The following is a 72,089-nucleotide window of genomic DNA, read 5'->3' on the forward strand; positions in this document are numbered from 1 at the left end:
TCTATGGTTCTATGGTAAGGCGGAAACTAGGGGAAGACCAAGTAAAAGCAATTAACCAGGTCTTGGCCCCCAGAACAAAAAAGGACATTCTTTCTTTTCTGGGAATGATAGGATACTGTCAGCAGTGGATCCCTGAATACTGGGAAAAAGGATGCTGAGCTGTGATTGGCAACATTACAGATGGAGTCGCCCATCATTGAGTGGACGCCCGAAAGGGAGATGGCCTTTAATGATTTCAAGCAGGCTTTGATCACAGCACCTGCGCCTGCATTTTAGCAGCAGGCAAGACTGCCAACATCTATACCGACTCTCATTATGCCTTTGGTATAGTCCATGGCTTTTGGTCAATTGTGGAAAAGTAGAGGTTTTATTACCTCAGGAAAAACCATTAAGCACGCCTTTCTGATCCTTAATTTGCTAGATGCCATTCAACTTCCACAGGCTTTGGTTGTCATCAAATGTGAGGCTCATACCTCAGCTGACAATGAAGTCTCTAAAGGCAACAGATTTGCTGACATAAATGTGTTGCTACCAAACAAAGCCCCATATTGCAGGCGGCTCGTACGGAATTGGGGGGACAGGGTCTCCCTGAATGCATCAGTAACGCGCAGTTGCAGTCAGCCCAAAATCAGGCTACCCAACAGGAGAAACGCTACTGGCAGAAAAATAGTTGCTACCCTGACCTAACTGTTCGGCGTCACCTTGATGGACGAATAGTCTGCCCCCGCAGCTTGTTTTTGCCCCTGGCTGGCCTGGCCCATGGCTGGGCTCACATGGGCAAAGGAGGGATGCAACATGCCATTGAACAACAGTGGGATGCTCCGGGGATAACGGTAACGATAGGAAAAATCACTAGAACTTGTTTGTCAACAAAACATTAAAGAAAAAGCACCCGCCAACTCTGACCTCTCGCCCCAACCCGAGATGCCGTTTGAAAACCTGCAAATAGACTTTGTGCATATGCCACCAGAAAAAGGATTTAAGTATATACTTGTAATAGTGGATATGTTCTCTAGATGGGTAGAAGCATACCCCACAAGGAAAGACGATACCAGGACAGTAGTAAATACATTGATGAAATAAGTTATCCCTAGATTTGGAATTCCCTTGGGAATGAACAGTGAGAGGGGAACCCATTTTGTAAACAAATTAGTGATGGGATTAACAGAGGCTTTAGGATTCCAGTGGAAATTACACATCCCTTACCAACCTTAATCATCAGGAATGGTACAGTGAGTAAATGGTGAAGTAAAAGTGGCCTTGGCAAAGGTTTACCAACAAAATGGGTCAGGGTGGCCTGAGACGCTACCTCTTGTAATGTATACCTTGCGCAACTGAAAGAATAGAAATACTGGATTGACTCCCACATGAGATTTTAATGGGAAGGCCCATGACAACAGGTACCAAACCTCCCCCCCCCCCCCCCCCCCAATGATCCCAGAAATGGTAGCCTTAGTCTGGAACGACAAAAAAATGTTGAAATATGCTCAAGCCCTGTGCAAGGAAGTAGAGAATCTACACAAAGGACTGCGACAGGCCCAGGCCCCACTGACAGATAAACTAGAACATGTCGATGTTAAGAAGGAGGATGTGCTGGAGCTTTTGGAAAACATGAGGATAGATAAGTCCCTGGGGCCAGTCGGGATATATCCCAGGATACTATGAGAAGCAAGGGAAGAGATTTCTGAGCCCTTGATGATGATATTTGTGTCCTTACTGGCCACAGGAGTAGTACCAGATGATTGAAGGGTGGAAAATATTATTCCTTTCTTCAAGGATAACCCTGGGAATTACAGACCAGTGAATCTTACTTCAGTGGTGTGCAAATTATTGGAAAAGATCCTTAGAGACAGGATTTATGAGTACTTGGAGAAATGTAGTCTGATTAGGGATAGTCGGCATGGCTTTGTGAGGGGCAGGTCATGCCTCACGTGCCTGATTGAATTCTTTGGGGATGTGACAAAACAGATTGATGAAGATAGAGCGGTGGATGTGATGTATATAGATTTTAATGTCATTTGACAAGGTTTCCCATGGTAGGCTCATCCAGAAAGTCATGAGGCATAGGATCCATGGAGACATGGCTGTGTGGATTTGGAATTGGCTTGCCCACAGAAGACAGAGGGTGGTAGTAGATGGAGCGTATTCTGCCTGGAGGTTGGTGACTAGTGGTGTTCCACAGCAATCTGTTCTGAGATCCCTGCTCTTTGTGATTTTTATAAATGACTTGGATGAGGAAGTGGAAGGGTGGGTTAGTAAGTTTCCAGACGACAAGAAGGTTTGTGGTGTTGGATATAGTATAGAAGGTTGTTGAGGATTACAATAGGATATTGATAGGATGCAAAACTGAGTTGAGAAGTGGCAGATGGTCTTCAACCCAGAAAAGTGTGATGTGATTCACTTTGGAAGGTCAAATTTGAAGGCAGAATGCAAGGTTAATGGCAGGATTCTTAGCAGTGTGGAGGAACAGAGGGATCTTGGGGTCCACATCCATAGATCCCTCAAGGTTGCCGCGCAGGTTGATAGGGTTGTTAAGAAGGCATATGGCCTTCATTAGTTGGAGTATTGAGTTCAAGAGCCATGAGGTAATGTTGCAGCTCTATAGAACTCTGGTTAGACCACACTCGGAGTATTGTGTTCAGTTCTGGTCGCCTCATTATAGGAAGGATGTGGAAGCTTTAGAGAGGGTGCAGGTGAGATTTACCAGGATGCTGCCTGGATTGGAGAGCATGTCTTATGAGGATAGGTTGAGTGAGCTAGGGCTTTCCTCTTTGGAGTGAAGGAGGATAAGAAGTGACTTGATCAAGATGTACAAGATGATAAGAGGCATAGATCGAGTGGACAGCCAGAGACCTTTACCCAGGGTGGAAATGTCTAACATGAGGGGGCATAATTTTAAGGTGATTGGAGGAAGGTACAGGGGGGATATCGGAGGTAAGTTTTTTTTTACACAGAGAGTGATGGGTGTGTGGAACACGCTGCCAGGGGCGCTGGTACAGGCAGATACATTAGGGACATTTAAGAGACTCTTAGATAGGCACATGGATGATAGAAAAATGGAGGGGTATGTTGGAAGGAATGGTTAGATTGATCTTAGAGTAGGTTGAAAGGTCAGCACAACATAATGGTCTGAAGGGCCTGTACTGTGCTGTGATGTTCTATGACATGGCTGAACTTACACTGACAAAAAAGAGGAAGTATCCCCATCTATGTTATTTAAAGGAATAGTCAAAATTTACAGATTAATTGCCAGTTGATTTATTTTGATAGGATTCTGTGAGAGTTTGTTGCTTTCCATGCTTGTTTGAGATTTCAGAAATCTACAGGGACTAGTGTGGATTCTGCCGAGTAGGTCTTTTTACTGACTTAAAGGCTTAATCACAACTACTTACTCCAAGGTGTGAGCCTATTACTTAACTTTCTCAATGAAATGATGCAGAGACAGGAAAATGAACGGAGGGCATGCAGAACCTGAGGAGTTTTAGAAAGAGGAAAAGGAAGTCACATTTCCCCAGGATATTCAACCTGTAACGATCCAGTTAGAGTCATAGAGCAATACAGCATGCACACAGGCCCTTTGGCCCAATGACTCCATATCGACCACGGTGCCCACCCAGCTAGTCCCAATTTCCCGGATTCGGCCCATATCCCTCTAATCCCTGCCCCTCCTTGTATCTGTCTAAGTGCTTCTTAAATTATACTATTGTATCTGCCTCAACAACTTGCTCTGACAGCTCATTCCATATAGTCACCACCTTCTGTGTGAAAACGTTGCCCCTCAGGTCCCTTTTAAATCTTTCCCCTCTCAGCCTAAACCTATGCCCCCTAGTTTTGAACTCCCCTACCCTGGGGAAAAGACTGTTACCATCCACCTTATCTTTGCTTCTCATAATTTTAAACATTTCTATAAGGTTGCCCCTCATTCTCCTATGTTCCATGGAATAAAGACCTAACCTGGCCAACCTCTCCCTATAAACTCAGGCCCTCTAGTCCTGGCAACATCCCTGTAAATCTTTTCCGCATTCTTTCCAGTTTAAGCACATCTTTTGTATAACAAGGTGGCCAAAACTGTACACATTACTCCAACTCACCAATGACTTATGCAACTGCAACATAATGTCCCAACTCCTATACTCAATGACCTGACTGATGAAGGCCAGCGTGCTAAATGCCTTTTTCACCACCCTGTCTACCTGTCAACAAGCTATGCACTTGTACTCCTAGGTCCCTTGGTTCCATTACACTCCCTAGTGCCCTACCATTCATAGTATAAGTCCTACGCTGGCTTGACTTTCCAGAATGCATCACCTTCCACTAATCTGTATTGAAATCCACTTGCCACTCCTTGGCCCACTTCCCTAACTGATCATTTGCATAAGTACTCTAGTCACCATCAACATCAATGGCATGCTTTGAAATTGAATTGTGCCTGCACCAGGCAGCAAATTTTAGTGAGGTCTTTGCTGGTGAGGGGAAGATGCATCATATTCTGTTCCTGAACAACATTGGCTTAAACTGACAACCTCAGGACATTCACTCAATCCTCATCCAGCTGATTCTCACAACAACTTTATCCTGTCTTGTCAAACAATCATAACTTGCAGTTACCTAGCACCCTAAAATAGCAAAATGTCCCAGGATACTCAAATGAAGTGCTATCAAACAAAATTTGACACTGAGTCACAAGGAGATTTTAGGGGAGATGATCAAAAATTCCTGCAAATTATTAAGATGCATCTTTAAGGATGAGGTAGAGAGGTAGAGAAGTTTAAGGAGGGAGTTTCAGAGTTTAGGGGTTTGGCATTTGAAAGCTTGGCTGCTAATAGTGAAGTAGTAAATTCTGAGAAAGATCAGAAGACCATTATGGGAAGAGCACACAATTATATCATCTTCTCTGTACTCATTCGACCACTGACCCTGCAAATCTTTGTTCTTTTTTCCTAATTGACTTATTGTACAAAATTATTACATAAATTAACTGAAGGGAGATTAAAAGTAACAGATTTGTCTGGTTGCAATACTTTGAAGCTGAAATTTGCTCTGAAGTATAGGAACAGGGATTCGTCTGTTCAATTGGACTCATTGCGTGACTCCATTGACCCAATCATTGGGCTTATATAGAATTGTGCAAACAGAGCATCATATTTATGGAGAAACAAGGTCCAGTGAATCCTGGAAAGCTGAAATGTGGACTGAGATGTAGGGTGAAAGTTTCAGGTTGATGGGATGTCATTACATGGTGGTTGGGGCTGGTGGCGGTTTCCAATTGCAGCCTAATAATGAGTGGAGTTCTCCAGTGGTTCAGCTTAGTGTGTCTTATTGCTCATTGATATATTAGTGTTTCATGCTTAGGGTCACTTTTTGGTGCATTGCTCAATGTTCTACTAAAATGTATACTCTTTCCCTTTCGTGTCAGAGCTGATAATGGAATTAATGCCAGCAACCACATGGTGTTGGTGGAAATTCTCTCAAAACTTGCAGCCTGGTCTGGTAGAGCTGTTGGGGAGGGTTTAAACTAGTTTGGCGAGGGATCGGAACCCAAGTGATAGGTTAGAGGTTGGTGCATTCAGTGTACAAGTAGATGCAGTGGGTGGAAAGACTGTGAGGAAGGATAGGCAGTTGATGGGGCAAAATTGCAGTCAGTTGGATGGGCTGAAGTGTGTCTACTTTAATGCGAGAAGTATCAGGAATAAGGGTGTTGAACTCAGAGCATGGGTAAGTGCATGGAACTACGACATTGTGGCCATTACAGAGACTTGGCTGTCACAAGGGCAGGAATGGCTGATGGATATTCTGGGGTTTAGATGTTTCAAAAGGGAGAGGGACAGAGGTAAGAAGTGGGGGAGTGGCTTTGCTGATCAGGGACAGTATCACGGCTGTAGAAAGGGAGGACTTCCTGGAGGGATCGTCTACTGAGTCAGTGTGGGTGGAAGTCAGAAACAGGAAGGGAGTGATCACTCTATCGGGAGTATTTTACAGGCCCCCCAACAGCAGCAGAGACAATAAGGGGCAGATCGGGAGGCAGATTTTGGAAAGGTGCAAAAATAACGGGGTTGTTGTCATGGGTAATTTCAACTTCCCTAATATTGATTAGCACCTCCTTAGTGTAAAGGGGATAGATGGGACGGAGTTTGTTTGGTGTGTCCAGGAAGGATTCCGGACACAGTATGTGGACAGGCCGACTTGAGGAGAGGCCATACTGGACCTGGTACTAGGCAATGAGCCCGATCAGGTTTCAGATCTGCTGGTGGGAGAGCATTTTGGAGACAGTGACCATAACTTCTTGACCTTTCCTATAGCCTTGGAGAAGGATAGGAGCAGACGATATGGGAAAATATTTAATTGGGGGACGGGGAATTATGATGCTATTTGGCAGGAATTTGGGAGCATAAATTGGCAACAGATGTTCTTGGGGAAATGCACAATGGAAATGTAGGGGTTGTTTAGGGAGTAGTTGCATGGGGTTCTGGATAGGTTTGTCCCATTGAAGCAGGGTAAGGATGGTAGAGTGAAGGAACCATGGTTGACCCGAAATGTAGAATATCTTGTCAAGAGGAAGAAAGAAACATACCTAAGGTTTAGAAAGCAAGGATCAGACAGGGCTCTGGAGAGTTACAAGGAAGCCAGGAGGGAGCTTAAGAATGGATTTAGGAGAGCTAGAAGGGGGCATGAGAAGGCCTTGGCGAGTAGGATTAAGGAAAACCCCAAGGCATTCTACACATATGTGAAGAATAGGAGGATGACTAGAGTGAGGTTAGGACTGATCAGGAATATGAGGAAGCATGATCATGGAGTCAGAAGAGGTAGGGGAGGTCTTTAATCCTTAGGGAAGGGTTAGATGGAGCAGGATAAAATGTCGGCACAACATCGTGGCCCAAAGGGCCTGTACTGTGCTGTATTGTTCTATGTTCTAAAATTGTAAGTACAAATGAAATGGGAGCTGTGAGGAGGAGAGAGGGAAATGGTAGAAACTCGAGAGTGAAATCAATGGTTGTGTAGGTGAACTAAACCCAGGCTTCAGCTGGGGATTGTCCGAGCTGGCTACCGGACAATTGGCTCCAAGCCATTGTCCTATTCTGACTTTAAGCAGCACATCAAGCTCTTAAAATGAGCATTTATCAACAGCAATTACATAGATATGGATGAATTTAGTGTTGTTTATTCCTTGACAAACAATGCCAAAGTAATTGAACTTGCGGAACAAGATGTGCTCTGGTTTAGTGATGTGGGTTAGCAGCAGCAAATAAAATTACTATGAAAATTAATGGATTGTAGTGAAAATTCAAGTGGTTCATAAATGTCCTTCAGAGATAACAACCTGCTTCCAGTGACTGGTCTTGTACTGTCTGGTTTGCTCAGAAGCTTTCTGAAATGGTCTAATGACCATTTGGTCACATAGGAAATGGAAGAATTATTTTTAAAGTTACTTGGTACCTTTGTATTCTCAATTGAGTTCTTCGGTGGCATTTGGCTTTCCCCATGCATACTCTACCACCCTTTAAATATCAGCTATTACATTCATGTTAATGACTTGTATTCAACTTAGGAAGCGTGTGGGAGAGATCCAGCAAGGGAGCCCAGAAACCTCTGCTGAGGAAGCTGGTAAGGCTTAAGAAAGCCCTGACAATACTTAAAAAGAATTCTTCCTTTACAAATAATTCTTCCCTTCCACCTGGTAGATGGCCAAATAGAGAGCTGGTCCAGGTACGAGACATAAGTTGTCCCGATAGTGTAAGTGGATGGTAGAATCTGAGGACTGTTGATGGGAATGTGGGGAGAATAAAATGGGATTAGTGTAGAATTGATTTAAAATGGGTGCTTGTTGGTTGAAATGGACTTGGTGAGCTAAAGGGCCTGTTTAAAAGAAAATGTGGGCAGCACAGTGGTATAGCTAGTAGACCTGCTGCCTCACAACTCCAGTGACCTGGGTTCACTCCTGACCTCCAGTTCTGTCTGTGTTGTGTTTGCACATTCTTTCTGTGGTTGCATGAGTTTCCTTCAGGTGCTCCAGTTTCCTCCCATATACCAAATATCTGCAGGTCAGTAGGTTAATTGGCCAGTGTCGATTGTTCCCTAGTGTGTGGGTAGGTAGTAGAGTCTGGGGGGGAGTTGATGGCAATAGTTACAGGAAAAAATAGTAGGGGAATGAGATTGCTCTGTGAGCCAGCATAGCCTTGGTGGATTTACGTATGTCATGAGGAAGTATGGATCAAAACAAAAAAAATCGAAACATTCAAAACAGGCAAGTAGAATGCACAAGTCCTGAAGACATTTCAGTGTTCGATGAGCTCAAAGCTTAGGATTCATCTGTAGATGGCCATAATGTATTAAATGAATGTGTCAACCTCCACTGCAATCATCATGGGATTATCGTTCAGGGGCAATAAGAAAGTTTTACTTTGGAAACTAAATACAGCAAATGGTAGTATCTCAAACAAAAATATGGTAAATACCAGATTGTCCAGCAGGTTAGGTATGTGCTAATAAGAGGAAAGTTATGATTTTAAAACCAGAATAAAGATCACCATGCCAATCATAATGGGTACTGGAATGACCTTGAGAGGGTACCTCCGGAAACATCTTGAGAAAGCATCAATGATCCATTCAATAGTATTTTTAGGAAAAGTAGTTAAGCATGGTAATACTTTGACTGAGTGTGTTGCAGTCCAGAATTTGCTGGTATTTAATTGAATTCATTCTTCCCTCTACCAGTGAAATGTTCCCCATGCCACTGGCTGCAACACAAGCCCAAAGCATGATCGATCCACCCCCGTGCTTAACAGTTGGAGAGGTGTTCTTTTCATGAGATTCTACACGCTTTCTTCTCCAAACATACCTTTGCTCATTGCGGCCAAAAAGTTCTATTTTAACTTCATCAGTCCACAGGACTTGTTTCCAAAATGCATCAGGCTTGTTTAGATGTTCCTTTGCAAACTTCTGACACTGAATTTTGTGGTGAGGATGCAGGAACGTTTGGAGAAAAAAGGGTGCAGAATTTCATGGAAAGAACACCTCTCCAACTGTTAAGCACAGGGGGTGGATCGATCATACTTTGGGCTTGTGTTGTAGACAGTGGCACGGGGAACATTTCACTGGTAGAGGGAAGAACGAATTCAATTAAATACCAGCAAGTTCTGGAAGCAAACATCACACCATCTGTAAAAAAGCTGAAGACGAAAAGAGGATGGCTTCTACAATAGGATAACGATCTTAAACACACCTCAAAAGCCACAATGGACTACCTCAAGAGGCACAAGCTGAAGGTTTTGCCATGGCCCTCACAGTCTCCCAACCTAAACATCATTGAAAATCAGTGGATAGACCTCAAAAGAGCAGTGCATGCAAGACGGCCCAAGAATCTCACAGAACTAGAAGCCTTTTGCAAGGAAGAATGGGCGAAAATCCCCCAAACAAGAATTGAAAAACTCTTAGCTGGCTACAGAAAGCATTTACAAGCTGTGATACTTGCCAAAGGGGGTGTTACTAAGTACTGACCATGCAGGGTGCCCAAACTTTTGCTTCAGGCCCTTTTCCTTTTTTGTTATTTTGAAACTGTAAAAGATGGATATAAATAAGTAATCTTGCTTAAAATATTACAGAAATGTGTCATCTTTAACTTTATGCCGTTTGGAAATCAGGTTAGCTTTTACTCGCTTAGCTATTCATAGTAACAGAAATTTTGACCAGGGGTGCCCAAACTTTTGCATGCCACTGTAGGTGGCTATCAGGTCTAGTTATTGCTGTTTTAAACTAGTCAGATTCTGTGATTGTAACCAAAAGCTATTTGCTAGTCAATATTGATTTATACTTGTCCCTCTTAAAATGGAGAGAAGGCTGCCAAATGTCATCGTTTTGTAAAATACAGGGTTTTTAACTTTAATTAGAGCTCTATAATTAACTATTGTTATACACCTCTCATCTTTTTTGGGAATACCAATCAATAATGAAATAGTTCGAATTACATTTTTATTAAGACACTTTGTTCTTATGGCTCTTTAAGAGTTCTGAGATGATATAATTTTTCCTTGTGGTCTTGAATAAGCCAATGTCTCTGGGGTTTGTGCCAACCTGCACTGAGTGAATGAGGTGCAATGTTTCCTTTGCCACATTGATTTGGGTGTCTGTGTAGGAAAGGGTGGTACTTATTAGGAAGATCTTCCAGAAGGCTTTTCTTTCAATTTGATCTTACTGCTGCCAAATGTATTTTCTTTTTCCTATCATCCTGGTTTAGAGATGCTTCAGCAGATTTAGATATATCTTTAAAGTAAGGCTCTATGTCAGGCTATTCATAGATTCAGGTAGGCAAATTGGTTGCCATGGACAAGTTGAGCCGAAGGGACTGTTTTCCATGCTGTGTAACTCTGTAAGTTGCCTACCTGAGCGAGTCTCATTTGCTTGCATTTGGATCATATCCCTCTAAACCATTCCTATTCATGTACTGGTCCAAATGTGTTTTAAATATAATTGTACCCAACCTCAAGCACTTTCTCTGGCAGTTTGTTCAATATACCCATCACCCTCTGAGTGAAAAACTTACCCATCAGGTCTCCTTTAAATCTTTCCCCTCTCACCTTAAGTATATGGCCTCTATTTTAGATTGCCCCACCCTGAGAACAAAACTGTGACCATTCACCTTATCTATGCCCCTCATGATTTTATATACCTCTATAATGTCACCCCTTAGTCTTTTACACTCCAGGGAAAAAATCCCCAGCATATCCAGTCTCTTCTTAAAATTCAAGCCCTTTAATTCTGTAAGTATTCTCGTGAATCTTTTCTGCACCCTTTTCAGCTTAATTATATCCTTCCCATAGCTAGGAACCAGAACTGCACACAATACTCCAAGTGGGGTCCCAACAATGTCATGTGCCCTTGTGACATAACGTCCCAACTCTTGTACTCAGTGCCCTGCTCAATGTCAAATACCTTCACCACCCTGTCTACCTGTATCACCACTGTCAGGGAACTATGTACTTGTACCCCTGGGTCTCCCTGTTCTAAATCACTCTCCAGGGTCTTGCTATTTAGTGTGTAAGTCCTGTCCTGGTTTAACCAAGATGCAACACTTTGCACTTGTCTGAGTTAAATTCCATCTGCCATTCCTTGGCACATTTTCCCAGTTCATCTGGATCCTGTTGTAATCTTAAATAACCTTCTTCACTGTCCACTACACCACCAATGTTGGTATCATCCGCAAACTTACTAACCATGCCGACTATATTCTCATCCAAATCGTTAATATAGATGACAAACAACAATGGATCCAGCACTGATCCCTGTGGCACACTGGTTGTCACAGGCTCCAATCTGAAAAACAACCCTCCACTATCTCCCTCTGACTCTGTCCACCAAGCCAATTTTTTATCCAATTGGCTAGCTCAGCCTGGATCCCATATGATCTAACCTTCTGGACCAGCTTACCATGTGGAACCCTGTCAATGTCTACCATGTTGTTTTGTTATTAATCTCTTTTGTTATTAATATCTTATTTTATTATTAATCTATTTTGTTATTAATTTCATTATTAATTAAATGTCTATTTTGTTACTAATCTCTTATTTCTTTCTAAGCCGGTGAGCATTTCAAAGATGGAATCCATTATGTTCACACTCTGAACTTCAGTAAGAGCATTGATGTAGATTTGAATCCAGTTATTGTACAAGTTTAATGGAGGAAACTAATGCAAAATTTAGAATCATTTGCAGTAGTTATGTTAGATGCTGATTATTCCAACCTTGACAATAAGTTTCGAACTTCTCTAGGTTACTTGAAGTCTGGTTAGCTTTCTCATGGTCAGTGCATCCAGGTTTACCACACATAGATGAAGGCTTCTGTCAGGGTCTGTCTAAGCTGGCCACTAGATAACTGACTCACAGCCATGCTCCTCTTCTGACTTTGAGCAGCATATGGCATGCAAATTTTCTCCTATTTTGTTCCAAAAAGCACACGAAGCTCTTAACATGTGCATGTTTCAACAATAGTTAAATACATGTCAATGCATTTAGTGTTGTTTATTCCTTTACAAACAGTGCCAAAGTCATTGAACTTACAGAACAGGATGTGCTCTGCTTTGGCAATGCGGGTTAGCAACTGCAAATAAAATTACCATGAAAGTTACTGGATTGTAGTGAAAATCTAGATGGTTCATTTATGGCCTTCAGAGATGGCATCATGACCACCTGACCTCCACTGACCATTCTGGTCTATGTATGATAAGAGTCTTGCACTACCTAGTTCACTCATACTCCTGAAATGAACCACTTTGACAATGGAAGAATTATTTTCAGAATTGCACAGGACCTCTGTATCCTCGTTAGAGTTCCTCTGTGGCTTTGACTTTTTGCATACACATCCCATCACGGAGGTGAGTAACATGGTTAGGATGGTGTACGGAATTCTATGAAAAAAGGTTAGTGTAGAATTAGTATAAAGGCGGGTGCTTGATGGTTAGCACAAAGTCAGTGGGCAGAAGGGCCTGCTTCCTTGCTGTATCACTCTGTGACTCCAACAATTTTTCACTACCCTCTCTCAACTGGCACTAACACCATCTCTGTCATTCAGAATCTCTTTTCTCCACCATGTCATACGTTTTTCCTTTCTTCTTTCCACCCCTCATGACTGTGTGGTTCAGCACAGCTCAAACACCATCTATAAATTCACAGATGACACCACTGTTGTTGGTAAAATCTCAGATGGTGATGAGGAGGTGTACAGATTGGCTGATTGAATGGTGTCCCAACAACAACCTTGCGCTCAACATCAGCGAGATCAAGGAATTGATTGTGGACTCCAGAAAGGGGAATTTGGGAGAACACACACCAGTCCTTATTGAGGCGTCAGTGGTGGAAAGGGTGAGCATCTCCAAGCTCCTGGGCATCAACATCTTGGAGGACCTATCCTGGGCCCAAAACATTGATGCAATCATGAAAAAGGCAAGCCAGCAACTCTACTTTGTTTGGAGTGTGAGCAGATTTGGAATGTCACCAAATAAATTTCTATTGATGTATGGTTGAGACAATTCTGATTGGTTGCATCACACCCTGGTATGGAGGCTCCGAGGCACAGGAACGCAAGAGGCTGTAGAAGGTTGTAGACTCAGCCAGGTCCATCAAGAAAGCGGCATCCATCATTAAGGACCCTCACCATCTGGGACATGCCCTCTTCTCATTACTACCCTCAGGGAGGAGGTACAGGAGCCTGAAGATCCACACTCAATGATTTAGGAACAGCTTCTTCCGCTCTGCCGTCGGGTTTCTGAACAATCCATGAATCTATGAACAATACATCATTATTCCTTTTTTTGCACTATTTATTTGTTTTGTAATTTATAGTAATTTTTATGTCTTTGCACTGAATTGCTGCTGCAAAACAACAAATTTCGTGACATATGTCAGTGATAATAAATCTGATTCTGATTACCCTCCCCTCTTCTGCATCTTAAGACATGTTTGATTTCTAACTTCCAATTCTGATGAAAGGTCATCGACCTGAAACGCTAACTCTATTTCTTCTTTCACAGATGTAGCATGACCTGTTAAGTATCTCTAGCACTTCCTGTTTTTATTAAAGCATACCATCAGCTCTACTGAAGTCCTCTAAGTTTACAAATGAAAGGAATGCAAACATATTAAAATTGCCCTTTATGATTCTCCCACCTAATCATTCAAGCTGAGGTATGACCTGGTTCAACAGATTTTTCAGCAATGGACCCCAGGTGAAAATCCAGGCCCCTTCTTCCAGATGTTCTATGTGAAAAGATTTTTGAATTTCAAAGTAATGGAACACGTGCACACCATCATAATTCAGGCATTTTTTGGGAATGCCCTCTGATCTTTCAGGTCATCTGAATTGTTGTAAATTTGTTGAATCTCTTAATGCCTCTGCTCTGCTGTTGCCTGTGGATGGCACAAAAGAATCATTGCTTCACCTTCAAGGACTGAACTTTTGATTTTCCATTTAGTAGGAACTACTAGATGCAACCTGCACTGCCAAAATATTTGGTGTCAAGACTACCAAGAGACATGTTGGCTTTCACCTACAAACGTGCAGTCAATTAAACCTAGGAGTTTTGGAATCGTACCATTGGAAAAAATCTTTCTCATTGCTCTTTTTTTTCTGAGAGAACTGATTGACCATACTTTATGAATTATTTCATTGTTAACTGACTAATGACCCTCTGTCAGCCTGGAAAGAACACAAGGATATTGGAACCTTTATGGCCCGTTTCTGTGCTGTGCAGCTCTGTGACTCTAATTAGCTTCTGCTTCTGGCCCACCATATTGAAGCCAAGCAAATGGAGCAGTGCAGTGAAAGTTCTATGATAAGTTAGTATGCAAAAATTAAACTGTGAAAAATAATTTATCAGCATCCTTCAGCACCTGATAAGACTGGGATCATCTGTAGGGTCATGTTGACATCAACTGTTGCAGAGCGTCTTTGTGCAAGATAGGTAAACAAAAGCTTTTGCATTGAAAAAGAAATCCAAAGCACATGCAAGGGATGCGTACTGCCTGTCAAGGAAATTAACTAATGTTAAGCCTAAATAATTTCTCCATAAGTTAACTTGAATCTTGATGTAATGTACAATAAAAATGCTGTAATTCATTATCATTTTTGAAACTTTTTTGTGTAACGGATAGGCTACTGATTGAGATAAGAAGCACAGTTTACAAGGAATTCTCAAAGAACTTTGTGTCATGCATTTGACTTACTTGTTGTAACTAAAAACAGGTACCTGAATGAGGAATAACCCCAAACCAAAGCAGCAATTAAATATGTTTATAGTGTAGTTACTGTAGCAACATAGAAAGATGCAGTGGCATTTAAGACTGTTAGAAAACACTGTAAATAATGTTGGTAGTTCAAGAGTTAAAAGAAACCAAGACTAATTTAATAAGTGAACTACACTTCATCTAATTTGAATAGGCTTCTGCCAGGTGGACAATTTGCCCAGAAAGATTAGCTGGTTAGCACAAAATTCTGCATTGTAACAAACCTCAAGAAACAATAGAGAAGTTGTTACACAGACTGTTCTATAGGATGATAACTAGTGGGAAGTATGTGAAGAACAAGTTTGCAGGGAAATTGCAGAGAAGTGCAAAATCTGTAGAATAGTCATAATGGAAGACATCTGTTATCCAAATATACTGGGATATCAATATCATCAGGAGCAAAGAGAGGGAGGTGTTCCTGAGAAGTGTTCAAGAGAGATTTCTTGAAGAGTACATTTCTGACTCATTGAGAGAGGCAGTATTGCTGGATTTGTTTCTGGGAAATGAGCCAGACCAAGTGGAGCAAGTATCAGTGGGAGAACATCTAGTGATCATAATGTTTAAAATAACTACTGAAAAAGATATAGAAAACTCCAAGGTAAAATTGGTTAATTGGAGAAGGGCCAGTTTCAGTGGGATGAGAACAAGTTTGGCCTGGATAAATTGGAATCAAAGTTTGCAGGCATGACAGTAATTAAACAATGTGAATCTCTTAAGATGGAAATGTTACAGTTAGAGTCTAGATATATTCCCACGAAGTAAAAGGGAATGAAAATTAAAACTGGAACTCCTGGATAATCAAAATAATAGAGTAAAACAGAGCAGAAAATAATAGCATATTACAGATGCCAGATTGTTAACACAAGTGATTATAGGAAATTCATAAAAGAAATGACAAAAAAAATGAGAAAGCAAAGAGAGGGCATGAGAAAAGCGAACATAAAAGGTGTCCAAGAACATTCTCTAGGGTAGTAAACTGGAAGAATGCTGTAAGAGAAGAGGTGGGACTAATCAAAAGCCAAATATTCATTCAGCAATAGAAATGGGAGAGGTACTGAATGAGTTCTTAAGCAGCCTCTTCTTCTTCTTTAAGTTCCATATAGAACTTCAGCAGAGAACGATGTAGTTGAGATTCTGGATGGGCTAAAAATTGATAATAAGGATGATAGACTGGCCAGCTGCACTTCGAGTGAATAATTCACCTAGTCAATATGGAATGCATCCTACTTTGTTGAGGGGAAGGAGGAAATTGTAGAGGCCTTGGCAATAATCTTCTAAACATCTACAGATTCAGGGCTGATGTTGGAGGACCAGAAAAGTATAAATGCTTCATCCTTGTTAAAAAAAAATTGTAGAGATAAACACAGCAGAATCAGCTTAATCCCAATGGTTGTGGATGCTGAGTCTGCTGTTTCACAAGATCACAAGACAAAGGAGCAGAAGTAGGCCATTCGGCCCATCAAGTCTGCTCCATGAGCTAAACGAAAAACTATTCCTATCTAGCCCCAAATTCCGGCCTTATCCCCATATCCTTGATACCATCACTAATTAGATACCTATCTATCTCCTCCTTAAATGCCCCCAATGATTGGGCCTCCACAGCTGTACGTGGCAAAGAATTCCATAATCTCACTACCCTCTGGCTAAAGAAATTTCTCCTCATTTCTGTTTTAAACTGGTACCCTCTAATTCTAAGATTGTGCCTTCTAGTCCTGGACTCACCCACCAAGAGAAACAGCTTAACCACATCTACTCTGTCCAGTCCTTTCAACATTCTAAATGTTTCTATGAGGTCCCCTCTCATTCTTCTGTACTCCAGTGAGTACAGTCCAAGAGGCGACAAATGCTCATCATAAGTAAGCCCTTTCATTCTGGGAATCATCCTCGTAAATCTCTTCTGAACCATCTCCAACATTAGTACATCCTTCCTAAGATATGGGGCACAAAACTGGACACAGTATTCCAAATGAAGCCTCACCAGTGCTCCATAGAGCCTCATCAACACTTCCCTACTTTTATACACTATACCTCTCAAAATGAATGCCAACATAGCACTCACTTTCTTTACCGCTGATCCGACCTGGTGGTTAACCTTTAGGGTATCCTGCATGAGTACCCACAAGTCCCTTTCTACTTCTGTACTTTGAATTTTCTCCCCATCTAGATAATAATCTGCCTGTTTATTTCTTTTTCCAAAGTGTACAATGGCACATTTCTCAACATTGAATCTCATCTGCCATTTCTTTGCCCATTCTCCTAAACTATCTAAGTCTCTTTGCAACCTTCCAGTTTCTTCAATACTCCCTACTCCTCCACCTATCTTGGTGTCATCTGCAAACTTAGCCACAAAACCATTTAGTCCATCATCCAAATCATTAATGTACAAAGTAAAAGAAGCGGCCCCAACACCGACCCCTGTGGAACACCACTAGTAACCAGTAGCCAACCAGAACAGGATCCCTTTATTCACACCCTTTGCTTTCTGCCTACCAGCCAATGCTCCACCCATTCTACTATCCTACCTGTAATTCCATGAGCTCTCATCTTATTAATCAGCCTCTTGTGTGGCACCTTGTGGAAGGCCTTTTGAAAGTCTAAATACACAACATTCACAGCCTCTCCCTTATCCACCCTACCTGAGATTTCTTCAAAAAACTCCAATAGGTTGGTCAAGCAGGATCTTCCCTTCATGAAACTATGCTGGCTTGGACCTTTCTTGCCTTGCACCTCTAGGTATTCCATAACCTCATCCTTGAGGACCGATTCCAATAACTTTCCCACCACCGATGTCAGACTAATAGGCCTGTAATTTCCTTTATGCTGCCTCCCACCTTTCTTATACAGCGGAACTACATTTGCGACCCTCCAGTCCTCTGGAACCATGCCAGAGTCTATTGATTCCTGGAAAATTATCACCAAGGCCTCCGCAATCTCTAAAGCCACCTCTTTCAGAACCCAGGGGTGCATCTGATCTGGTCCGGGAGACTTATCTGTTTTTAGTCCATTTAGCTTCCCTAGCACCTTTTCTCTAGTGATCTTGACTGAACTCAGTTCTATCCCCTGAGACCCCTGACTGTCAGGTATATTGCTGATGTCCTCCACAGTGAAGACCAATGCAAAATACTCATTTGGTTGCTCTGCCATCTCTCTGTTATCCATTATATTCTCTCCCACACTGTTTTCACACCCGAACCTGAGGGGGGGGCCAATATCCTTGCAGCCAGGTTTGCTAGGGTGGTTCAGGAGGGTTTAAACTAGATTGTGAGGGGGAAGGGAACCAGAGGAGTAGGTCAGAGGAAGAAGGGGATGGGGAAAAGTCAGATCTGACAGGTAGAGAGGCTTTGAGGAACGAGAAGCAGAGTACAGGCTATAAAAGTAGTAAGGTGGATGGGCTAAAGTGCATTTACTTAAATGCGAGAAGCATCAGGAATAAGGGAGATGAACTGAAAGCTTGGATAAGTACATGGGACTACGATATTGTGGCTATTACAGAGACATGGCTGTCATCAGGGCAGGAATGGATATTGAATATTCCTGGTTTTCAGTGTTTTAAAAGGGATGGGGGGGGGGGGGGAAGAGGAGGAGGGGTGGCAATACTGGTCCGGGACACTGTTACAGCTGCAAAAAGGGTAGATAATGTAGAAGGATCCTCTCTAGAGTCAATATGGGTGGAGGTTAGGAACAAGAAAGGAGCAGTTACCCTCCTGGGAGTATTCTATAGGCCCCCAGGTAGCAGTAGGGATACTGAGGAGCAGATTGGGAGGCAGTTTTTGGAAAGATGCGAAAATAACAGGGTTATTATAATGGGAGACTTCAACTTTCCAAATATTGATTGGCACCTACTTAGTGCCAAAGGTTTACACGGGGCTGAGTTTGTTAAGTGTGTCCAGGACAGATTCCTGACACAATATGTTGACAGGCCGACTAGAGGGAATGCCATAGTAGATCTAGTTTTAGGTAATGAACCGGGACAGGTGACAGATCTATCAGTGGGTGAGCATCTGGGGGACAGTGACCATTGCTCCATAACCTTTAGAATTCTCATGGACAGGGATAGGAGCAAAGAGGACGGGAAGATATTTAATTGGGGAAAGGTGAATTATGAGGCTATAAGGCGACAACTTGGGAGTGTAAATTGGGATGACGTTTCTGAAGGGAAATGTACTATGGAGATGTGGTTGATGTTCAGAGATCTTTTGCAGGATGTTAGGGATAAATTTGTCCCGGTGAGGCAGAGAAGGAATGGCAGGGTGAAGGAACTGTGGGTGATGAGAGAGGTGGAACAACTAGTTAGGAAGAAGAAGGCAGCATACATAAGGTGTAAGCAGCAAGGATCAGACAGGGCTCGTGAGGAATATAGAGTAGCAAGGAAGGAACTTAAGAAAGGGCTGAGGAGAGCGAGAAGGGGACATGAAAAGGCTTTGGCGAGTAGGGTTAAGGAGAATCCCAAGGCTTTTTTCTCATACGTGAAGATCAGAAGGATGGCTAAAGTAAAAGTGGGTCCGATTAAACACAAAGGTGGGAGGATGTGCCTGGAAGCTGTGGAAGTGGGTGAGGTTCTCAATGAATACTTCTCTTCAGTATTCACCAAGGAGAGGGGTCTTGATGATGCTGAGGACAGTGTTGGTAAGGGTAATGTTCTAGAGTATGTAGATATCAAGAGAGAGGATGTGTTGGAATTGTTAGAAAATATTAGGACAGATAAGTCCCCGGGGCCTGACAGAATATTCCCCAGGCTGCTTTGTGAGGTGAGGGAGGAGATTGCTGAACCATTGGTTAGGATCTTTGAGTCCTCGTTGTCCACAGGGATGGTACCAGAGGATTGGAGGGTGGTGAATGTTGTCCCCTTATTCAAAAAATGTAGTAGGGATAGTCCAGGGAATTACAGACCAGTGAGCCTTACGTCTGTGGTGGGTAAGCTGTTAGAAAAGATTCTAAGAGATAGGATCTACGAGCATTTAGAGAATCATGGACTGATTAGGGACAGCCAGCATGGCTTTGTGAAGGGAAGATCTTGCCTCACAAGCCTGATAGAGTTCTTTGAGGAGGTGACCAGGAAGATTGATGAGGGCAGTGCGGTGGATGTGGTCTACATGGATTTTAGTAAGGCATTTGATAAGGTTCCTCATGGTAGGCTTCTTCAGAAGGTCAGAGGCCAAGGGATCCAAGGAAGCTTGGCTGTGTGGATTAGGAATTGGCTTGCCTGTAGAAAGCAGAGGGTTGTGGTGGAAGGAGTGCCCTCGGATTGGAAGGCAGTGACTAGTGGTGTCCCACAGGGATCAGTTCTGGGACCTCTACTTTTTGTGATATTTATTAATGACTTAGATGAGGGGGTGGAAGGGTGGGTTAGCAAGTTTGCAGATGACACTAAGATTGGTGGTGTTGTGGATAGTGTGGAGGGCTGTCGAAGCTTACAGAGGGATATTGATAGGATGCAGAACTGGGCTGGCAAGGGGCAGATGGAGTTCAATCCAGAGAAGTGTGAGGTGGTACACTTTGGAAGGACAAACTCCAAGGCGAGTACGAGGTAAATGGCAGGATTCTGGGCAGTGTAGAGGAGCAGAGGGATCTGGGGATTCATATCCACAGATCACTGAAAGTCACCTCACAGGTAGATAGGGTAGTTAAGAAAGCTTATGGGATGTTAGCTTTCATAAGTTGTGGGATCGAGTTTAAGAGCCGTGAAGTAATGCTGCAGCTTTACAAAACTCTGGTTAGGCCACACTTAGAGTACTGTGTTCAGTTCTGGTCACATCATTATAGGAAGGATGTGGAGGTGTTGGAAAGGGTGCAGAGGAGATTTACTAGGATGCTGCCTGGATTAGAGAGTATGGATTATGAGGAGAGACTAAAGGAGCTAGGGCTTTACTCATTGGAGAGAAGGATGATGAGGGGAGACATGATAGAGGTATACAAGATATTAAGAGGAATAGATAGAGTAGACAGCCAGCACCTCTTTCCCAGGGCACCAATGCTCAAGAGGACATGGCTTTAAGGTAATGGGTGGGAAGTTCAAGGGAGATGTCAGAGGGAGGTTTTTCACCCAGAGAGTGGTTGGTGCATGGAATGTGCTGCCTGGGGTGGTGGTGGAGGCTGATACATTGGGCAAGTTCAAGAGATTGTTAGATAAGCATATGGGGGAATTTAAGATAGAGGGATATGTGGGAGGAAGGGGTTAGATAGTCTTAAGTGTGGTTTGAAGGGTGGCACAACATGGTGGGCCGAAGGGCCTGTATTGTGCTGTATTGTTCTATTGTTCTATGGTCCTATATCAACCTGTGTCTCTCTTTTACTCTTCATGTATTTAAAAAAACTCTTAGTATCGTTTTGAATGTTATCTGCCAACTTCCTTTCATAATTCATCTTTTCTTTCCTAATGACCTTCTTAGTTTCTTTCTGTAAGTTTTTAAAAGTTTCCCAGTCTTCTGTTTTCCCACTAATTTTTGCTTCCTTGTATGCCCTCCCTTTTGCTTTTGTTTTAGCCTTTACCTCTCTCATTATCCACAATTGTGCCATTTTTCCATTCATAATCTTTTTTCTTTGAATATATCTATCCTGCATTTTCGTTATATCTTGTAGAAATTCCATCCATTTCTGCTCTGCCGTCCCTCCAACTAGCTTACTTTTCCAATCAATTTGGGCCAGTTCCTCTCTCATGCCACTGTAATTTCCTTTGTTCCACTGAAATATTGACACATCTGATATCAGCTTCTCCTTCTCAAATTTGAAACTGAACTCAACCATATTATGATCGCTGGTTCCTAATGGTTCCTTTACCTTTAGTTCTCTAATCACCTCAGGTTCACTACACAGCACCCAATCCAAAACAGCCGATCCCCTGGTGGGCTCATCAACAAATTGCTCCAAAAAGCCATCCCGTAGACACTCCACAAACTCGCTCTCCTGAGATCCACTGCCTTGCTGGCTTTCCCAATCCACCTTCATGTTAAAATCCCCCATAATTATCTTGACGTTGTCTCTCTGACATGCTTTTTCTATTTCTAGCTGTAACTTATAGTCCACATCCTGACTGCTGTTAGGGGGCCTATATATAACTGCTATTATTGTCCTTTTACCCTTGCCATTTCTTAGCTCCACCTATAAGGATTCCACTCCTTCTGACCCTATGTCCCTTCTCTCTATTGGTTTTATATCATTACTAACCATCATGGCCACACCACCCCCTCTGCCTACCCGCCTATCCTTCCTATATACTGTGTACCCCTGGACATTCAGTTCCCAATCACATCCGTCATTAAGCCATGACTCAGTAATTGCCACAATGTCATATTTTTTAATCTGTAGCTGTGCCACTAGGTCATCCACTTTATTCCTAATGCTACGTGCATTTAAATATAGTACATTTAGACCATAATCTGCTACCGATTTCACTGTATCTCCATTGTTCAGCAAATTATCCTGTTTTTTCACCTGCCTATCCTTCTTACCATTTTCACTGCACACTGTCTTGGACTTGTTCCTATATACCTCTTCCTCTATCCTAACATCCTGGTTTCCTTCCCCCTGCCAAATTAGTTTAAACCCTTCCCTTAGTTTGAGGAGAGATTGAGTCAACTAAGCCTCTATTTACTTGGGTTTAGAAGAATAAGAGAAGATCTCATTAAATGTACAAAATTCTGATAGATTTGACTAACTGGATGCAGGGAGAGTGTTCCTCCTGGCTTCAGGATCGAGAACTAAGGGACCACAGTCTTGGGGTACAAGGTAAGACACTTAGGACTGAGATGAGGTGAATTTTTTTTCACTCAGAAGATGGTGAACCTGTGGATTCTCTACCATGGAAGGCTATAAAAGAGATAGATTTCTTGACACGAAAGGCATCAAGGGGTATGGGGAGATAGCAGGAATAGAGTGTTAAGATAGAGGTTCAGCCACGACCATATTGAATGGTTGGGCAAGTTCGAAGAGCCAAATGGCTCTCTCCTGCTTTATGTTTCTCAGTTTTATATGAGAGTTCTGGAAACATTTTTAGGATTAGAATTAGCAGTCACTTGGATAATTGTGGATTGATTAGAAGAATACAGCATGGAGTTGTTAGAGTCAAATCGTGTCTAACTAACTTGATAGAGTTTTTTGATGAAGTAACAAGGGTCAGTGAGGAAATTGCAGTTGAAGATCTACATATGGACTTGCAAAAGGCATTTGATAAGATGATACTAAGCAGACTTATAATTAAGATTGATGGTCATAAAGTAAAACTGAATGTTGCAGGATGGATAAAAAAGTAACAGGAAATAGAGAATAATAGCAAAAGGTTATATTTCAAAGTCAAGTTTATTGTCATATGCACAAGTACATGTATGCACAGGTGCAATGAAAAACTTACTTGCAGCAGCATCACAGGCACATAGCATCATATAAGCAATATTTACAAGAAAACATAATCATAAATTATATACAATTTTTACAAGAGAGAACACAACTAGAACAAAAAAAACTGTCCATTTTTGTGCAAAGTGATCAAAGTGGTCACAGTGTTGCCAGACTGTAGTGATTAGAGGTTGTGCTGATTGGTTCAATAACCAAATGGTTGAATGGAAGCAGCTGTTCTTGAACCTGGTGGAATAGGACTTAAAGCTTCTATACCTTCTGCCTGATGGTAGCTGTGAGAAGATGGCATGGCCTGCATGACGGGAATCTTTGATGATGGATGTTGCCTTCTTGAGGCAGCACCTCCTGTAGATAGTACTGATGGTGGGGAGGGATGCGCCCCTGATGTAGTTGGCAGAGTTCACTGCTCTCTGTGGCTTCTTATGTTCCTCCACATTTGAATTGCCATACCAGACCATGATCTAACCAGTCAGGATACTTTCAACAGTACATCTGTAGAAGTTTGTTAGAGTGTTTCGTGACAAACCGAACCTCCTTAACCTCCTAAGAAAGTAAAGACGCTGGCACCTTCAATCAGCTCTATGGTTTTACTGACATTGAGTGAGAGATTGTTGTTGCGGCACCGCTCAGCCAGGTGTCCTATCTCGCTCCGGTACGCTGACTCATTACCACCTGTGATTTATCCAACAACAGTGGTGTCATCAGCGAATTTGTATGTAGCATTGGAGCTGTGCTTAGCCACACAGTTATGTGTGTATAGAGAGTAGAGCTGGGGACTAAGCACACAGCCTTGAGGTGCACCTGTGTTGATGGTCAGTGAGGAGGAGATGTTGTTACCAATCCTCACTGACTGAGGTCTGCCGATGAAGAAGTCAAGTATCCAGTTGCAGAGAGAGGTACAGAGGCCCGGGTCATGAAGCATGATGATGAGTTTGGATGGGATGATTGTGTCAAACACTGAGCTGTAGTCGATGTACTGTATTTTTCAGTCTGTAGATAAGTGTACAGCAGAGTTCCCCAGGGGTTGATACTTCTGTTTACTGCTTTTCATTGTATATATTGTGTTTGATTGGATGTACAGGTGATGATATTTGCAGATGACACAAAAATTTGAGGTGTACTGAACTGTGAGGATTACAATAGAAAATATAGATAGGCTGATGGAATGGGTGGAGACGTGATAGATGAAGTTTAATGCTGAGAAATGCCAAATTTTGAAAAAAGAATAATGAAGCAGTATACACTGAAAGGCACAATTCCAAGGATACAAGAATGGAGAGAAATGGAGGTTTATGTGTGTAGTTCATTGTAAGCGGCATTGCAAACATTTGCAATCCTGAGCTGATAAAATGAGGCATGGACTACCAGAGGAAGGAAGTACTGATAAACCCTTTATTAAAAACTAATTCGGCCACAACTGAGTGTTGTGACCAGTTCTGGGTGCCACACTTTAGGAAGGATGTCAGTGCTTTAGGTGCAGAATAGATTTACTAGAATGATTTTAGAGACTTTAGTTATGTGGATAAATTGGAGGAAATGGTGTTCTCTTTGGATGAGTGGAAGTTATGAGGGGATTTGAGGGAATTACTTAAAACCAGGAAGTGTACAGACAGGGAGAAGCTGTTTCCATTGATGGATGGGATCAAGAATGAGGGGGGCATAGAATAAAGATGGTTGGCAAAAGAACCAAAACTAACACAAGGAAAAGTGTTCTTTACTCAAAAGATGCATTTTGCTGTGTGTTTCGATGTAAATGTGACTAATAAAGATATTTTATCTTACTTTGAGCTGATAGAGACTCAATAGATCAAATAGCCTTCTACTTTGTTTTAACCATTCTGTCTGTTACCGTAAATTGGAATGTTGTGGTAACAACAAACAATCTGCGGGAGGAACTCAGCAGGTCATACAGCATCTGTGGGAGGAAAGGAATTGTCAACATTATGGGTCGAAACCCTGCATCAGAAAGTTGTGATGACAGGGAGAAGAGCAAAAACAGAAATGCTGGAAGAACTCAGCCAGTCAACCAGCAACTGTGGAAGGGGAAATCAGTCAACGTTTTGGGTCAGTGAGCCTTCCTCGGAACTAGGGGAAGAGTGGAGGGTTTACAGTTTTCAAAGCAGAGCTGGGGAGAAGAGTGAGGTTATGATAAAAGATCATATGGAGATGGGTAGAGACAGGTCATTTGATAAGGAGCATGAGTACTGACCGTTATCAAGGCAGTTAAAAGAAATGGGATGAGAAAGGGTCATAAACACAATAATGGGAAACAATGAAATAGCAGTTTACCTGAAAATGGAGAATTCAGTGCTCATTCCAGAAGGTACCTGACGTTAGGGAATTCAAAGTTCATCCTTCCCCTAATTCTGATGAATGTCGCTGACATGAAATGTTGACTGGTTTTCCTTTCATCAGATGCTGCTTTACTGGCTGAGTTCTTTCAGCATTTCTATTTTAGTTTCAGATTTCAACATCTGCGGTTTCATTTGTTTTCCATTAGTGAGGACAAGGGGGGCTTATTATTCTCAAAGGCAGCAGAGAAGCAGATGGACAACACTCCTTCCATTGATGCAACAAGGAGGTGCGACAAAGGAGATTTCCTACATAAGATATAATGGGAAGTTCCTTACATCTTTCTACCAATCAAATTCTGATTCTAAGGCACCAGACAAGCATAGTCTTCCAGTCATATTTTGTTTGTTCATGACTATTGACATCATTGGAGAAGCCAACGTTTCTTGTCCATCAGGAATTACCTTTGAACTGAGTGGTTCTGGGCTATTTCAGAAGGCAGTTGAGAGTCAACTCTAACTGGGTCTGAGGTCACAATTAGGTCAGACAAGGGAAAGATAATTTTCTTCAAGGTCATTAGTAAAGTAGATGGGTTTTTATGATGTTATTGTAGATTCATGGCCATTGTTTTAGTGTATTTGATAGTTTGAATTTAAGTTCCCCAGCTGTTGTGGTGGATTCAAAGCTGTGTCTCTAGATCAGTAAAAATTTAGAGGGAACAATATTATCCAAAAACATTAAAAGTAAATATGCCTTGCAGAGAAGAATTTTAAGGTCAAATTTTATTTGGCTTATTTAGTAATTTGTGCCTAATCTATTGCAAATTTCTCTGCATTGTTTATATTGTACCGAAAAATATTGCAGAAAAATACTATCTGCATAAAAAATAATGAAATACCAAGGATCAGCAAGAGAATGTAAGGCAAAAACAATTTCAAAGTAAATGAAAAAAGACAAAACCCAAAATAAATCATAAGAATTAATGTCAAAAGGGAAGTTGGAGGTAAGTTGACTGCCACCTAGAGGACATTCCTTTTGAAGAAGGGTTCTGTAATTCCATACAATGTGAATGGACCAGTCCTGACTGAATTATTGATGTCTGCCTTCACTGAGAGGTGGCTTCCAAGATACAAGAAGTGGTCCATGTTCTCCTTGTGAACCTTTATTGTTGCTGGGCAGTGTGGTGAAATGGGTGCAGGTTAGTAGATGACCTTGGTTTTGCCTACATTGAATACAAATACCGTCCTCAAACTTCAGTGAATGACTTGCTGGTATCTTGAAACTCAGCCTCTAAACATGCACAACCACAAGCATCATCTGCAATACTTCAGCAATTCACTGAAAGGCATGACATGCATGGGTTCTTAAATGATGTAGAATTTAACTACATCTTAAACACCCAAGGCCACATTCCACTGAGAGCCAAGAACAGGGGTGAACTCATCAGCAACACAGTGGCAGACAACACTCGATGGAAGGAACATTTCAAAAACCTTCTCCGACTTTGCTCTGTCGTTGATGTGAGTGCTCTGAACTTCATCCTGCAGCAGTCTATTCAGAGCACCCTTGCTGTTGTTTCTCACTGACAAGAAAGCCATATCCCAACTCCAAAATAAAAGGCCTTGGGAGCAGATAGCATCCCTGCTGAAATCCTAAAATTCAGTAGTAAAGAATTTCAGTCCCAAATCCAAAATATCATTTGGGGAGAGGAAGATATACCAGGGAACCTCAGAGATACCCTAATTGTGACTATGTTCAAAGCAGGCCACAAGTCCATCTCTGGTAACTACACAGGATTCTCCCTGCTGTCTGCCACAGGGTAAGTCATCACTAATGTTCTCCTCAACTACCTCCTTCTGGTGGCCAAACAGCAGCTCCATCCATAGACATTTAAAACTATTAGAAATCACACACAACTTACGGAGCCTGCAAAACTGGAGCGAGAACATTGCCAGAATTGGTGATGCAAATGTGATCCTGTGCCAGTTTCAGGGGCACAGAATGATAGATTTGTAAAACCAAGCTGAACAGCAGGAAGCTCTTTGGCCCATTGTGCTCTCTGAGGGAGCTATCCAATTGTTCCCACTTAACCTGTTCTTTCCTCGTAATCCTTTCTTTTCAATTATTTCCCATTTCTTTTTAAATGTTTCTTTTTATGTATTCATTTTTGTGACTATTGGCAACACCAGCAATTATTTGTCCATCCCTAAATGTTCTTAAGAAGGTAGTGGTGAGCCACCTTCTTGAACCACTGCAATCCTCCTGGTAGGATGTTCCAGGATTTAGAATCAGTGACAAGGAATAATAATATTTCCAAGGGAAACCTGCAAATGATGGTATTCTCCTGCATCCGCTGCCCTTGTACTTCTTGGTGGTAAAAGTCATGTGTTTGGAAGGTTCTGATGGAGTAGCTTGGGAACGTTTCTGAGGTGTATTTTATAGATCGTAAAAATTGCATCCATGGTGCAGTGGTGGTAGAGGGAATGAATGTTAAGCATGGTGGATGGACGACCAGTCAAGTGGGTTGCTCTATCCTTAATGGTGTTGTGCTACTTAAGTGTTGTTGAAGCTGCACTCAGTCAGTTAAGTGGAAGTTATTCCATCACATTCCTGATGTGCTTTAGATGGTGCGAAGGCTTTAGGGGTCGGTATGCCACCCACTGTTGGATACCATGCCTTGGACCTGCTCTGCTAACCATAGCAATTATGTGGCCTGTTAAATGTTACTATTCAATGATAACTCCAGGATGTTGATGATGGCGCACTCAGTGGCATACCCACAGTGATGCAATGGAGTTTCAAGACAGGTTTTTGGACTCCCTCTCAATGGAGATGTTCATTGTCTGGGTCTTTTGTAGCATGATTGTTAGTTGTTGCTTGTTCTGCCCATGTTATCTAGGTCTTGCTGGAGAGATGGATGAATTCAGTTTCTGAGGACCAACAAATGGAATTGAAATTGTTCAAACATCAGTTAATATTCCAATTTCTAACCTTATAATGGGAAAAAGAGTCATTGATGAAGTAGCTAAAGATGACGAGGCTTAGGATACTCCTTCTGCAGTAATGTCCTGAGGTTGAGATGTTTGATCAGCAACCATAGCCGTCTTCCTTTGTGCAAGCTATTACTCCAGCCTTTGGAGTAATACCTTGATGCCCATGAGCTTAAGATTTACAAGGGCTCTTTGGTGGCACAGATGTTTTCTTGGTGCCACTCTCAGGTTCACCTCTGGAATTCATCTTTCTTTTTCAATCTTTTTATTAGTTTTCAAATTAATACAGATTAATATATCAATGTTTATACATATAATGCAAAGAGATCAAGAAAACAATCATGACATGGATAATCATAAAGAACAATAGAGTATAAAAAAATCTGTAGATCCAATGATCTGTTAGTGAATGAATATAATATAAAATAAAAAGATTTATTATAAAATATAAAAAAAAGAAAAAAACCCAAAACAATAAGAACAATTATAAACAATATATCAAACCAAACTAAGCTAAAGAAAAAAAATTCAAAAAAAAAAGAAAAAAAAACTGGAATAAAATTTCTCAATAGAAACAGAGCAATATTATGTCATCAACTCCGTTCCTCTAAATTGAAAGGTTATTATAAGGGGATCTATATCATGTGAAAATATTGAATAAATGGACTCCAAACTTCTTCAAATTTAAGCGAAGGATCAACAGTACCACTCCTAATTTTTCCCAAGTTTAAACGTGATATAGTTTGAGAGAACCATTGAAAAGTAGTAGGAGGTATTGGATCCTTCCATTTAAGCAAAATAGATCATTTGGCCATTAATGTAACAAAGGCAATCATACGGTTAGCAGAGGCAGATAAATGGCCAGATTCTATCCTTGGTAAATCAAAAATTGCAGTGATAGGATGAGGTTGTAAATCAATCTTCAATACGTTTGAAATAATGTTAAGAATATCTTTCCAATATTTTTCCAAAAGAGGACAGGACCAAAACATATGTGTCAAAGAAGCCACATTCGATTTACATCTGTCACATATAGGATTTATATGTTGATAAAAACGAGCTAGCTTATCTTTTGACATATGGGTCCTGTGAACTACCTTAAACTGCATCAAAGAATGTCTGGCACACATTGAAGATGTATTAACTAAATGAAGAATTTTCTTCCAAGTCTCTGTAGGTATAGATGTCTGGAGTTCACTTTCCCATTCATTCTTAATTTTGTCCAGTGGTTCTGAACGAATTTTCATAATTAAATCATAAATTATTGCTATCAAGCCCTTCTGATAAGGATTAAAACCAAAAATTTTTTCCGTAATTTCAGTTTGTAAGGTGTAGGAAAAGAGGGTATAGTAGCTTATAAAAAATTTCTAATTCGCAAATATCGAAAAAAGTGTGATCTGGGCAAATTGTATTTGTTAGACAATTGTTCAAAAGATGAAAAACAGTTATCAATGAATAGATCACGAAAACATACTATTCCCTTCCTTTTCCATATGGAAAAAGCTGAGTCAACTCTGGATGGATGGAAGAAAAAATTAGATTGAATGCGACTTGATAGATTAAATTTATTCAATCCAAAAAATTTAAGAAATTGAAACCATATTCGTATTGTATGTTTAACAATTGGGTTAATCATATGTTTACTTAATTTGGTAAGTGCAAAAGGGAGTGGAGCTCCTAAAATAGAAACTAATGAAAATTCAAGTACTGATTGGGACTCAAGGTGTACCCATTTGGGGCGTTGAATTACATTTGAATCTTGTATCCAAGAAATTAAATATCTAATATTGATTGCCCAATAATATAATCTAAAGTTAGGCAAGGCCATACCACCATCCTTAGTTTTTGTAAATATTTCTTACTTAGCCTTGGGTTTTTATTCTGCCAAATATATGAAAGAATTTTAGGATCAATAGTATCAAAAAAAGATTTTGGAACAAAAGTTGGAATCACTTGAAATAAATATAAAAATTTTGGTAAAATATTCATCTTAACCGCATTAACTCAGCCTACCAATGATAGAGACAGTGGGGACCATTTAGTAAATAATTGTTTAACATGGTCAATTAAAGGCAGTAGATTAGCTTTAAATAAGTCCTTATGTCTCTTAGTAATTTTAACACCTAAATATATAAAATAGTCAGTTACCAGTCTAAAAGGTAATTGGCTATAAATTGGGATTTGAATATTTAATGGAAAAATTTCACTCTTATTAATATTTAATCTATAGCCAGAAAAAACACTAAACTGATCTAATAGTGATAGTACTGCGGGGATCGATTCTTCCGGATTAGAAATATAAAGTAACCGGTCATCTGCGTAAAGAGATATCTTATGAAGCTTCTGTCCATGAGTAATACCACATATATTTGAAGAATCCCGAAGTGCAATAGCCAAAGGTTCTAAAGCAATATCAAATAAGAAAGTGCTTAACGGGCAGCCTTGTCTAGTACCTCGAAAAAGCCTAAACAAAGGAGATCTTTGATTATTAGTAAGTATTGAAGCCATAGGTGCATAATAAATCATTTTAATCACAGATATAAATTTAGGACTAAAATTGAATTTTTGGAGTGTACTGAATAGATATTCCCATTCGACTCTGTCAAACGCCTTTTCAGCATCTAGTGAAACAACACATTCTGGAATTTCGGATGAAGGGGTATATATAATATTCATTAATCTCCTAATGTTAAAATGTAGATAACGATTCTGAATAAATCCTGTCTGGTCTTCAGAGATAATTTGTGGAAGAACCTTTTCCAATCTAAAGGCCAATATTTTGGAAAATATTTTGGAATCTACATTCAATAAAGAAATAGGTCTTTAAAATGCACAATCAGTGGGATCTTTATCCTTTTTAAGAATTAAAGAAATAGTTGCTTCATAGAAGGATTGTGGTAGTTTACCCACTGATAGGGCATCTTTAAAAATTTTGACTAACCAGGGAACAAGAATATCAGAAAAGGATTTTAAAAATTCAGCTGTGTTTCCTTCAGGGCTGGGTGCTTTACCCGAATTCATTGAAAATATTTCTTTATTTCTTCCTCCGAAATGGGAGCATCTAATATAGAGCGTTCATTTAAAGATAATTGGGAAATCTTCAAATCTCTTAAAAATTCATGTATTAAAGTAGGATCCTCAGGGGATTCTGATTGGTATAAAGAAGAATAAAATCCTTAAAAGGATTTGTTAATTTGAACGATCTATTGTGTAGGTACCATCTGGTTTACGAATTTTATTAATCTGATGTTTAGATATAGTAGCTTTCAATTGGTTGGCCAATAATTTACCAGATTTGTCACCATGTCTATAAAATTGACTTCTGTTTTTAAGTAGTAGATTTTCAATTGAAGATGCTAATAATAAACTATGTTGTAGTTGGAGTTCTGTTCTCTTTTTAAAAAGCTCTAGATTAGGAGTAACGGAATATATTTTATCGATTTCTTTAATCTTGTCAGCTAATATATGTATTTCATTATTAGTTCGTTTCTTCAATCCAGCGGAATATGAAATAATTTGACCACGGATATATGCTTTATACGTATCCCATATTATCCCACTGGAGATTTCTTCAGTAAAATTAGTTAAAAAGAAAAATGAAATCTGTTCTTTAACAAATTGGATGAAATCTAAGTCTTGTAATAGCCAAGGGTTAAATCGCCATTGTCTGACATCAAAGGATGCATCTGGTAATTTAGTTAATAATCTCAATAGTGCGTGATCAGAAATGGCAATTGCATCGTATTTGCAGTCCGTAGTAAGTGGAGCTAATCTAGCATCAATAAAAAAATACTCGATCCTCAAGTAATTATGGTAGACATGAGAAAAGAATGAAAATTCTTTATCAAATGGGTGTAGAAATCTCCAAACATATAAGATTCCGGCTTCAACTAAAAAGGAATTAATAAAGACAGCGGATTTGTTTAGAAGTGCAGGATTTGACACAGATCTGTCTGTCGAAGGGTTTAGACAGCAGTTAAAATCTCCACCCATAATCACAGTGTAATTAGGAAATAATGCAAATAATGAATGTTTAAAAAATTCAGAGTGATCTATATTGGGTGCATAAACATTAACCATAACAACTTTTTTATTATGAAGTAGACCAATAATTAATAAAAATCTACCATTTGGGTCTGATATTGTCTCATGATGAACAAACGAAATTGAGGAGTCTATGAAAATAGAAACTCCTTTCACCTTTGCTTGTGAATTTGAATAGAACTGTTGACCCCTCCAAAATCTAAAAAAACGTTGATTATCTTTCTTCCTGGTGTGAGTCTCCTGAACAAAAATAATCTGAGACACCTCTGGAATTCAGTCTTATCTACATCCATGTTTCCACCAAGGCTGTGATGAGGTCTGGAACCAATTGGTTGTGTTGAAGGTCAAACTGGACTTCAGGGGCAGGTTATTAGCAACATTCCATGCAAAGTATACATCAATTACCTTGCAAGAGTCCACCAGTCAGTCCCAAGAGAGGGATTGATACAGACTTTGGGGTCACTGAAAACTCTTGGTTATCCTATTTCCTTAGTAATGATATCCTCTTTCTAATATTATGTTAACTCTCTTAGCTCACTTTACATTGTTCTTCTGTGCACGTTACAACTCTCTTTTCACTGCTTGATGGTTTTCAATTCTATCTAATGAGCTGTCCTTTGGTGTATCTCCTGCAACAAAACAGCTAATCCATCAGCACCAAAAGAAGCTTTCATATGTGGCACTGTCATAACCTCCCCTATGATGAGCAATTAAAGCTAAGGTTACACTGTGATCTGTTAAAATGCTCCCCTCTGAGATAAAAACTTCTAAGGGATCGCTGTTTGTGATAAACAGGATCTGGAATAGAAGACACTTTGTGTCATAAAATAGAACACCAGTTGCAAACATCAGCTTCATCCTGACTTGGTGCTTGGGGTGAGCATGGAACTGGTGGCAGTGGCTGTAAGGAAAACAATTCAATTTTATGGCTGTTTATTACAAAGACTTAGCAGGAATATTATTTGCAGATACACCTCTTCACCAATATCACCTCACTGGAATTTTTGATGCATCGTCAACCAAGGAACTGTAATGAAGCAGGAACTGCTTGGAGGAATTTCTCAACGATACCTTAGGACATAGATAGAACTTAAAGTGATACCACACAGGAACAGGCCCTTCGGCCCACAATGTTGTGCTGAACCTATTACATTAGTAATAAAATGCCCAGCTAAACTAATCCCTTCTGCCTACACAATGTCCATATCCTACCATCTCCCTCACATTCATGTGCCAATCTAAGAGCTTCTTGAACGCCTCTATCGTATTTGCCTCCACCACCACCCCAGGCAGCGCATTCCAGGCACCCACCACTCTCTGTGTAAAATATACTTGCCCCTCACATCTCCTTTGAACTTATCCCCTGTCATCTTAAATGCATGCCCTCTGGTATTAGACATTTCAACCCTGGGGAAAAGATACTGACTGTCTGTGAAACTGGAGAAATAAGGCCTGAATTCTCTGCCTGTGGTGATCAATCAACAGCCTCTACTGACCTACAGACTGAATACAGACCAAACATTTTCCAGACCTGCCAGTGCCAACTTCCTGCACAGTGTCAGACTGATCCTTGGTCACAAGCCCCTACATGTAAAAGTCTTTGTGGGATATGGGCAGGTGGTATGGGGGCAACAAGCTCTGCCCACAAAATGCTAGAAAAAGCCCCAAAAGCCAGTTAAGCCATTTCCCCATATTAGCTGGTACCAAATGTGTCAAAATGGTTCTGAATGTCTCTGACAATCTAAATATTCAAAAACTACAAAATATCAATGAAGCCCTTAAAAATATAAAAAAGTTTAGAAACTAAAACTGAACTATAATAGCAAAGGATGGTTAAAAACAATTAAAATTCAATTATTTACAAAAAATGTGAATTACTTATACCAATACTATAAGACCATAAGACATAGGAGCAGAATTAGGCCATTCGGCCCATCGAGTCTGCTTCGCCATTTGATGATGGCTGATTTGTTCTTCCCTCTCAACCCCATTCTCCTGCCTTCTCCCCATAACCTTTGATGCCCTTACTAATCAAGAACCTATCAACTTTCACTTTAAAGATACCCAATGGCTTGGCCTCCACAGCCATCTGTGGCAATGTAGTCCACAGATTCACCACCCTCTGGCTAAAGAAATTCCTCCTCATCTCAGTCTAAAGGGACGTTCTTTTATTCTGAGGCTGTGCCCTCTGGTCCTGGATTCTCCCACTACTGGAAATATCCTCTCCACGTCCAGGCCTTTCAATATTTGGTAGGTTTCAACGAGATCCCCTCTCATTCTTCTAAACTCCAGCGAGTACAGGCCCAGAGCCAGCAAACACTCCTCACATGTTAACCCTTTCACCCCGGGATCATTCTTGTAAACCTCCTCTGGACCCTCTCCAATGCCAGTACATCCTTCCTTAGACATGGGGCCCAAAACTGCTCACAATACTCCAAATGTGGTCTGACTAACGCCTTATAAAGCCTCAGTATTACGTCTAAGCTTCCATATTCTAGTCATCTCGAAATGAATGCTAACATTGTATTTGCCTTCCTTGCTACCGACAATCCTGTACTAGGACTCCCAAGTCCCTTTGCACCTCTGATTTCTAAATTCTCTCCCTGTTTAGAAAATAGTCTACGCCTTTATTCCTTCTACCAAAGTGCATGACCATACACTTCCCTACGCTGTATTCGATCTGCCACTTCTCTGCTCATTCTCCCAACCTGTGCAAGCCCTTCTGCAGACTCCCTGATTCCTCAACACTACCTGCCCCTCTTATTAACTTCGTATTATCCACAAACTTGGCCACAAAGCCATCAATTCCGTCATCCAGATCATTAGCGTATAACGTGAAAAGTAGCGGACCCAACACTGACCCTTGCGGAACACCACTAGTCAGCAGCAGCCAACCAGAAAAGACCTCCTTTATTCCCACTCTTTGCCTTCTGCCAGTTAGCCAATCTTCAATCCATGCTAGTACCTTTCCTGTAATACTATGGGCTCCTATCTTGTTTGGTAGCTTCATGTACACTACTTTGTCAAAGGCCTCCTGAAAATCCAAGTAAGCAACATCCACTGACTTTCGTTTGTCTATCCTGCCTGTTACTTCCTCAAAGAATTCCAATAGATTTGTCAGGCAAGGTCAGCATGTTCCCTGAAGGAAACTATGCTGACTTCAGCCTATATTATCAATTGCTTCCAAGTACCCTGAAACCTCATCCTTAATAATGGACTCTAAAATCTTACCAACTGCTGAAGTCAGGCTAACTGGCCTATACTTTCCTGTCCTTTGCCTCCCTCCCTTCTTAAAGATTGGAGTGATAGTTGCGATTTTCCAGTTCTCTAGAACAATTCCTGACTCTAGTGATTCTTGAAAGGTCACCACTAATGCCTCCACAATCTCTTCAGCTACCTCTTTCAGAACCCTGGGGTGTAGTCCATCCAGTCCAAGTGACTTATCCACCTTCAGACCTTTCAGCTTGCCAAGCACTTAGTAATAGCGACTACACTCACTTCTGCCCCCTGACTTTCTTGAATTTCTGGCATGTTGCTGGTGTCTTCCACAGTGAAGACTGATGCAAAATACTTATTCAGTTCGCCCGCCATTTCTTTGTTCCCTATTACTATTTCTCCAGTGTCATTTTCCAGCAGTCCAATGTCCACTCCTGCTTCTCTTTTTATATATCTGAAAAAACTTTTGGTATCCTCTTTTATATTACTGGCTAGCTTACCTTCATATTTCATCCTTTCTCTCCTTATTGCTTTTTTAGTTGCCATTTGTTGGTGTTTAAAAGCTTCCCAATCCTCTAGCTTCCTGCTAATTTCTGCAATACTGAATGCCCTCTCTTTTGCTTTTATGCTATCTTTGCTTCTTCTTTGGGATGAAATGATCCCGTGTCTTCTGAGTTACTCCCAGAAACTCCTGCCATTGCTGCTGTACTGTCATCCCTGCTCCGATCCCCTTCCTTTGGTCAGCTCCTCTCTCATGCCTTTGTAGTTAGTACTTTAAGTGCTGTAGAACTGCTGCAATTTTGCACCACTGGATTCCTTGAGGTGTCTAGTCTTGGAGCACAATTAGAAAAAGTGGCCAAGAAGTTCAGGACTTCCATTTGAGCATGCATATAAAGGAATCCTGAACTTGGTGGCATTTACATGGGAAATATGGTTAGTTGTGTTCAGAACTGTTGAAATTTCTCACAAAATCTAAGCCCGTATATTTATCTGCAGTGATTCTCTATTAGTCATAAAATTCTAGTAAGGCATAAATATTACGGTAACAATTCAAGGTCATTCTGCCATTTTACATGGAATGAAATGCTGAAAGAAAGCTCAGTGGGTTGCAGAGGAAGCTGTAAACTGGATAATGACTCAGCTACATAATGAGAAACAGAAGGAGATGTTATTGGTAGTAACCATTTCGGCTGGGCAATTACGATTAGTGGAGCTCTCTGAGGATCAGCTCTGGGACACCTGATAGTCAACTGTTTATCATTAATCACAATCGATACATTGCAAGTGGGACTGTCAAAATATGTGGAGGAAATTCACATGGTGAATAATTAACAATTCAGAAGAAATCTCATCTCAGAAGAGAGCATTTTTAATCACCATATTATTAAGTTGTAGGTGATAAAATGTAACTTTGATAGAGAAGTAAATCTGACACAGCGGTTCAGTCATCTGTTATATATAACATAAAAGGAGATAAGATATCTTTATTAGTCACATGTACATCGAAACACACAGTAAAATGCATCTTTTGGTTCCGGCGCCAACATAGCATGCCCATAACTTCCTAACCCATTCATCTTTTGGAATGTGAGAGGAAACTGGAGCACCCGGAGGAAACACATGCAGACACGGGGAGAAAGTACAAACTCCTTACAGACAGCAGCCGGAATTGAACCCAGGTCACTGGCGCTGTAATAGCATTACGCTAACCGCTACACTACCGTACCTGCCCCATCCTGCTGGATTTTTGTTTCATTTGACCTTCCATCCAATTATTACTGCCTCATCTGTGGCTCCAAGATTGAATTTTACCACTTGTAATTCTTCTCTTATTTCTTTTGATTTCATGAAGGTGCCTTTCTGTAGGGTCACTATTCTCATTGTGCTGGGTAAGGATAAACAGCTGTGATCAAGTAAATAGTCCCTAAGAAGGTTGCCATTGAATAGAGTTCTAATCCAAGGTCAAGTATATGAGGTATTAGCTTTGTTTGACTCTCTTCACAGATGGAGATTGCTGCAGTGAGGATTTTTATTTCTGAAGATTATTCTTACTCTGTCAACTCCTAAACTGATAATTGACCTGGATAAGGCGTGATGAGACATTTTTACCCCCTTTTATTGACAGCTTTCACCCATCTCCCTCCTTTATCTCTGACCTTATTGTATATTGAAATTTCTAAATTAATATGAAATATTAACTTCTCATGGTTGGAGAGTTATTCCCTTATTCTGTAAGGAGATGAAGCATAGTATTTTATTAAAAAATGTCAAATGTGTAAAGTTGTTACAGAACTGACTTTTCTTTTGCTGTACTGCTCATACTATAGTGACGTCATGGATCATGTTGCTTCTATAAATGTCTAACTTCAAACAAATGCATTTCAAAGGCCTTTTTAAAAATAAGAACAGTTGCAACTGTAACGTTATAATCATAATGTTTTGGCTGTTCATTTATTTATGACTTCTACAGCTATTTATTAATCTAATAAATTTTAAACGGAAAGTGGAATGCTTGCCAGTAAATGCTGCATTGTGAGATTTTAACTGAGATTGAACTTAGTTTAAGTAATAAATGATACCAGCATGAATGCTTATGTTATTTGCATTGTAAAGGAGACATTCATTATAAACTGATCTTTTTGTGTTCTAAATTTCATTAGGTTTTGTTAATTTTGTCTCCTTTTGGTACATCTCCTGATTCAATGATGGGCTTAGGCCAAACACTCTTTTGCGCACTGGAATCAGAGGGAACTTGATTGATGCAGTGACATTGTCATCATGAAAATTGGTAACGTTTGCAACAACTCATTGCAGCCCATTTGCGCTGAGTAAGGAATAACGATGGAAAATATTGTTAATGCTCATCAGGTCAGGTCACATCTGTGTAGGGTCCTGACGGTGAAAGGCTTTGACCTGAAATGTTAACTCTGTTTGTTTCTCTTCAGCTATAGCCCTGAGCTTTCTGAAGTTCATCTTGGAATCAAAAATGATAACAAGATATCTATTTCAGTTTTAGACTGGTGACACAAAGAGCAATAGGGAATGGAATTTGCGGTAAGTACTGACTTCAAGTTGGTCAGTTCTAGATATCAGTATCATCTGACAGACAAGCAATCTGATAATTTAGAGATGGTGGAAAGGTCAAGAAAGGTGGCAGTGGGCTGAATCAGGATATCGTTAGTGCACATGGAAACTCATATCTTTTTGAGTGATGTTGCTTATGAGTAGCATGTAGTTGAAAACTTGGAGAGGGCTAAGGATAGACCCTTGGAGGACATCAGAGGTAGTAGTACAGGCACATAAAGAGAAATCGTGTAGAGAATCCTCAGTTAGATGGCTTAGAATGGAATTGAATGAATGAAGTTCTACCCTGCTGCTTGTTGGTGGAGCTGCATTGGAGAAAGATGTTGCAGTTAACCTGGCTAAAGGCTGCTTACAGGTCAAAGATGAGGAGAGTAGATAGACTATCATTGTTACTGACACATAGGATGCATTAGTGACTCTAATCATAGCTGTTAAAGTTCTGATGAAAGCTTATTTGTCCAAAATATTGATTCTGTTTCTCTCCTTACAGAATTTCCAGCAACTTTTGATTTTACTTTGGAGCTGTTACAGTGCATTGGAAACCTGATTGGGAGGGAATCTAAGCAAAGAATTCCAGGAAAGATGTTTTTCAATGTGGGATGCAATAGAAAATTCAAAGAGAAGAGGGGGAGCTTGGAGATGAGGCAGTAGTTTGGAAGATTGCATTGTAGGTTATCAAGGAGAAGGGTTTGATGACAGTTTTGAACAACGTTCTTAAAGAGACATTATCACTAACAACATCAGGTAACGTGGGCGCCAACAAGTGAAATTAGGTGTTAGCAGTTTATTCTAAATATTGCCCCCACAGAATCCTGGGATCAGGCCATTACTGCTCAGGTTAAGAAGGAGTATGCGAGATAATATTGAGAACCTCACGGACATGTATCAGGAACACACAGAGGCCCTGCTTAAGCAGTGGATGGATCACATCTCTCAAACCTCACCTCTGCCTGCCTTGCTGGCTACCACCCATCCCATTTGTGGAAGAGTCTGTTGTTCCCACAATGGCCTCATTATCCGCCACAGATTCCATAAAACCGGAGTGAACGTTAGTTATCTGTGATTCTTAGGAACAGCTGAAGAAGAAGAAAAGTAGACAGGAAAACCATAGATGCATCTCTTCCACGAGATGAGCTTGGAGGGAGCATGTGGGGCAGTAAAAAGAAGAGAGTCAGTTCATGCCAGGGCTTTGATTATCATTAGAAGTTTGCTGGTGGACCAAGAGAGTGGAGGGGAACACTAAGGCAACTGGCCAGATGGTCACAAGTTTAGTAATAAAGACAGCTGTGAGCTCCCCACACTTGTTATTGGAGGAAAAGGTAATCAAGTTAGGGAGAAGGATGTTTAAGAAAGCTTTACAGAATAGAAAAGATGCTAGCATCTATCTTTGCATTTTCTTTGATTATCCTGAGCAGTTTTGACAGAGAGTGGTTCATGTGTTTCTATCTGCTCTGGGAGTGAATGGCTAAACCAGATGTCCACATCCCACAATATCATCAAAAGATTATCTAGTGATGATTTAATTGGTAGGACCCTTATTTGCAAACTGACTACCATGTTTTCTTGTATTAGAACAGTGAGTAAACTTCAATAACATACTTAATTTGTTGCAAGTATTTTTGGGGATGGTATGAGATAAAAGCAGGAGATTGACATAGGACAAAAAATACTAAACTTTGCCCTTGATAATTAAGCCCATTATGTTGCAACGAATTGAAGTTCTTTTTTGTTGAAGATTGCATTGCAGTGTGGACATAATGGAATGTTAAACCACAAATGTTTCATGGTTTTTAGATAACATCAGCTGACATACAACATTTCAGAGGCCAGACACCATCTGGATCTTTTATTCAATTCTGTTCTTTTCATGAAGGTCAGGGGATTGATATAGAGATCTCCTAATAATACCAATTGAATTTGCACTCATATTAACCCTCCTTTCAGAGAAAACTATATGCCTTGTCCACCCACACACACACTTCCAGCATAATGGCCAACATCTTCAGGGGTGTATGTCCTGCAGCAAGACACATCATGAGATCACAGGTCATTCGACAACCAACCTGTTTTTCTTCTCACATACAATCATTGTCCTACCCTGCATGCTGTATGCATTCATTACTCCTTTTTTCAATCTAAACTTCTCATGGAACCTAATCTCTGCTTCAGGATATGGCAATAGAGTCCACAGCCTCACAAATGATGATGTAAGATATTCTGCTCTCTGTCCAAAATCTCATACATTTGATCACATATCCATACCTCTAACTGTGTACCTCTCTATCTGTTCCAAACACTGCTTGGTATTTTTGTAAAATTGTCCAAACAAATACAGCTGCAGATTTTCAAATCCTTCCTCGTCATGATAGGTGTTACATGCTTAGTGGAGGTTCTCTCATTTCTGAATCAGAAGGTTGGTGGGGGCACCAGTAATAGGTCAGCATCCACAGTTAACCTGCATCTGTTCAATCTGGTGCAGGCAACACAGTAAATTCAAACAACCTGCTGATTATCACAAGTTCAGTATCTGGCCACTGCTGCTAGTGCTGATGTTTGCTTGACTGGGAGCTCAGCTTATTGTTGCTGATCCAAGCCAGCCTGCACCTCTTGTAGGGATCTCAGTTATTGGTGGAAATTACTTTGGAAGTGATTTGATATAAAACAGGACACAACACAGAAGAGATTTGCTGTGATTTTCAGAAGGTGTATCAGAGATCCTGGTAGTCTTGGTGAGGAGGTGAAGAAATGTCTTCTTTCCACAGAGGACCAGGATGCAATGAACAGGTAGTGTAAGAGATAGCCAAGGAGGTGAATGCCAGACCTGAGAACATAAGTGCAGTGTTCCCAAGAAACTCAATGACAATGTATTTGTGGTCAAGATCAGTGAAAGCACCTTCAGGATTCCGCTACCAGTACATCTTGGTCAATGCACTCATCAACCACCAATTGGCCCAAATGCTCCACAACACTCTCACACACTTACTGTTACTCCAAATGCATGCACATCCTTTTCTTTGAAATAACAGTTCTCCTCCAGAACAATCCAGGCAACAGAATCATTGCTTGCGTACACTGAGTGTGTTTTATAAAATTCAACCTGACAGCATGGTATTCAATATATGTACACTGCCCTCATGTGGATTTATTGTGCACTAGATTCAAAATCCATGTGGTTCATGGATAGTCCATTTTGCCCAGTAGCCACATTTTCGTTTGTCAAGTTGATTCAAGTACCACTGATACAGTGGGCTAGCACAAATTGAAGACACTGAAGCTGACGCAGGATACTGAACATGACTCTTTTTATTGTTAAGCAGGCCTTTGGGATTGAGAATGACTTGCTTTCTTCGGGTTCTGAGGTGACTGATGAGGCCATTGTGGGAACTGTATACTCTTCCATGAAGGGGCAGGAGGTGCCTGATGAGACAGGTGGGTGGGTCGTTTATGCGATGTGCACTCATTCTGTCACTTACGCAGGGCTTCTGTTTGTTCCTGATACATGGACTTGAGGATCTTAATAATGTTTCTTCTTCACTTTGAGTAATCATGGGTCAGAAATTCCCAGGAGCTGTGGGGATGTTGCACTTCTTCAAGAAGGCTTTGAGCATATCTTTGAATCTTTTTCTCTGTCCATCTCGTAACCTCTTCCTCTAACAGAGATCATCTGTTTTTGGAGTCTGGTGTTGGACACACACACAGTGTGGGCTACCCATCATGTCACGGCTGATGCAGGATACTGTTATGACTATACCATGTATATAGTCACACATGATTTGAACATTGAGGGTGTGGAATCTTTTCCAATTCCAGTTCATCTCTGAATTCACATCTAATGCCTGCAATGCGATGCAAATGTAATCAATAGTATCCTACAGCAGGGGAAAACTTACAATCCTCACTAACCCATGTACTCACTAATCTGTTCCTTTCTGGCAAGGAAGAAAGATCAGCATTCAGCTTTTTTGAAGTAGAAAGTGCTTATGACCTCTCTCATGCAACACTATGTGTGACAAACTGATATACTGCAAACATCCCTAGCTCCAGCCTAGTACAAGCCCAACATGTAGAAGCTGGTGGTTACAGTGATCTTAACAGCTACCCCGATTATCTCTCCGTTTTGTAGTTGAGTTTTGGCTGGAGGATGGTGTATGCCATAGCAAAGATGTCCTTGTTGAACTGCAGAGTCCTCACACATTATTCCTTGGTAAGGTATATGTTGGAGAATTTCTGCTTGAGGAACCATAGTATATATACCCTTGGGTTGAGACCCCTTCAGCCCTTTGACTACTTCTGAAGCCTTTTGCTTATTCTCCCTGGCATGTTGGACTCCTAGGGAAATTGTCCACTGAAGCAAACTTTTTTGGGAGCAATGAATATTGTGGAAGCCTTGAAGTCAAGGTACTGGTACACCAACCGCTGTAGATCTTGGTATTGGTATTGGTTTATTATTGTCACTTGTACTGAAGTACAGTGAAAACTTGTCTTGCATACCAATTGTACAGGTCAATTCATTACACAGTGCAGTTACATTGAGTTAGTACAGAATGCATTGACGTAGTACAGGTAAAAACAATAACAGTACGGAGTAAAGTGTCACAGCTACAGAGAAAGTGCAGTGCAATAAGGTGCAAGGTCACAACAAGGTAGATGGTGAGGTCAGAGTCCATCTCATCATATAAGGGAACCATTCAATAGTCTTATCACAGTGGGGATAGAAGCTGTCCTTAAGCCTGGTGGTATGTGCCTTCAGACTCCTATATCTTCTACCCAATGTAAGAGGAGAGAAGAGAGAATGACCCAGGTGGGTGGGGTCTTTGATTATGCTGGCTGCTTCACCAAGACAGCGAGAGGTAAAGACAGAGTCCAAGGAGGGGAGGCTGGTTTTCATGACACGCTGGGCTGTGTCCACAACTGTCTGCAGTTTCTTGCAGTCCTGGGCAGAGCAGTTGCTGTACCAAGCCGTGATGCATCTAGATAGGATGTTTTCTATGGTGCATTGATAAAAGTTGGTGAGGGTCAAAGGGGACAAACCAAATTCCTTTAGCCTCCTGAGGAAGTAGAGATGCTGGTGAGCTTTCTTGGTCGTGGCATCTACGTGATTTGACCAGGACAGGCTGTTGGCGATGTTCACTCCCAGGAACTTGAAGCTCTCAACCCTCTCGACCTCAGCACCATTGATGTAGACAGGTGCATGTACAGTGCCCCCTTTCCTGAAGTCAATGGCCAGCTCCTGGTCTACTCAATGACTAGCTCTACCATTGATAAACACAATACACTGAAGCAGCCTAGAACAGAGCCAACATTCTACCACTTGCCAACACTCGGAAAAATGTTATTTTAATTATTTGCTCTACCCATTCCAAACCTCTTAATTTGTTTTAATGGCTTTCATTGTGATAGCTCGCCAAAGGCTTTCTAAAAAAATCCCTACTCAGGTTTTCTCCTTTGAACATATTTGCCATTCCTCAAGAACTCTGTCAGGTTTGTTGCATACTTCAATTCAAATCTGTGACTTTGTTACTTCATTTGTTTATTTAATAACTTCAGGGCAAGTTCCAAGGAGATCCCTGGATCTCCAGTAATTTAAACAGAAGATGAATGGAGAAATGTTTGTTATCATCCTTCACTTCCAAGCACATTGTGCTATGGAATTCAACATCACAAAAAATTTGTAAGGCCTCAGTGGTCCAGTCTGACTTCTTGCCTTCTGCTCATATGGCATCAGAAAAAAGTTACAGGTTTTGATAGAGAACAACAATGAGGCCAAGAGGAGGATTATCATCATGGTTATGAGACAGCTGCAATGTACGCATAAAATGAAAACTAGAGAACTAGAATAAAGTACTGAAGACATATTAAGCAAATTCTGTCTGCATAATCCTCAAGGTAAAGTCAAAATTTTAAAGCATTGAACCATTCTGGAGGTTAAAGAGCAGTTAATCAACAGCACCTTGGACAGATTTCCTGATCAACAGTGTTTCCTGTTTCATGGCCAAAAGCTTAGGGAATTTTATAATCACTAACTGGCTCCAGAACTGGTAGAATCTATATCTGGTCCATCTCAAGGCTGGCTAAGGTCAGAATCCACCTTAATTTCAAAAAGCTCACATTTCAGCCAGCCACTCCACCAGCTCTTACCTCAGGGTAGAATTGAGGTGAAGCATCAGATTAGGTCCAAGAGTCTGGTCCTGCTATCCTTGCCTCATCAGTGATGTGAAATGGGACAAAGCTAGCAGTGAGAAATGAATCCCAAACAAGGAACGCATTCAAAACCCAGTGGCAAGGCTGCCTGGAGTTCACCAGCATCAAAGGACATGTGTGATTCTAAACAGGATCTGAATGGAACATAGGTGACATGGCCACTTAATACATACAGTAAGAGGAAATCAGACTGTCCTTGCCTGTGAATGCAGTGGCTTAGGTCAAACATGTCATCATGTTACACATGAATGACAGAGAAATGGGGGGCTATGTGGGAGGGAAGGGTTAGATAGATCTTAGAGCAGGATAAAATGTCAGCACAACATTGTGGGCCGAAGGGCCTGTACTGTGCTGTAACATTCTATATGTTCTATGTTCTCACTTGATACAAATTTAATGGGGATACCAGTGGGCTCGACACCCTTTTGAATGGGCTTGCAAATCTTGAACTCAATTCATAGTTGTTACTCCAATCTTGCACAAGATGTCCAAGTGTGCCTCCACAGCAAAGGTTCATCAGACCAAGCAACTGAGAACAAAACAGTTCTCTAGAGTGAGGTGACTTAGATAGCTTCCCCTAACCCAGAATTTACACCTTTGCCATGACACATATCAATTTCTTTTTGTGTTCTTGAATACGATGTAGTCTGTCCATCAATTAAATCAAGTCTATTTATTGGCTTCCTGGTTGAATCACAGTCAGAGAAAACTTGACGAGTAACATTTTTGTCTGAAATTATTGTACATTTCTTCTTTCCACAGGTATTCAACCACCACACTCACTTCCATGGAGGTTTTCACAACTGCTGATTCTTAATTAGAGCTATTCCCATGGGTTCAGCTGACTATTATTTTTAGCTTACCTTTTTCCCTTTATTGAGATTTTTCTCTCTCACTCAACAATCATTTCAGTTGTACAGTATTGACAACCAAACCTTAGGCACAGGGCACAATTTATAATTCTTTACAAACATAGAAACGTAGAAAAACTACAGCACAATTCAGGCCCTTCGGCCCACAAAGCTGTGCCAAACATGTCCCTACCCTAGAAATTACTAGGCTTACCCATAGCCCTCTACTTTTCTCATCTCCATGTACCTATCCAACAGTCTCTTAAAAGACCCTATCGTATCCGCCTCCACCACCGTTTCCGGCAGCCCATTCCACGCACTCACCACTCTCTGAGTAAAAAACTTACCCCTGACATCTCCTCTATACCTACTCCCCAGCACCTTAAACCTGTCCTCTTGTGGCCACCATTTCAGCCCTGGGGAAAAGCCTCTGACTATCTACCCGATCAATACCTCTCATCATTTTATACACAGCGGTGAGTGACTGTGCAGGCGCGTGACGTCACCCGGAAGCGCGCGGGCGATTTAAAAGTCGGAGGTTCGCCTTCAGTTTTCTTTCCAGTGACGAGAGAGCGGAGAGTGCCGGAAAATAACGAGCAAGGTTTTTTTTTCTCTTTCTAGCGTTCGGGACAGCGGCGAGTGACTGCGCAGGCGCGTGACGTCACTCGGAAGCGCACGGGCGATTTAAAAGTCGGAGGTTCGCCTTCAGTTTTCTTTCCAGTGACGAGAGAGCGGAGAGTGCCGGAAAATAACGAGCAAGGTTTTTTTTTCTCTTTCTAGCGTTCGGGACAGCGGCGAGTGACTGCGCAGGCGCGTGACGTCACCCGGAAGCGCGCGGGCGATTTAAAAAGCAGACAAGCATATCTAGCGGGCAGCGTCGGAGCGGGCAGCTGAGTGAGAGGGAGCAGAGTGGGTTCGGCTTTGGCTCAACGGGCTTCGGCGAGAGCGGGAAAGAGGCGAGATTATAGAGAGGGGTGAGTTATTAGTTTAGTTTAGTGTTGAGCTCAGTGATATTCAGCAGTATGCATCTGGGATTAGTGTTGTGTTTGGAGTGTCAGATGTGGGGCCCCTGGGAGACGACCAGACTCCCTGATAACTACATCTGCGCAAAGCGCACCGAGATGCGGCTCCTCAAGGAACGGATTGAGAGTCTGGAGCAGCAGCTGGATGACCTTCGGTTGGTTAGGGAGAGCGAGCAGGAGATAGACAGGAGTCATAAAGAATATGTAGACAGCACCTCAGTGGCGGTCCCCCTCAAAAACCGATATCTCATTTTAGATTCGGTTGGAGAGGATGACTTCATAGAGGAAGACCTCAGCAGCCAGGACCTTGGCACCGTGTCTGGTACTGTGGTCCAGCAGAGGAAGAGACATGCAGTGGTTATTGGGGATTCGATAGTAAGGGGTACGGATAGCAGATTCTGCGATAGCGATAATGAGTCTCGGATGGTGTGTTGCCTCCCTGGTGCCAGGGTACGGGATATCACAGACCGTGTCGAGAATATTCTGAGACGGGAGGGTGAGCAGCCAGAAATCTTGGTACATGTAGGTACCAATGATGTAGGTAGAAAAAGAGAAGAGGTCCTGAAGGAGGAATACAAGGCATTAGGGAGAAGGTTGAAAAGTAGGACCTCAAGGGTAGTAATCTCAGGACTACTACCCATGCCGCGTATCAATGACAGGAAGAATAGAAAGCTCTGGCAGTTAAATGCGTGGCTGAGTGACTGGTGCAAGGGGCAGGGCTTCAGATTCTTGGATACCTGGGACCTTTTTTGGGGGAGGCAAGACCTATTTGCTAAGGATGGGTTGCACCTAAACTCCAAAGGGTCCAATATCCTGGCGGGAATGTTTAATTTAGTTGTAGGGGAGGGTTTAAACTGATCTGGCAGGGGGATGGTAACCAGGATGCTAGGTTACAAGATGCTAAGGTGAGGGAGGAAGTGTATAGAAATGAATCCATTGAGGATGGCAAGAATGACAGGCAGGTGATAAGTCAGGATAATTTACTGAATAATAGAAGTACAACAAATCAGGATGTTAGGATACAGAATGTTAGGATCGGGGATGAGGATGTTAGGATACTGAATGTTAGGATAGGGGATGAGGTCTACAGGAACATGTCTAAGATAGTAGGTAGCGAAGATAGTAAGAAGGATGGACAGGTAGAAAGTCAGGATAATCTGCTGAACAATAGAAGTACAATAAAATCAATAGCAGATACCAGTCTAAACGTACTATATTTAAATGCACGTAGCATCAGGAATAAAGTAGATGACCTAGTGGCACAACTACAGGTTAATAAATATGACATCGTTGCAATCACTGAGTCATGGCTTCATGATGGATGTGATTGGGAACTGAATGTCAAGGGGTATACAGTGTATAGGAAGGATAGGCGGGTAGGCAGAGGGGGAGGTGTGGCCATGATGGTTAGTAGCGATATAAAATCAATAGAAAGGAAGGACATTGGGTCAGAGGAGGTGGAATCCTTATGGGTGGAGCTAAGAAATAGTAAGGGTAAAAGGACAATAGTAGCAGTCATATATAGGCCCCCGAACAGCAGTCAGGAAGTGGACCAAAGTTGCAGATTGAGATAGAAAAAGCGTGCCAGAGTGACAATGTGAAGATAATTATGGGGGATTTTAACATGAAGGTGGACTGGGAAATCCAGCAAGGCGGTAGTACTCAGGAGAGTGAGTTTGTGGAATGTCTAAGGGATGTTTTTCTGGAGCAACTTATTGAGGAGCCCACCAGGGGATCGGCTGTTTTGGATTGGGTGCTGTGTAGTGAACCCGAGGTGATTAGGGAACTAAAGGTAATGGAACCACTGGGAACAAGTGATCATAATATGATTGAGTTTAGTTTCAAGTTTGAGAAGGAGAAGCTGATAACTGGTGTATCGATATTTCAGTGGAATAAGGGAAATTACAAAGGTATGAGAGAAGAGTTGGCCCAAATTGATTGGAGGAGTAAGTTAGCTGGAGGGACGGCAGAGGAGAAATGGAAGAAATTTCTACAGGAAATAAGGAAAATGCAGGACAGATATATTCCAAGAAAAAAGAAGGTTTTGAATGGAAAAAAGGCACAGATGTGGATAACGAGGGAGGTGAAGGATAAAATAAAAGCAAAAGGGGCGGCGTACAAAGTAGCAAAAATTAGTGGGAAAACAGAAGATTGGAAAGTTTTTAAAAATCTGCAGAGAGAAACTAAGAAGGTCATTAGGAAAGCAAAGATGAGTTACGAAAGGAAGCTGGCGGACAACATTCGGAAGGATTCTAAGAGTTTTTTTAAATACATAAGGAATAAAAGAGAGACACGGGTTGACATAGGACCAATTGATAACGGTGCAGGAGGTATTATAATGGACGATAGTGAGATGGCAAGGGAATTGAATGAATATTTTGCATCGGTCTTCACCGTGGAGGACATAAGCAATGTGCCCGTTAGTCAGGAGTCTCACGAATTGGAACTGAGTTCAGTTGAGATTAATAGGGAGAAGGTGCTAGGAAAACTAAAGGGGCTTAAGACTGATAAGTCTCCCGGACCGGATGAGGTGCATCCCCGGGTTCTGAAGGAGGTGGCTGTAGAGATAGCGGAGGCATTGGCGATTATTTTTCAGGAATCGATAGATTCTGGCATGGTTCCGGAGGACTGGAGGGTAGCGAATGTAGTTCCGTTGTATAAGAAAGGTGGGAGGCAGCACAAAGGCAATTACAGACCTATTAGTCTGACGTCAGTGGTGGGAAAATTATTGGAATCTATCCTCAAGGAGGAGGTTACCGAATACCTAGAGGCGCAAGGCAAGATTGGACCTAGTCAACATGGTTTTGTGAAGGGGAGGTCCTGTCTGACCAACCTATTGGAGTTTTTTGAAGAAATCACAGGTAGGGTGGATAAGGGAGAGACGGTAGATGTTGTGTATTTAGACTTTCAAAAGGCCTTCGATAAGGTGCCTCACAAGAGACTGATTAATAAGATGAGAGGTCATGGAATTATGGGTAGGGTAGCAAAATGGGTGGAGCATTGGCTGGTTGGCAGGAAGCAAAGGGTGGAAATAAAAGGATCTCGTTCTGGTTGGTTACCGGTTACTAGTGGTGTGCCGCAGGGGTCGGTGTTGGGGCCGCTCCTTTTTACCTTGTACATCAATGATTTGGATGATGGAATAAATGGTTGTGTGGCTAAGTTTGCGGATGACACCAAGATAAGTGGAGGAGTAGGGAGCATGGAGGAAATAGAAAGGATGCAGAGGGACCTAGATTGTTTAGGAGAATGGGCAAGGAAATGGCAGATGAGATTCAATGTTGAGAAATGTGCAGTTGTACACCTTGGAAGCAGAAATAAGCGGGTAGATTATTATCTAGAAGGAGAGAAGATTGATAGTACGGTAGTACAAAGGGACTTGGGGGTACTCGTACAGGATACCTTAAAAGTTAACCACCAGGTTGGATCGGTGGTTAAGAAAGCGAATGCTATGTTGGCATTCATCTCGAGAGGTATAGTGTATAAAAGTAAGGAAGTGTTGATGAGGCTCTACGGGGCACTAGTGAGGCCTCATTTGGAATAGTGTGCGCAGTTTTGGGCCCCACATCTTAGGAAGGATGTGCTGACGTTGGAGAGGGTTCAGAGGAGATTTACGAGAATGATTCCGGGAATGAAAGGGCTTAAGTATGATGAGCGTTTGTCGGCTCTTGGACTGTACTCACTGGAGTACAGAAGGATGAGAGGGGACCTCGTCGCGACATTTAAAATGTTGACAGGTAAGGATAGAGTAGATGTGGCTAGGCTGTTTCCCTTGGTGGGCGAGTCCAGAACCAGAGGGCACAATCTTAGAATTAGAGGGTACAGTTTCAAGACAGAGATGAGGAGAAATTTCTTTACCCAGAGGGTGGTGAAATTGTGGAACTCCTTGCCACGCACAGCAGTGGAGGCCAGATCAGTGGGGGTGTTCAAGGAGGAGATAGACAGATATCTAAATAGTCAGGGTATCAAGGGATATGGGGATAAGGCTGGAAAATGGGATTAGAATAGTTTTTTTTTCCCCCCCACCCCATTTCTTTTTCCCTTTTCCTTGGAGCGGACTCGATGGGCCGAATGGCCTGCTTCTGCTCCCTTGTCTTGTGATCTTGTGACCTCTGTCAGGTCCCCCCTCATCCTCCATTGCGCCAAGGAGAAAAGGCCGAGTTCCCTCAACCTGCTTTCATAAGGCATGCTCCGCATTCCAGGCAGCATCCTTGTAAATCTCCTCTGCACCCTCTCTATGGCTTCCACATCCTTCCTGTAGTTTCTAAACTTTGTTGAGAAAGTTGATTATTTTTGTAAATTAATTTTTGATGAATATCTTTCAATAGCATCAAAGTCCCCAACAGACCTCCCTCATCCCAAACCCAAATCCATATCCTGATCCATTAAAATTTTAGCAAAAATATAAACTACTGGAGGAACTCAGTGGGTCAAATAGAATTTATGGGGGGAAAGTAATTATCAGTTGTTTCAAGTCAAGACCAGTTTGTGTCTCTATTAAAATTTAAACCAGCTATAAAATGGAAAGTTGCTCTTTGGGACTCACAGCCAAGGACAGGCAGTTTCTTGTCCCTTTAAGAAAGAGGCTGAACTACTGATGTTGCAGTTCACAGGCTCACTCTTGAACATAAGATGTGGCCTTCTTGGGAGAACCAGGTGTGGCAGGGGCACCTGAATGTTGTGCCTGTGCAGTAGTTAAGTTATTGCACTTGCAGTCAGAGTTCTGGAGTATTGGTCCAGAGATGTGAGTTTGACAGTAGTGGTAACCATGAAACTACTGCATTCTTGTAAAAAAATTATCTGGTTCACTAAATGCAAGGAGATCTACCATGCTTGTGTCATTTACATGTGACTCCAGACCCAACAATGTCTTTGACTTTCAACTGCTTTCTCCAATGACAACTAGGGATGAACAATAAATTCCTGTGTTGCCAGTGATGCCCACATTCTATGAAAGAATAAAATAAAAGGAAGTGGTTTATGCAAATGGCCAGATGAATGTGGGTGTGGCGCCTGAATTTGAAGACTACGTAAATCACTGTGCTAATGTACCAGTTGGTTCTAGTCATGAATGCTGTTTCTAGCCCACTGCTGGAAGGGGCACATTCAATAAAAGAACATAGGGAGTATGTAGAGAGCATATTCAACAAAAGAATGTAGAGATTGACATAGCAAGAATGGGATTAAGGCAGAGAGAATGGGGCTAATGTCGGATTAGTGTAAATGCGTGGTTGATGGTCCGTGCCGACTCCGTAGGCCAAAGGGTCTGTTTCTGTGCTGAATTTCTCTCTAACCCTTTATAACAATATTTGGCCAACTGTCGAGCTATTTTCTTTCTGTACTTTGCACATTGCAAAATTTGCGTTAAATAATATGCAATATCCCCAGGCAATTTTGTTTTTAATTGAATTACAGGAACGCTGACTGTCTCAACATAATATATTGCTCCAAGAAAATCAAAGACTAATGACCTTTTACAAAAGTAATGCCTCCCACTAGTGGTGATATTTGGTGCAAACATAAGATTTAGAGCTCAATTTTAGGTTAATCCCAAAAACAAAAGTTTATTTTGTAGGTTTTCTAGATTTGTAGATTTATTTTTCTATTTGTAGATTTTTTTTGTCTTTTTAACCTAATCTATCTAAAACTAAATGTGGAAAATCAAGAATGGGAGGATTTAAAGCAGGTCTTTCCTATTTAATGAAAATGCCTTTAACAAAACTATGTGGTCATGGTTTTGGGTGGTGCCTGATCTCTGCATGGAACAACACTTCAACCTGAACATTTACTGGTGTAAAAAAAAACTTACTGGGTTTCAATTTGCTGCACAGTTTTTCTTGTCAATAGTTTAAATGTAAATTATTTGGGAAATTATTGTTGGCCTTTGTTCAGTAATTTTTCAAGCAGAGGTACCTTTGACAAAAAGTCTTCAATGAAAGTTGCATTAACTATTAAATTAACATATTGTTTACTACTCCATAATGGTTCCTTTATTTCATAGTCTGACTCACTCTACTTTGTTCTATGCTTTGTTAATTAGTATGTTTAGAGATTACCAGGTTGGGCAAACTTGATCAGTCAGGGCATTGAGTAAAACAGTGAGGAAGTCATGTTACAGCTATATAAAACTTTGGTTTGGCCATATTTGGAGTATTGTGTGCACTTCTGGTCACCCCATTACAGGAAGGATGTAGAGGCTTTGGAGAGGGTACAGAGAATGTTCGCCAGGATGTTGGCTGGATTAGAGAGTATTAGCTAGAAGAAGAGGTTAGACAGATTTAGATTGTTTTCTCTGGAGATTTGGAGGCTGTGGCGAGACCTGATGGAACTATATAAAATTATGAGCAATGTGGATAGGGTAGATCGTCAGAGTCTTTTTTCTCAGGGAGGAAATGTCAAATACTAGAGGGCATAGTTTTAAGGTGAGAGGCAGAAAGGTTAAGGACATTTATAAGACAATTTTTTTTACACAGAAAGTGGTAGGCGACTAGAATGCGATGCAGGAGAGGAGGTGGAAGCAGATAGGCGCTTTCACCTCCTCCCCCGGCAGGAGGCATCTAGACAGGCCCATGAACATGCAGGGAAGGGAAGGATATGGACTGTGTACAATATTAATTTTCTCATCCCTAATTTTAATTGGGTGTGTCAGGTACAACGAGTTAAATGTTTGCTCTGTGAGGTGTGAACGAGCTTGTATATCAAGGCACGGTAGCATAGTGGTTAGCACAATGCTTTACAGCATCAGCGACCGGGGTTCAAATCCGGCCACTGTCTGTAAGGAGTTTGTATGTTCTCCCCATGTCTGTGTGGTGTTTCCTCCGGGTGCTCCGGTTTCCTCACACATTCCAAAGACGTATGGGTTAGGAAGTTATGGGCCTGCTATGTTGGCGCCGGAAACGTGGTGACACTTGCGGGCTGCCCCCCAAAATCACTATGCAAAAGATATATTTCACTGTGTGTTTCGATGTACATGTGACTAATAAAGATCTTATCTTATCTTACTCATACTTTGTGTATTGCCTTGGGGGGGAGCCCTCCCACAGTAGAGGCCTATGCTTTAAAGTGGAGAAGAGGACTCTGTCAGGAGAATAATCCAAATCAATAGTCAGAAAATCTTCTCCAGCCATCAATGCAAGGTGCTCCTTCAAGTCAAAAGTATTCACCTCTCTTCTGCCTCCAGAAGCTCATTCTCAGGTCATTTAATCTGCATGGTGTCGATGTAAATTGTAAGAAGTGCTTCAAGTTTCATGCAAACCCTCCACATTAATGAAATTAGTTAAACTTTAGACAGATCTTTAGAAAGGAAGGTAAGCTAAAAGAGGCAAATTGTTAGTTAATAATTGATTGGCTAATTAGCTACTTGGCAGCAGCCAATAAAAATAAGTTAGGCTCAAGTGGAGCAGCCATTATAACAGTGGGCTAGTATTGGAGTGGGCAGTTGACGCTTTGGGTTAAGAGGCTTTGGTGTGAAGAGACAGAGTAAGTGAGTGGAGGCTAAAGTGAGGTTCTGGTAAAGTCTCTTTCTTTCTTATTGCACAGTTAGAGCAGTGGGGAATGACAGGGTAGTGATATGCTCCTCTTGCAGGATGTGGGAAGTTGGGGAGATCTCCAGTGTCCTATTTGATTTGGCAAAATTGCAGTCAATTGGATGGGCTGGAGTATGTCTATTTTAATGCAAGGTGTATCAGGAACAAGGGTGATTAATTTAGAGCATAGGTCAGTACATTGGAACCATGATATTGTGGCCATTACAGATGCTTGGCTGTCAAAAGGGCAGGAATGGCTACTGGATATTCTGGGGTTTAGCTGTTTCAAAAGGGATTGGGAGGGAGGTAAGAGGTGGGGGAGTGGCATTGCTAATCAGTGATAGTATTGCACCTGCAGAAAGGAAAGATATCCTGAAGGGATATTGATTGGCACCTCCTTAGTGCAAAAGGTTTAGATGGGGCAGAATTTGTTAGGTGTGTCCAGGAAGGATTCCTGACACAGTATGTGGATAGGCTGACTAGAGGAGAGGACATACTGGATCTAGTACTAGGCAATGAACCTGATCAGGTGACAGACCTCTTGGTGGGTAAGCATTTCAGAGATGGTGACTACAACCCTCTGACCTTTAGCATAGCTATGGACAAGGATAGGAGCAGCTGATATGGGAAGGTATTTAGTTGGGAGAGGGCTAATTACACTGGTATTAGACAGGAACCTGGGAGTGTAAATTGGAAACAGATGTTCTCAGGGAAATTCACAGCAGAAATGTGGAAGTTGTTTAGGGAGCACTTGTATAGGGGATTCTGGATAGATTTCTCCCATTGAGTCAGGAAAAGATGGTATGGTGAAGGCACCATGGTTAACAAGGGAGATGAAATATTTAGTCGAACCATAGAACCATACAGCACAAAACAGGCCCTTCGGCCCACCATGTCATGCCGTCCATCAGACCACCCTCACACTACCTAACCCCTTCCTCCCGCATATCCCTCTATCTCACGTTCCTCTATCTCACGTTCCTCCATATGCCTATCCAACAAGGTCTTGAACCTGTTCAATGTATCTGCCTCCACCACCACCCCAGGCAGTGCATTCCATGCACCAACCACTCTTTGGGTGAAAAACCTCCCTCTGACATCTCCCCTGAACCTCCCACCCATAACCTTAAAGCCATGACCTCTCGTCTTGAGCATTGGTGCCCTGGGAAGGAGGCGCTGACTGTCTACTCTATCTATTCCTCTCAATATTTTATATACCTCTATCATGTCTCCTCTCATCCTCCTCCTTTCCAGTGAATAAAGCCCTAGCACCTTAAGCCTCTCCTCATATTCAATACTCTCCAATCCAGGCAGCATCCTGGTAAATCTCCTCTGCACCCTCTCCAACGCCTCCACATCCTTCCTATAATGAGGTGACCAGAACTGAACACAATACTCTAAGTGTGGCCTAACTAGAGTTTTGTAAAGCTGCATCATAACCTCGCGGCTCTTAAACTCAATCCCGCGATTTATGAAAGCCAACATCCCATTGGCCTTCTTAACTGCTCTTTCCACCTGTGAGGCAACTTTCAATGAACTGTGAATATGAACCCCCAGATCCCTCTGCTCCTCCACAGTGCCAAGTACCTTGCCGTTTACCCTGTACTCTGCCCTGGAGTTTGTCCTTCCAAAGTGTACCACCTCACACTTCTCCGGATTGAACTCCATCTGCCACTTGTCAGCCCAGCTCTGCATCCTATCAATATCCCTCTGTAAGCTCCGACAGCCCTCCACACTATCCACAACACCGCCTATCTTAGTGTCGTCCGCAAACTTACTAACCCAGCCCTCCACCCCCTCATCTAAGTCATCTATAAATATCACAAAAAGTAGAGGTCCCAGAACCGATCCCTGAGGGACACCACTAGTCACTGCCTTCCAATCCAAGGGCACTCCCTCCACCACAACCCTCTGCTTTCTACATGCAAGCCAATTCCTAATCCACACAGCCAAGCTTCCTTGGATCCCTCGGCCTCTGACCTTCTGAAGAAGCCTACCATGAGGAACCTTATCAAACGCCTTACTAAAATCCATGTAAACCACATCCACCACACTGCCCTCATCAATCTTCCTGGTCACCTCCTCAAAGAACTCTATCAGGTTTGTGAGGCAAGATCTTCCCTTCACAAAGCCATGCTGGCTGTCCCTAATCAGTCCATGATTCTCAAGGTGTTCATAAATCCTATCCCTTAGAATCCTTTCTAACAGCTTACCCACCACAGACGTGAGACTCACCGGTCTATAATTCCCTGGCCTATCCCTATTACCTTTTTTGAACAAGGGGACCACATTCGCAACCCTCCAATCCTCCGGCACCATCCCCGTAGACAACGAGGACTCAAAGATCCTTACCAGCGGTTCAGCAATCTCCTCCCTAGCCTCTCGAAGCAGCCTGGGGAAAATCCCGTCAGGCCCCGGAGATTTATCTGTCTTAATATTATTTAACAACTTCAACACATCCTCTCTCTTGATATCAACAACCTCGAGAACATTACCCCTACCAGCACTCCTTTCCGCATCATCAAGACCCCTCTCCCTGGTGAATACCGAAGAGAAGTACTCATTCAGAACTTCTCCCACTTCTGCCGCTTCCAGGCAAATGCTCCCACCTTTGTCCTTAATCGGACCTACCTTTACCCTAGCCATCCTCCTACCCTTCACGTACTTGAAAAAGGCCTTGGGATTTTCCTTAACCCTACTAGCCAAAGCCTTTTCATGTCCCCTTCTAGCTCTCCTCAGCCCTTTCTTAAGTTCCTTCCTCGCTACCCTATATTCCTCACGGGCCCTGTCTGAACCTTGCTGCTTATACCTCACGTATGCTACCTTCTTCTCCCTAACAAGTCGTTCCACCTCTCTCGTCACCCACGGTTCCTTCACCCTGCCATTCCTTCTCTGCCTCACCGGGACATATTTATCCCTAACATCCTGCATAAGATCCCTGAATATCGACCACATCCCCATGGTACATTTTCCTTCAAAAAGGACATCCCAATTTACACTCCCAAGTTCTCTCCTTATAGCCTCGTAGTTAGCCCTTCCCCAATTGAAAAACCTCTTGTCCTCTCTGCACCTGTCCCTGTCCATGACAATTTTAAAGGTTATGGAGCAATGGTCACTGTCCCCCAAATGCTCACCCACCAATAGATCCTTCACCTGTCCCGGTTCATTTCCTAAAACTAGATCTAACATGGCATTCCCTCTAGTCGGCCTGTCAACATACTGCGTCAAGAATCCCTCCTGGACACACTTAACAAATTCCGTCCCATCTAAACCTTTGGCACTAAGCAGGTTCCAGTCTATATTTGGGAAGTTGAAGTCTCCCATTATAATAACCCTGTTATTTCTGCTTCTCTCCAAACACTGCCTGCCAATCTGCTCCTCTATATCTCTACTGCTACCGGGGGGCCTATAGAATACTCCTAATAGAGTAACTGCTCCTTTCTTGTTCCTTAACTCCACCCATACGGACTCTAGAGATGATCCTTCTACAACATCCATCTTTTCCACAGCCGTAACAGTGTCCCTGACCAGTATCGCCACCCCTCCACCTCTTCTCCCCCCTTCCCTATCCCTCTTAAAACACCGAAAACCAGGAATATTCAATATCCACTTGTCTCCTGACGTCAGCCACGTCTCAGTAATAGCCACGATATCATAGTCCCCCATACTTATGGAAGAGGAAGAAGGAAGCATACTTAAGTTTAGGAAGCAAAAATCAGACAGGGCTTTTGAGAGTTATAAGGTAGCCAGGAAGGAGCTTAAGTAGGACTTGGGAGAGCTAGAAGGGGACATGAGAAGGCATTGGTGAGTAATATTAAGGAAAACCCCAAAGTGTTCCACATGAATGTGAAGAATGGGAGGAAGACTAGTGAGGGTAGGACTGCTCTGGGATAAAGGGGAAAATGTGCCTGGAGGCAGAGGTGATGGGAGGTCCTTAATGAATACTTTGCTTCAGTGTTCACCAGGGAGAGGGACTTAACGAATGTGAGGTCAATGGAGAACAGGTGAATCAACTGGAGCATGTCAAGGTTAAGTAAGAGGCAGTGTTGGAGCTCCTGAAAAATATTAGGATAAATGTCCCTGGTGCCAGATGAGATATTTCCCCAGGTTACTACAGGAAGTGAGGAAAGAGATTGCTGGGGTGTGGACAATGATCTTTGTGTTCTCCCTGGCCACAGGAGTGGTACCAGAGGATTGGAGTATGGCAAATGTTGTTCAAGAATAGAGATAATGCTGGGAATTATATACTAGTGAATCTTATGTCAGTGGTGGGCAAGCTATTGGAGAGGATTCTTAGGAACAGGATTTATGAGCATTTGTAGAAGTATAGTCTTATTAGGGATAGTAAGCATGGCTTTGTGAGGGGCAGGTTGTGCCTCACAAGTCTAATTGAAGTTTTCGGGGGGTGGTGACAAAGCATTGAAGGTAGAGTGGTGGATGTGGTGTATATAGATTTTAATAAGGTGTTTGACAAGGTTTCTCATGGTACACTCATCCAGAAAGTCATGAGGCATGGGATCCATGGAGACTTGGCTGTGTGGATTTGGAATTGGATTGCCCACAGAAGGCAGAGGATGGGGAGCATTCTGCCTGGAGGTCAGTGACCAGTCTTATCACAGTGGGGTAGAAGCTGTCCTTGAGTCTGGTGGTATGTGCCCTCAGGCTCCTGTATCTTCTACTGTTTGAAATTTGTACTGTTTGAAGTTTGTAATGTTCAAGCATACAGCAATAATTTTGGATGTTCTAGTCAGTGCATATTTTAAACCTCTTCCTCAGGTGATCTGAGCATCAAAATGTTTGTTTCACTAGACTGTTTGGTTCTGTGATGCATGTGTTCAGCTGCATTATCAAGAAATCACTTTGAGCCGTAATTCTGTTTCTCTATCTTTAATAAGACCTGGGTTCAATTCTAGCCACTGTCTGTAAGGAGTTTGTTCTCCCATGTCTGCGTGGGTTTCCTCTGGATGCTCCGGTTTCATAGAACATTACAGCACAGGACAGGCCCTTCAGCCCACAGTATTATGCTGACATTTTATCCTGCTCTAATATCTATTTAACCCTTCCCTCCTACATAGCCCTCCATTTCTCTATCATTCATGTGGCTATCTATGAGTCTCTTAAATGTCCCTAATGTATCTGCCCCAACAACCTCTGCTGGCAGTGGATTCCATGCACCCTCCACTCTCTGTATAAAAAACTTACCTCTGACATCCCCCTTATACCTTCCTCCAATCACCATAAAATTATGCCCTCTCATGTTATCCATTTTTGCCCTGGGAAAAATTCTGACTGTCCACTCAATCTATGCATCTTGTATACCTCTATCAAGTCACCTCTCATCCTCCTCCTCTCCAAAGAGAAAAGCCCTAACTTACTCAACCTATCCTCATAAGACATGCTCTCCAATCCAGGCAGCACCCTGGTAAATCTCCTCTGCACCATCTCTAAAGCTTCCACATCCTTCCTATAATGAGGCGACCAGAACTGAACACAATCTTCCCACATTCCAAAGACACAGGTGAGAGTTGTGGGCATGCTATGTTGGTGCCTGAAGTGTGGCGACACTAGCAGGCTGACCCCAGAACACACTATGCAAGAGATGAATTTCACTGTTTCAATGTACATGTGACTGATAAAGACATCTTATCTTATAATGGGTGGGTTGGTTATTCCCATAAAGATCATTACATATTAACATAAATTACAAAATCATTTTCCAAGAATTGGCTGTGAATTTGAGGCATGTCTACAATTTGGTTTAAATTTAGAGTGAAACCACAGCAGAGGTTCTCCATGGAGAGGAAGCTGGAATCTAACCACACCATCACCTTACACAGATCTGAAGCACATACATAAGATCTGGTTTAAAACAGTTCTGATTCAGGCTTTGGGGATTAAAAAGTTTGGAGTCCATTAAGAAACAGTTGGATATTGTAAAATTGAAATAGTATACGTGCATTAAGAGAATAGATTGATTTATGATGATCTTTGGTCAGAAGTTCCACTTTCCATTCCTTACATTTTCAAAGATTTTACAGGAGTTCATTACAAATAAACTTTTAATCAGCTAATTTCCATAATGCTTCACATGCAAATTTAAGCCACTGTTTTATGCATTGGTATTGATTCATGAAGGATAGAGTTCAAAGGCAAAGAAATTATGTTGAACTTTTACTGACCTTTAGAATAGCATATACACACTTGATATCTGTACTGGAGAGGTAATGTAGACCTGGACCTTGCCAAGAAGTGTAAACACGAAAATTTTTTAAATCCAAATAATTAAGAATATTGCTGCAAATATAAATTTTAAAAGGTAAGAATAAAGTTGTACTTATCAGGACAGCTATAAAATCTCCATCAAAATCACGAGTTGTGGTACTTTTACTGGGTCAACATCAGATATACTGTCAATTTGTCAGTAAGTTTGAGACTTGTGTGTTCAATTATGTGTGACAGTCTCACTTTTGATTCCATTTCCTTGGGTAAATGCTGGCAGTTTACTGTCAAACTGCCAACATTTACCAACAAGATTCAGCCCATAGGTGCACTGGACAACTGGAGAAAAGATATCCAAGAATAGAGCCAGACTTGAGAGCAGATAATTATTCAAAGGATTTAACAGATTGACCTTGTTTCTCTAGAATAGAAGTGACCTGATTTGATTTGTTAAAATTATGAAGGGGTTTGGGAGTTGGAGTGAGATTTGGAGCAGGACCTTTGAAAAGAGGTGAGTCTCTGTGCGTGTGCTTGAGAGTTTCACCTTGTAAGAGTCTAAACGAGGCACATTTGCAAATTTTTACCTGTTGATTGGCTTATTAACAGCAACAAATAAAGGAAGATAAGTATAAGCAGAGTGGCTATTGTGTGTGTGGACCAGTGTTAGAGTGGGGGTATTGAGGCTTTGGCGAGAAGAGGCGAAGGTAAGTCTCTGGTAGGTTCCTTCCTTTCTTGCTTTGGTGTTCCCTTTAGTACCAGGCCAGAGTAGTGAGAATGGCTCCAGGGTCAGTGGTGTGTTCAGCTTGAGATGTGGGAGTTCTGGGAGACCTCCAGTCTCCCTGATAACTACATCTGCATGAGGTGCATCCAGCTGCAGCTCCTTGCAGACTGTGTTAGGGAACTGGAGTTGCAGCTGCAGCTGCATGACATCTGGCTCCTATGGGATAATGAGAAGTTCATAAACAAGAGCTAGAGGGAGGCAGTCATTCTGAAGCTGCAGGAGGCAGGTAGCTGGATGACTGTCAGGGGAAGGATGGAAAATAGGCAGGTAGTGCAGAGTACCCCTGTGCTGTTCCCCTCAATAACAGGTATACCACTTTGGATGCTGCTGGAGGGGATGACCTACCAGGGGAAAGCCACAGTGACCATGTCTCTGGCACTGAACCTGATTGTGTGGTGCAGAAGGAAAGGGGGGGAAAGGGGAGAGTGGTAGTGATAGGAGGGCAGAGAGGAGATTCTGTGGATGTGAAAGAGACTCCCGGATGGTATATTACCTCCTGGGTGCCAGAGTCAGGGACATCTTGTATCAGGTCCCTAGCATCCTGAAGGGGGTGGGTGAACAGCAGAGGTCGTGATACATATTGGTACCAATGACACAGGTAGGAAAAGAGATGAGGCCCTGAAGAGGGAATATAGGGAGTTAGATAGGAAGCTGAAATGCAGGATCTCAAGGGTAGTAATCTCTGTACTGCTGCCTGTGCCATGTGCCAGTGAGGGTAAGAATAAGATCATTTAGCAGATAAATGTGTGACTGAGGAATTGGTACAGAGGGAAGGGTTTCGGATTTGTTGATCATTGGAGTTTCTTCTGAGGAAGGTACAACCTGAACTGGAGGGGGACCAATATTCTTGCAGGCAAGTTTGCTAGAACTGTCAGGGAGGGTTTTAACTAGTTTGGCAGGGGGATGGGAACCAGAGTGATAGGTCAGAGGTTGGTGCATTTAGTGTACAAATAGATGCAGCATGTAGAAATAGGATAGGCATTTGAAAGGGCAAAATTAGTCAGTTGGATGGGCTGAAATGTGTAATGTGAGAAGTATCAGGAACAAGGCTGAACAGAAGGGTGATGAGCATGGGTAAGTACTTGGAACTATGACGTGGTGCCAATGCAGACACTGGCTGTTGCAAGGGCAGGAATGGCTGCTGAATGTTTTGGAGTTTAGATGTTTCAAAAGGGAGAGGAACAGAGGTAAAAGAGGTGGGGGAGTGGCTTTGCTGATCAAGGACAGTATCACGGCTGTAGAAAGGGAGGGTGTCCTGGAGGGATCGTCTACTGAGTCAGTGTGGGTGGAAGTCAGAAATGGGAATGGCGCGATCACTCAGAGTATTCTACAGACCCTCCCAATAGCAGCAGAGACACTGAGGAGCAGGTCAGGAAGCAGATTTTTGGAGAGGTTCAAAAATAACAGGGTTGTTGCCATGGGTGATTTCAACTTCCCTAATATTGATTAACACCTCTAGTGTAAAGGGTATAGATGGGGTGGAGTTTGTTAGTTGTATGTGGACACAGTATGTGGACAGGCTAACTATAGGAGAGGCCATACTGGACCTGATGCTAGGCAAAGAGCCTGATCAGGTTTCAGATCTCTCAGTAGGAGAGCATTTTGGAGACAGTGACCATAACTCCTTGACCTTTACCATAGTCTTGGAGTGGGATAGGAGCAGACGATATGGGGAAGTATTTAACTGGGGGAGGGGGAATTATGATGCTATTAGGCAGGAACTTGGGAGCGTAAATTAGGAACAGATGTTCTTGGGGAAGTTCATAGTGGAAATGTGGAAGTTGTTTAGGGAGTACTCACATGGGTTTCTGGATAGGGTTGTCCCAGTGAGGCAGGGTAAGGATGGTAGAGTGAAGGAACTGTGGTTGATGATATGTAGAATATCTTGTCAAGAGGAAGAAAGAAGCTTACCTGAGATTTAGAAAGCATGGATCAGACAGGGCTCTGGAGAGTTACAAGGTAGTCAGGAGGGAGCTTAAGAATGGACTTAGGAGAGCTAGAAGGGGGCATGAGAAGTCCTTGGTGAGTAGGATCAAGGAAAACCCCAAGGTATTCTACGCATATGTGAAGAATAAGAGGATGACTAGAGTGAGGGTAGGACTCTTCTGGGATAAGAGGAAATATGTGCCTGGAGTTGGAAGAAGTAGGGGAGGTTCTTAATGAATACTTTGCTTCAGTATTCACCAGTGAGACCCTGAAGATTGAGAGGATGGTGTACAACAGGCTGATATGCTAGGGTATGTCAACATGAGGAAAAAGGATGTGCTAGAACTTTTGAAAAACACTAGGATAGGTAAGTCACCAGGGCCAGACAGGATATATGCAAGGTTATTACAGGAAGCAAGGGAAGAGATTGCTGCACCTTTGGTGACAATCTTGGCATCCTCACTGGCCACAGGAGTAGTGTCAGATGATTGGAGGGTGGCAACTGTTTTTCCTCCATTTAAGAAAGGAAATGGAGATAACCCTGGGAATTACAGGCCAGTGAGTCTTACTTCAGTGGTGGCCAAATTACTGGAGAAAATTTTTAGAGACAGGATTTATAGGCATTTGGAGAAGCATAGGCTGATTAGGGACCGTCAGCGTGCCTTTGAGGGGCAGATCGTGCCTCAAGTCTAATTGAATTCTTTGAGGATATGACAAAGCACATTGATGAAGGTAGAGCAGTGGATGTGGTGTACATGGATTTTAGTAAGGTATTTTTTCTTAAAACCATACAGTGCAATATAGGTCCTTTGGCCCACCATGTGCCAACCTTCAAACCACTCCTAAGACTATCTAACCCCTCCCTGCCATATCCCTCTATCTTAAATTCCTCCATATGCTTGTCTAACAATCTCTTGAACTTGCCCAACATATCAGCCTCCACCACCACCCCCAGTAGCACATTCCATGCACCAACTGCTCTCTGGGTGAAAAACCTCCCTCTGATGTCTCCCTTAAACTTCCTACCCATTACCTTAAAGCCATGCCCTCTTGTATTGAGCATTGGTGCCCTGGGAAAGAGGTGCTGGCTGTCCACTCTATCTATTCCTCTTAATATTTTGTATACCTCTATCACGTCTCCCCTCATCCTTCTCTCCAATGAGTAAAGCACTAGCTCCTTTAGTTTCTCCTCATAATCCATACCCTCTAATCCAGGCAGCATCCTGGTAAATCTCCACTGCACCCTTTCCAACACCTCCACATCCTTCCTATAATGAGGTGACCAGAACTGGACACAGTACCCCAAGTGTGACCTAACCAGAGTTTTGTAAAGCTGCATCATTACTTCACGGCTCTTAAACTCAATCCCATGACTCATGAAAGCTAACATCCCACAAGCTTTCTTAACCACCCTATCCACCTGTGTGGCAACTTTCGGTGATCTATGGATATGAACCCCCAGATCCCTCTGCTCCTCTACACTGCCCAGAATCTTGCCATTTACCTTGTGCTCCACCTTGGAGTTTGTCCTTCCAAAGTGTACCACCTCACACTTCTCTGGATTGAACTCCATCTGCCACTTCTCAGCCCCAGCTCTGCATCCTATCAATATCCCTCTGTAAGCTTCGACAGCCCTCCCCACTATCCACAACACCACTGATCTTAGTGTCGTCTGCAAACTTGCTAACCCACCCTTCCACCCCCTCATCTAAGTCATTAATAAATATCACAAAAAGTAGAGGTCCCAGAACTGATCCCTGTGGGACACCACTAGTCACAGCCCTCCAATCTGAATGCACTCCCTCCACCACAACCCTCTGCTTTCTACAGGCAAGCCAATTCTGAATCCACATGGCCAAGCCCCTGGATTCCTTGGCCTCTGACCTTCTGAAGAAGCCTACCATGCAGAAACTTATCAAACACGTTACTAAAATCCATGTAGACCACATCTACTACACTACCCTCATCAATATTCCTGGTCACCTCCTCAAAGAACCCTTTCAGGCTAGTGAGGCAAGATCTTCCCTTCACAAATCCATGCTGGCTGTCCCTAATCGGTCTATGATTCTCTAAATGCTCATAGATCCTATCTCTTAGAATCCTTTCTAACAGCTTGCCCACCACAGATGTAAGGCTTACTGGTCTGTAATTCCCTGGACTATCCCTACTACATATTTTGAATAAGGGGACAACATTTGCCACCCTCCAATCCTCTGGTTCCAATCCTGTGGACAATGAGGATTTAAAGATCCTAACCAATGGTTCAGCAATCTCCTCCTTCACCTCATGAAGCAGCCTGGGGAATATTCTATCTGGCCCCAGGGACTTATCTGTCCTAATATTTTCTAACAGCTCCAACACATCCTCTCTTGATATCTACATACTCTAGAACATTACCCTTACCAACACTGTCCTCAGTGTCATCAAGACCCCTCTCCTTAGTGAATACTGAAGAAAAATATTCATTGAGAACCTCACCCACTTCCCACAGCTTCCAGGCACATCTTCCCACCTTTGTCTTTAATTGGACCCACCTTTACTCTAGTCATCCTTCTGCTCTTCACATACAAGTAAAAAGCCTTGGGATTCTCCTTAACCCTACTCGCCAAAGCCTTTTCATGTCGCCTTCTCACTCTCCTCAGCCCCTTAAGTTCCCTCCTTGCTACTCTATATTCCTCACGAGCCCTGTCTGATCCTTGCTGCTTACACCTTATGTATGCTGCCTTCTTCTTCCTAACTAGTTGTTCCACCTCCCTTGTCACCCATAGTACTTTCACCCTGCCATTCCTTCTCTGCCTCACTGGGGCAAATTTATCCCTAACATCCTGCAAGAGATCCCTGAACATCGACCACATCTCGATAGTATATTTCCCCTCAAACGTCACCCCAATTTACACACTCAAGTTCTCGCCTTATAGCCCCACAATTTGCCTTTTCCCCAATTAAATATCTGATAATTACCAATTAAATATTAATTAGTATTTGATAGGTTCCTCATGGAAGGATCATTCAGAAAGTCAGGAGTCATGGCATCCAGGGGAACTTGGCTGTGGATTCAGAATTAGCTCACCAATAGAAGACAGGGTGGTGGTAGATGGAGCATAGTCCGCCTGGAGGTCGGTGACCAGTGGTGTTCTGCAGGGATCTGTTTTGGAACCCCTGCTCTGTGATTTTTTTTTATTATAAATAACTTGGATGAGGAAGTGGAAGGGCGGGTTAGTAAGTTTGCAGATGACATGAAGGTTGGTGGTGTTGTGGAGAGTAGAAGGTTGCTGCAGGTTATAACAGGACATTGATAGGATGCAGAGCTGGGCTGGGAAGTGGCATATGGAGTTCAACCCAGAAAAGTGAAGTGATGCATTTTGGAAGATCAAATTTGAAGGCAGAATACAAGGCTAATGGCAGGACTCTTTGCAGTGTGGAGGAACAGGGATCTTAGGGTCCACGTCCATAGATCCCTCAAGGTGGCCACGCAGGTAGATAGGGTTGTTAAGATAGATGGTGTGTTGGTCGTCATTAGTCAGGGTATTGAGTTCAAGAGCCGCCAGGTAAAGTTGCAGCTCTATAAAACTCTGGTTAGACCACATTTGGTGTATTGTTAAGTTCTGGTCGCCTAATTATAGGAAGGATGTGGAAGCTTTAGAGAGGGTGCAGAGGAGATTAACCAGGATGTTGCCTGGATTGGAGAGCATGTCTTACGAGGATAGGTTGAGTGAGCTAGGGCTTTTCTCTTTGCAGAGAAGGAGGATAAGACGTGACTTGATAAAGGTGTACAAGATAAGATGCATAGATCAAGTGGACAGTCATGTGTGGCTAACATGAGGGGATGTAATTTTATGGTGATTGGAGGAAGATATAATGGGGATGTCAGGCAAGTTTTTTTTAAACAGTGTGGTGGGTGCATGGAACGCACTGCTGGCAGAGTTTGTGGGGGCAGATACATTAGGGACACTTAAGAGATTCTTAGATAGCCACATGAATGATAGAGAAATGGAGGGCTAAGTGGGAGGGAAGGGTGAGATAGATCTTAGAGCAGGATAAAATGTTGGCACAACATTGTGGACTAGAGGGCCTGTACTGTACTGTACTGTAATGTTCTATGTTCAGTTGAGTAGACTTGGAAAGATTGAAGCCATTTGTGTGAAAATAACAAACTCGGATCCTTACCATAAGATGGTCACTTAGAACTACTTATAACTAACTAGGAACTTCTCCAGCAGATTGTTGCTCTGGATTCCAGCATCTATTGTCTCTTGTGTCTTCATTGTGCCACATCTGTGTCTTCAGACCCTGAGTGGTGAATTACACAACACAATACGTTGCTTAGCAAGTATTTATCCACCTCCACTTTAAAAAATATTCAAGGAATCTGCTTCCACTCTCCTCGATGGAAATGAGTTCCGAAGTTTCATGACCCTCAGTAAAAAAAAATCATTTTGTCTCTGCCTTAAATGGGCAAATTCTTTTCATTTCTGATGAACATTTCCAGTAAGAAAGGGTCTAATTAACTTCTCATGACATTCAACAGCATTATGATCATCTCACTCCACATCCTGTAGATCACTATTGACCAAACACTTAAATAGACAATCCACATTAATGCTGTGACTACAGGAGCAGATCAGAAATATTTTGCAGCAACTTGCCTTCTGATTTCCCAAGAAGGCACAAGTCAGGAGTGTGTGGGAATTACTCCATTTGCCTGAATGAATGAGCACAGCTCCATAACATTAAACATGCTTGATTTTTTTTTTCCCCAGGATAAAGCAGCCTATTTGCCTTGCTGAACATTCACTTCCTTTGCATTGTTATATTTGAAAGTATAAGCACTGCCAATGGGATGTAATGACTCAAGGTTTATTTGATAGCAGTTCCAAAACCAGCAAACTCTATCTAGAAAGCAGGTGCATGGGAATTGCCCTCCATGTTACACATTATCCTCTTGGAAATGAGGACAGCTGGTATTGTCTCCATGTCAATGTCCTGAGACTGTACCTCATGGGGACTCTACCTTCACAGCAAGTACTGCAGCAGTTTAACTTCTTAGCTCAACACCATCTTAAGAGTAGTCAGGGAGGCTTTAAATATTGGCCTTGCCACTGATGCCCACAAACATGCATGAATTTGGGACAGTGCTGTGAACCAAAGGAAAGCAATCAGAATTGCAAAGTGGTATGTATGCATGGAGATTTTTTTTGCTATCAAATTTAGCTCTCCATGCATACCAGTATTGGCTTGATGGCAGGAAGCAGAGGGTGATGGTGGAAGGTTGTTTTTCAGACTGGAGGCCCGTGACTAGTGGTGTTCCCCAGGGGTCAGTGCTGGGCCCATTGTTGTTTGTCATCTATATCAATGATTTGGATGAGAATGTACAAGGCATGGTTGGTAAGTTTGCAGATGGCACCTAAAATAGGTGGTGTTATTAACAGTGAAGATGGTTATTGGGATTTACAGCAGGATCTTGATCAGTTGGGTAAGTGGGCCAAGGAACGACAAATGGAATTTAATTTGGATAAGTGCAAGGTGATTCATTTTGGGAAGACATGAGCTTAGGACTTTCAGTGAACTGTAGAGCCCTGGGGATTGTTGTAGAACAGAGGGACATAAGAGTACAAGTACATGGTTCCCTGAAATTGGCATTGCAGGTAGACAGGGTGGTGTAGAAGACTTTTGAAACACTGGCCTTCATCGGTCAGGGCACTGAGTATAGAAGTTTGGATGTTATGTTGCAATTGTACAAGATATTGGTGAGGCTGCATTTGGAATACTCAGTTCAGTTTTGGTCACCCTAATATAGGAAAGGTGCCACTAAGCCAGAAAGAGTGCAGAGGAGATTTGAGGATGTCAGGACTCGAGGGACTAAGATATGGAGAGGTTGAGCAGATTGAGGCTATTTTCATTAGAGTGTAGGAGAATGAGGGGTAATCTTAGAGATGTATAAATCTGAGAGGCGTAGATAGGTTTAATGTGCACAGTCTTTTTCCGAGGGTTGGAGAATTAAGAACAAGAGGGCATAGGTTTAAGGTGAGAAGGGAGAGATTTAATAGGAATCTGAAGGGCAGCTTTTTCACCCAGAGAGTGGTCAGTATGTGGAATGAACTGCCAGAGGAAGTGATTGAGGCAGGTACATTAACAACATTTAAAAGATACTTAGACAGGTACATGGATAGGAAAGGTTTAAAGGGATATGGACCAAACACTGGTAAATGGGACTAGCTTAGATGGGAATTTTGGTCGGCATGGATCAGTTGGCCAGTTTCCATGCTGTATGACTCTGACTCAGCCTTTATCTCCCTATTATAAAGATTTTCAAAGATAAGAGAAAACATAAGATATCTTTATTGGCCACATGTACATTGAAACAGTGATATGTCCCTTTTTGCATAGAATGGTCTGGGCAGCCCACAAGTATTGTCATACTTCTGGTGTCACAGGGAGAACATACAAAACCCTTACAGACAGTGGCCTGGTGCTGTAATAGCATTACACTAACTGCTACACTACCATGCCTGCTGGTTGAAATCTTGAATGAAAGGCCCCTTAATCTGAAACTATCCACTCCCTTTTCAAGATTCCCCACAAGGGAAAACATCCTATTTGTATCCATACTGTTGAGGCCTCAGAATTCTTTTGCCTCAGGAAGATCACCTCTTTCTTCCAAACTCCAAACATTGTAGACTTTCAGGAATTTCTAGTTTGAAGGTTAAGTTTTTGTGGTATTCCACATATTAGCCAGTTTAGAATGTCAAATGCTTGTCTTTGAAAACTGTAAAAACTTAGTTGTGTGACTTGTAAATCACAAATACTGCAATTAAATTTGACTATATTCCAATTGCTGATCATTTGGGGGTACTCGTATCTCTTGTTTACAGAACTTCTAATGAGACATTCCACCTTGCATGAGTCACCAGATAATTGTTGTCTCATTAATACTACACATATTAAAATGATTGCAGGCTTGGTTCCAGTAACAATTCTTTCTCCTCTGTGACTGATTTGTAATCTGATCCTTTTCTGCAAAACAGGATAGTCTAGTTTCAGAACAGCTGTTTAGATCTCCTAACAGTTGATGTTCTTATTAAAAATATTATTGTGCTTTTAACCATCCTTTCAGAAGCACTGAAACCACATTTATTTGTATGTGGTTTGTAAATGCATCTGGAAGCATCTTGGAAGTCGAGTGGAAAAATATAATTAAAGAAAATGAAAGAGGCAAAAGGGAGAAAGTGACACAAAAAGGGAATAAGAGGGGGAGAGAGAATGACAAAGCTCCATGTGATGTTTCACATCCACCTGAGAGCTTGGTTTTAATGTCCCATCTGAAAGAGGACAACTTCAACAGTGCAGGGCTCTGAGTGCCAGCCCAGATTAATCTTTGGAAAAGGATTTCAACCCATGTCCTTTTGACTCGGGTGACAATAGCTATCTGAGCCATGGCTACCAAACAGATATTAAATATCCTTGACAAGTAAGGTTAAGGAAAATCCTAGAACCTTCTTTAAGTATGTCAGGAGCAAGTGGGTGGCCAGGGAAAGAGTGGGTCCCTTTAGGGATCAATGAAGTAATCAATGTGTGGAGCCAGGTAATGTGGACAAAGTCCTAACTGAATACTTCTCATCTGTATTTACCAAGGAGGACAGGGAAGATGCTGAGTTCAGGAAGGGATACATGGATAATCTGGACCAGGTCAGTAAGGATAATACATGACATCTTTTTACTCTATTTCTTAGATTCTCTCCTGCACAGTCTATATTCCTCAAGAGACTCCCTAGATTGCAGTTGCCCATACTTACCATTTGTTTTTGTCATCCCAGGTTTCCTAATCTTGCCATCTTTGCCAATCACACTTATCAGAGCGCATTGGCCCTGAACTCTTAGTAACTTGTTTGAAAGATTCACACTTGTCAGCTATTGCTTTATCAGTAAGCATCTGTTCCCAAACTACATTTGCTAGGTCCTCTCCTAAGCTGTTGAAATCAGCCTTCCCTCAATTCAAGACCAATCTTATCCCTTTCCATAACTGCCTTGAAAGTTACAGAATTAGTCACTGTTCCCAAAGTGTTCCCCACTGAGACTTTCACTACCTGCCTGGTTTCATTTCCTAAGATAAGGTCTGATACTGTCTGGACTCTAAGAGAAGTATCTACATATTATTTCAAAAAACTTTCTAAGATACACTTAAATTCTGCCCTGTCTTAAGCACCTTGCATAAAGGCAACCCCAGTCAATATTGCAGAAGTTTAAAATCCCCCATTACAATTATCCTATTGCTCTCACTATTCTGTGATTTGACTACATGTTTCTGCTCACTATTGGGAGGTCTATAGTATAACCCCAGCAAAGTGATCATACCTCCAGGATATCCTTTCTAAGTACTGGCATTATGTTCTCCCTAATCAGTAGAGTAATGTCCTCTCTTTTGTGCCCCTCTACCCCAGAACACTAACCTGCTGGTCTTGCCCTTCCCTCAATCACATTTCCATAATTGCAATAGCATCATAATTCCAAATGTTGATCTGTGCTGTAAGCTCATCTGATCTACCTCCTTGTATTAAAGTAAACAGATGAGCCTACCATTCATCCCTTACTTCCTGACCTGCCTCCTGACTGCTCTGCCCACTAGACTTGCTTGATTTATCCCCTACATTTTCTCCCTGCCCATCCCCACCCCACCCAACCCATCAAATTAGTTTAAACCCTCCTGCATCTTTTGATTTTCAAGTTATAAGGCTTACAGATAGACTGAGTGAGTTTAAAAGGATCTAAAGGCAATAGATATCAGTGTGAGGAAATGAGGTCAACTATCTTCAATTTGAG

Source organism: Pristis pectinata, chromosome 3 (assembly GCF_009764475.1).
Source record: "Pristis pectinata isolate sPriPec2 chromosome 3, sPriPec2.1.pri, whole genome shotgun sequence".
Lineage (NCBI taxonomy): Eukaryota > Metazoa > Chordata > Chondrichthyes > Rhinopristiformes > Pristidae > Pristis > Pristis pectinata.